The sequence below is a fragment of the Camelina sativa genome, chromosome 10, assembly GCF_030686135.1.
Source record: "Camelina sativa cultivar CO46 ecotype springtype chromosome 10, ASM3068613v1".
In the NCBI taxonomy this organism is placed as follows: domain Eukaryota; kingdom Viridiplantae; phylum Streptophyta; class Magnoliopsida; order Brassicales; family Brassicaceae; genus Camelina; species Camelina sativa.
The window spans coordinates 15653768-15712252 of NC_141889.1; the positions used below are offsets into that span (position 1 = coordinate 15653768).

The 58485-nt window shown below is 42.2% G+C and overlaps 6 protein-coding genes and 1 pseudogene across 16 annotated transcripts; 5 read left to right on the forward strand and 2 right to left on the reverse strand.

Moving 5' to 3' along the window:
• The first annotated feature begins 7606 nt into the window (after positions 1-7606).
• Positions 7607-9353, forward strand: LOC147936193 (uncharacterized). Its single transcript, XM_087468627.1, has 5 exons — positions 7607-8114; positions 8228-8503; positions 8592-8903; positions 8983-9110; positions 9186-9353. The coding sequence occupies exons 1-5, from the start codon at positions 7607-7609 to the stop codon at positions 9351-9353; spliced, it is 1392 nt and encodes a 463-aa protein (XP_087324753.1).
• Positions 9354-14128: 4775 nt separating this feature from the next.
• Positions 14129-16313, reverse strand: LOC147936194 (uncharacterized). Its single transcript, XM_087468629.1, has 2 exons — positions 15574-16313; positions 14129-15428 (listed from the first exon to the last, which is right to left on the reverse strand). Exons 1-2 carry the CDS (start codon positions 16311-16313, stop codon positions 14129-14131), a joined length of 2040 nt encoding a protein of 679 aa, XP_087324755.1.
• A 1711-nt stretch (positions 16314-18024) lies between these two features.
• Positions 18025-19921, forward strand: LOC104773140 (uncharacterized; annotated as a pseudogene).
• A 499-nt stretch (positions 19922-20420) lies between these two features.
• Positions 20421-22866, forward strand: LOC104773130 (uncharacterized). Of its 11 annotated transcripts, none has more exons than XM_010497680.3 (10): positions 20421-20736; positions 21020-21343; positions 21446-21518; positions 21622-21734; positions 21855-21939; positions 22040-22112; positions 22192-22247; positions 22326-22391; positions 22475-22540; positions 22628-22866. In XM_010497680.3, the coding sequence occupies exons 1-10, from the start codon at positions 20594-20596 to the stop codon at positions 22712-22714; spliced, it is 1086 nt and encodes a 361-aa protein (XP_010495982.1). In that variant the 5' UTR covers positions 20421-20593; the 3' UTR covers positions 22715-22866. The 11 variants fall into 11 exon arrangements, 9 of the variants coding, with proteins under 9 accessions (XP_010495982.1, XP_087325396.1, XP_019098130.1 ...); XM_087469270.1 differs by having other exon boundaries at positions 20505-20736; positions 21430-21518; XR_015568544.1 differs by having other exon boundaries at positions 20506-20736; positions 21026-21343; positions 22339-22391.
• Positions 22825-27045, forward strand: LOC147936195 (zinc finger BED domain-containing protein RICESLEEPER 2-like). The gene is made up of 4 exons (XM_087469268.1): positions 22825-23688; positions 23881-25919; positions 26025-26075; positions 26828-27045. The coding sequence occupies exons 2-3, from the start codon at positions 24449-24451 to the stop codon at positions 26054-26056; spliced, it is 1503 nt and encodes a 500-aa protein (XP_087325394.1). The 5' UTR covers positions 22825-23688; positions 23881-24448; the 3' UTR covers positions 26057-26075; positions 26828-27045.
• A 200-nt stretch (positions 27046-27245) lies between these two features.
• Positions 27246-28617, reverse strand: LOC104773129 (uncharacterized). Its single transcript, XM_087469276.1, has one exon. It carries the CDS (start codon positions 28477-28479, stop codon positions 27415-27417), a length of 1065 nt encoding a protein of 354 aa, XP_087325402.1. The 5' UTR covers positions 28480-28617; the 3' UTR covers positions 27246-27414.
• A 5363-nt stretch (positions 28618-33980) lies between these two features.
• On the forward strand, positions 33981-34742 carry LOC147936196 (uncharacterized). Its single transcript, XM_087468630.1, has one exon. The coding sequence runs from the start codon at positions 33981-33983 to the stop codon at positions 34740-34742; it is 762 nt and encodes a 253-aa protein (XP_087324756.1).
• The last annotated feature ends 23743 nt before the right edge of the window (positions 34743-58485 follow it).

The following is a 58485-nucleotide window of genomic DNA, read 5'->3' on the forward strand; positions in this document are numbered from 1 at the left end:
GCGCTTTGGGCAATCAAGCTGCTGAACTTGGATATTGACACAGCTCAGGCTAAGAGAACTCTTGACATCCATGAGTTGGAAGAAATAAGACTTGATGCTTATGAGAGTTCCAAGATTTACAAGGAAAGGACAAAGAATTTTCATGACAAGAAGATTATTGTCAAGGAGCTCAAAGCTGGAGATCAGGTTTTGCTGTTCAATTCCAGACTTAAGTTATTTCCTGGAAAGCTTAAGTCTAGGTGGTCTGGACCTTTTACAGTCAAAGACGTTCTGCCATTTGGAGCTATCACTCTTCTGAACAAGGATGGCAGCGAATTCACTGTAAACGGCCAAAGAGTAAAAAAAAATTTAGCTGATCAAGTCCGTCCAGAGGGGTCTTCTGTGCTCCTTTATGAACCTCCAAAAGCCTAAAACGCTGAAAAGTCAAGCTAGGGACTTTAAACAAGCTCACTTGGGAGGAAATCCCAAAGGTATCACTTTAAATATTTTTTTTTTTAGGATCCTTGTGTTTTTTATTTTTGTTTTTGATTTTCTTGTGTTCAGGAATCTACAGAAGGGAGTTTAAGCAACATATATAAAAAAAAGGGGCAGTCAAACTAGTGAGATCAGGGGTCAAACCGAGTATGATAGTGCTACAGAAGCGAAATCAACAAAAAGAGGGAAATCTACTGAAGGAAACATAAGGCAATATAAGGAGGGAATCTTAATTATTGGTTTTGTCACCCTTCCCCTCTATCCCACGTGCCCATCACTTCAATTTACCTCACCCCTTGTTTCCCCCCACCAGACATATCATCTTTATGTCTCACCACCTCATATCACTCCACCATCACTCTCTTTTTCTCTCCACTTGCACGACATATCAACTCCATCACCTCACCATAATTCATCTTTCTCACCCATCTATTTAACCCTTCTCCCGTTTACTCTCAACCCACCAACCACAACAAACAACCATCAAACCCTACTCAATTATTCACTCACTCACTCTCTCTTTTCTCTCTTGCTTGACGTCGACGAAGGTAATTATCACCTTGCTGCTCAACTTAACCAACGATCGAAGCAACCGGATCCGCCGTTCACTCCACCAACATCGACGACGAGATTACCTTCCACCCCGCTCTGCCGCTCGAACCGCTGACCATCGACTCGACCAACGGTACTGCTTGCCGTTATCACCACTCGATCCGCCCCCTACGCGCTCTGACTCGATCGACAACGACGAACGTCTCTCGTACTGCTTGACTCGATCTACCGCTGTTGTTATTCACACGTCTTCACGCCAACCACTCGAGTCACCGTTGAAGCTTCGAATCCCGGAATCTCCCTCGCTCGAGTCACCGAACCGTGTCGCTCGAGTCGACCCACGCTCTCCACTCGACCCTCGCCGTAAAAAAATCTCGATCGATTCGCGCCATCACGGCTCGAACCACATCCGCTCGAGTCGCCGTCAAATCCTCCCTTGAGTCGCGCCATCACTACTTCACTCGATCGGTTTTTCTCGCTCCGTCGTCACCGCTCGTTCCACTCGATACACTGAAGTCACCACCGTCGACTCGATCCAAGACCCCCGTCGACTCGATCCAAGACCCACGTCGACTCGAACCAGCTTCATCCACATCTGATCGAGTCATGCCATCGCTGGACTCACCTCGCTCGAGTCACGCCATCGAATTACCGTCCACTCGATCCAGCTCGTTTGATTCACCGACGTGAACCATACTTGTCGTTGCCGTTTGATATACTCCTGTCTTAGCATTCTAACAATCAAGTTTGTTAATTGCTCTTATTATTCGCTCACTAACGTGTTAACGTTTAGCTTTGAGTTTACATGTTTCAGCGAAACAGAAAAAGTACTGAGTTTATACACGAGATGCGAGAAGCATATGGTTGTGTCGCCGGAGAACGTTCATCCCCCGAATCCATGGTGAAGCGTTTCATGAAAATGAAGAACATGGTTGACGAGGTTGTTGGGGGTTCAGAACAACCAGCGGGTTAGAGCAGACCAGACAAACCGCTCTCCAAGAGCAAGAGTCGCGGGAAGAGACCGGCACGAGCTTCCCTCTCGGGAGACCAAGGCAGTGATTACGAACTGGAAGAACCTGCGTTGCGTCCAGCACAAGAGCCAAGGAAATCTGTACGACAGCGACAATATGAGACGAAGCTGACTCCCAAAGAGTACTACGAGCTGTTCCAACAGTGCGAGTTCAGTGGAACCAGATATCCACATCCTGAGACGATGGAGCTGCTAGGGATTGGGGAGGATGTTCAGTACTTGTTTCGGCGATGTCATATGGAGAGAGTTATGAACACCCCCAAGAATGGATACAGAGAGGAGACAATTCAGTTCCTTTCCACCTTGGAGATACACTGGTACGCGGATGAGCCAGGCATGATGTCTGATGGAGGATTGGGCTACATTACCTTCCGCGTTCATGGCCAGTTCTGCAATCTTACATTCCGAGCCATCGAAGAGATATTCGGTTTTCCCAGCAGAACAGGAACCACGACGCAGTTTGACAGGAATGAGATAACTGCACTCTGGGCAACGATCGGTAGCACGCCAGCATTTACTACATCAAAAACAAAGGCGACGAACCTGAGAAGCCCGTTGATGCGTTACTTCCAGAAAGCCATCGCAAATGCCTTATATGCCAAGGAGATTAAGGGATATATTACTTATGGCGAGCTTGAGATGATCGATCTGGCACTTAAGGGACTCTCGTTTACTTCCATGGATTGTACCGCACTGCAAGGCGACATGTCCAACACCTCCGTCTCGCTCTACCTTCTCAACTACATCATGTCATACAAGACTTGGGTCTCGAGACTCAACAGCAACCACACTCCAGGAATAATGTGCATGGGAGGTATAGTGACTTGGTTTCTTGAGGCTGCAGGAGTTGCTCTACAATCCGAGCCGTACCTACCACGCTGGATAGACATAAACAACTTGCGGCAGCTACGCACTTTGGAATGGGGTTTGAGGAATGGACGACTGCTATCCAAGTTTGTGCATCCTGCGGTCGGTCCCTCGAGACTACTCCTCCCTTGCGTCGACTTGACTACAATCTTGAGCGGTGAGCATATCGAGTTCATTCCCCCTACAGAGACATTATACAATTATGATGTTGAGGAGCACCACGTCAACGTAGCGGAAGCAGGAGATGATCCGATGGAAGACGACGCAGTTGAGTACCGCCCTGAGCAGTTCCACTTTGATGAGTACTCAGAACCAAGAATGGCCAGAGGGGTCAGAGCAGCTCATGACCGCCTCAACAAGCTTCAACAATGGGGGAAAGCTAGAGACAAGGCGCTCACCAGCCTTTCCAAGACTGTCAAGAAACTCGTGCGTATGTTTAGCTGCTCGACTTCCACAACCGCCGTCCCTAGGTCTATACCCGAGGATAACAGACCAATGTCAGCACGCCCTTCCGTGAACCTAGAGCGAACACCTTCTCCGATTCCCTCTCTAGCACGTCAATCTTCATATGTGTCACGGCAGCGGCAGCCTACTCCCGCCCCTTCACGCCACTCTTCACATGAATCTAGGGAGAGAAGGGGACACGGTTCGCGTGGTTCAAGAGCCTCCTCAAGTCGTCGATCAGCGCGTCGTTCTGCAGCTCAAGCTGAGCAAGAGGTTGAGCAACAAGTTGAGCAGCAAGGCGATTACCAGCCTACGGAAGTGGTAATGTTAGTCTCGGACCATGGCGAATCCAGAGTTGATGACATGCAGTGCGACGAGCAGCCGAACACTTATCAGAACACGCAAGCGGTTGAGCAACAAGTCGACCAACCAGCTGAGACCACTCCCGCGGATCCTGAACACCGTGAAGGACAGAGCCAGTATCACACACCAACTCCTTGGGCGAGCTCCGACTCCTTCTTCTACTACTGAGGTACTCCGACCTTCGCTTGTATATACCATTTCATTTGTGCATTGTTTCTGCTGTGATTCTTAAATTCTCCTGCAAATTCTTCTTATACAGGAGACTGTGTAATTTAAGTTTGGGGGAGGGTTTGAGATGATGTATCTGATGACATTTTCTGTGATTCTTATTTCAAATTTTTGCATCATATCATGTTTGAGTCTGCATTCATCTATTTGCATAGAAAAGCCATAAAAATTTGAAAAATTTCAAAAATTTCCACAAAAACAGAGTGTTCATGTAGTTTGCATTTGCGTATTAGGATTGAGTCTAGTGTTGTTCATTTAGGAATGTTACATTTAGCATAAGGGTTGATGATGATTGTAACCTTGTTAACATGCTGAATTCAATAGGATAGGATCAAGGCCCTTGTTATTAGTTCTTTGATGCATGTTTTTGATTGAACTTGAAATGTAAGACTGAACCAGGTTTTGAATTCTCGAAATTGCATTCTAGTCTTGATTGAAGCCTGTTTTGAATTGACATCATTCCCTATCTACCTGAACCTAATCCTGACTTGCAATTATCATGTTATGCATTGAAGTTGAACTCATGGATACCACATACATACTTGGATTTTCTTTCTCTGTTTTACCACCCTTAATAATCCAAGTAGCTGATTCCCATCTTTGGAACAGTTTCCCGCACCCTTAACTAACTGTTCTTTCAAGCCAATTGTATTCTTGAGTGTGAGGTCTTTTCCGAGTTGAGCTTGTTAGAAAGGGTTAGGTTCTAGCCGACAAGAGTAGGATCCTGTGTAGTTCTAGTTCATGCTATCCGGACTAGTAGGACTAGGTGAGAACTCGATTTTGGGTTTTGGGATTGGAGTTGTTCTGAAAAGAGAAAGAACAAAAAATGGGTAAAGAGTCTTTATGGGGGGGGGAATGTGTTTTCAAGGTTTACAAGTCTAGTAAAGGATGTTGGTTGTGCAATGTAAAAGAATTATTGGTTCTGGGCATAGAAAGAAAAGTTTAGACAAGGAAGAGAAAGCAAAACACTTAAGAAGTCTGAAATTCTAAGAAGAAAAGAAAGAGAACCATAGTGATAAAAAAGTTTCCCATCCGCTAGATTGAAATGAAGTAACCTCCTCCTAAGGCTAAGTTAAAAGAATGAGAGCATGGGTTTTAGAAGAGATATCGACGAGGGGTAGAGATAGGACCAACTTCTGGGTTAGAAAGTTAAAGCTAAGTTTTCTTGGGACCTTTGGGTAGACGGGGCACTGCTCTTGTATGTATCAGTTGGTTTCAACCTTTAGCCTTCTCTTAAGCTCAACTCATTTTCGCGAGAGATCCCTATTCTATATTGTTAACACCACTTGTAAAGAAGACCAATTTTTTTCTTTACCGCTTCACCCCAGCCAAATGAGTTCGATGACATTGCATAGCTTGATTCATGGTTCTTTGTTAATAAATGTTAAAGGGAATGATAGAAATGATGGCATGTGTAGACTAAGGTTCGGAATCGTTTCAGGTTGAGATGAGCTTGTCTAAAGTTTTTAAATAGAGTTCCTTCACCATGCATCATAGAACTAAAAACAAGGACCTTGATTTTAACTACTCTATTCAGCATGTTTTAGGTTCCGAGACCCCCATGTTCACACCTCTTCTCCATACTTTGTTCTTGATTGTTTGCTTGAGGGCAAGCAGAGAATAAGTTTGGGGGAGTTGATATGTCTATATTTTGTCTCTGCTAAACATGTTTTTGTCATGCATTTAATAAGGATAATTAATTGTTTTGCATAAATTTCTAGTTTCTTTTGTACACTTTGCATATTTAGGTAGTTCTTGCATTATCTTCGTATACATCGTGCATTTTGGAGTATTTCAGGTATTTAGGAGACTTTGGAGTCGTGCCGATCGAGTCGCGCAATCATGCCGATCGAGTCGTGCAGTCGTGCCGATCGAGTCGCGCAGTCGTGTCGATCGAGTCGTGCAGTCGTGCCGATCGAGTCGCGCAGTCGTGCCGATCGAGTCGCGCAGTCGTGCCGTTCGAGTCGACTACCGTTCGAGTCGACGTCACTCCACTTGAGCGAACGCCATCACTCCACTCGAGCCAACGCCATCAGTCACTCGAGCCATTACTCATTTGCATATGTCAAGAAGACGTTCCATCTTACACGCTTCAGGAGATTCCCAAACCGACTCCTCATCTTGTCGTTTTAAGTTTTAGGGATTTTATGTCTTTACTATAAATACGTTTTGTTAAGTCTTGGCGACATCATCTTAGTTTTTATCTCGTTTTCTTTTGTAAGGTTTCCCTAGCCACCAAAAACGTACTCTGATTTTGTATCCTGACATCTTTGAACTTATTCAGTATTTTGATTTGATTCCTTCTACAAAGTTGTTCTTCACATTTTTACTTATCTAAGAATGCTTGTTTCAATATTTTCTGAGTTTGTATTGTTGATGATGATTTTCGGATCTGAGTAGTGCGTTAGTTCTTGAGGATGGGATAGATTAGGTGGAGGATCTTAGGATGTAGAGTGTTTAAGCGTTGATTGTATGATTCCCTTCTGGACTAGAGTAAGAAATACTAGTTTTTCTCTGATCAATTGGGACTAGGTTTGAGACATTTCCATACCCAAAAAGTGTTTGATGAAATGTCTGACCAACTAGTGCCAGAGACTTACGTTCCTAGCCTAAGAGATTAGTTGTCTAGGATGTTTGTTGATGTGAATGAACTTGTTTTTTATGCCATGCTTGATCATGTTTCTCTAGCGAGAGCTAGGTTTGGAAGTGGTTGAGTTTGAGTAGCTTTTGTCAAAGAGATTGGATTAGCTAAGAAGTGATGTTCATTGTCTAGGGATAGAATGCTTGTGGCATGTTAAACACTCTGTAGACTAGGATACTCCACCGACGTCAATTACTCCATGTGAGAACTGGAATTGGTTTTCTCCTTCCGAAGTGGTTTGAGTGTGGAGGAGCTTATCACCGTTTAGAAGTTCCGAACTGAATTCGAGAGAGTTTTTGAGAGTGTATTGTATTGCCCTTTTTGGAAAATGTTTTTTTTTCTTTCTTGGCGAAAGACCCCCCCTTACATATTTATACCGACCACTTTATTACCTAATTAATGCATAATTAATAGGGCATGATTTGCGTGTCCTAATTAATCGTCTTAAATGCGGGAATCTTTGACCAAGCCCGAGCTGCGAGCTGACCAACGCGAAGCATTCTCGTGCTCTCTTCCTTTCTCCGGGCCTGATGGGCCGATCAGTAATACGCTCTTGGCCCATTAGACACGCCCGGCCTAGGCCCGTTGCCTATTGCCCGAGATGACAGATCGTGGGTACAACAGTTGCCCCCCAAGTCTCCCGAGCTGAGCAGTTCGGGGGACTTTTGACCTCCAAGCGATCAATTTCGGGAAACTGAATATTCCCCATATCTCCACGATTTGATTGTGGTGATGATGAGATTTGCCTTCCCGAACAAGCCTGGGGGCCCACTAGGTGCCGTGTTAGCTATATAAGAGAGAGAAAGCGGTGCGAGACCTTTCACTTCCCCAGGCAATCATTGCTCCCGGCTCCGTGTATAAAGGTAACCTCACCCGACTTCTCCTTTCCACTTTTAATTCTCAGTTTTTTTTGCTCTGCGATTTCTCTCTTCTCCTGTTAGTTTCTTTTCTTTCGCCGGAAAGTTCTTCAACTTCCCTCCTCTTCTCACACATATTACTCGAAAGATATGTCTCCTCCGAAATCTTCATCGGGTAAAGCCGCGAAACCTTTGATTTCGGGCGTTTACGGCCCTCACCAGCCATCAATTCTCTTGGCGGAGAATATAGCCGAGATTAGAGGATCGACTGGGATTCCGCCGGAGATCGAGATTAAGTTCCCGGAGGCTCACGAGTCCCCGGAGATATTCTTCTCTGCGTGCGGTTTGTCGTTTCCCCTCCCCGAACTCATCGTAAAGATGATGTTCGAACTGGGCTTCGCTCTCCCCCAGATGTGCCCGAACTTCGTGCGAACCGTCATGTGTCTTCAAACTCTGGGGGAAGAGTTTGACTACAAACTATCCCTGGCCGACTTTCTTCAAGTGTATACGGTGAAGACGGGTCGCACCAAGGGCATGCTTTACGTAAGTCCGCTTTCCGGACTGAAGGTCTTCGACGACCTCCCTGAGAAGGACGAGAAGTGGCGGAAGTCTTACTTTTTCTTCCCGGTCAACGAGCTCACATTTGGCCACCTCGCAAGTTCACACATATCAAAGTGGACTTCGAATATCGGTAGAACGGTGCTCTTAGTTAGGTGTTCTTAATATATTACTTTTCTTTTTATTACTTACTCCTTGTCGTTCCTGTCTCAGATCACTTCAAGCGCGGGTTGCTTTGCCCTACTTTCGCAGAGTTTTTCTCGCGGTTCTGCAGCCATGGTCAGATCGTCTGGGACTCATTCTCGTGCGAGAGGATTAGAGAATCCTCAGCGCGGCTTAGGGGACGTTCTCTCGTTTGCTTCGACCCCATAAGCACTTCGGAGATGAATTATAGAGAGGAAAGGGCCTGCCGACTCGCTGAGAAGGAGGCGAAGTTGAACATGGCGACAGAGCTCGCCGAGGGCAAAGCTCGCCTTCTTAAGAAGTCTGGTCCTTCTACCACTGAGGTAGACGGGACTTCGGCACCCCTTGCTGGCCCTTCTGAGCCTCTTACGGGGGCTTCCGGGCCCCTGCCCAGTTCGCCCGGACCTGCCCGTAATTGTCATAGCGGACTCTAGTGACGAGTCGCGAGAGGTTATAACTCCCTCCGTCGAGATCAGCTCCCAGCGGGCGGGCTTGTCCAAAAAGAGGAAGGAACCTGAGACTTCCTCGTCTTTTCGTGAGAAGAGCCGAGCTCGGACTGGTTCGTCAGGGGACGAGCGAGGTAAATCCAGCTCGAAAGATAGGGGTCCTTCCTCGGAGAGGAGGTCTAAGGAAGTTCCCTCCACAAAGGAATCCGGGGATTCTTCTGGCAAGCTGCCTACAAAGGAACGTCGTCCCTCCCCCCGAGGTAATGATAACTCGAGGTTGATTTTGTTTTTTGTTGGGTCTCGGGGACCAAATAAAATAACATTGCTCGTTCATTTCAGCTCCCCCTGCATCCCCAGCTGACCTGATGAGGAGCTATACTCGGCCAGGAGTTCGGGTTCCGGTGTTTGCGGACATGTCCGAGCTCAACCGCGCGAACTTCTTCCGCTTCGCAGACAAGATTGGCGAGGTAGTGACACATACTTCCTTAATTTTGTTTTTCCCTTACCTCCTTCGCCGTTTTTAACGAACTGCGCTTTCCCAGCTAATGATCGAGTTCAACTCTTCGTTGGCGTCTTATGAAGATCAGCTGCTTGCCTCTCCTTCATCTTCCGAGGTGAGCCTTCTCCGGGAAAAGATTGCTGACCTGGAAGCCCAAGTGAAGGAGTATGCCAGACTAGAAGCTGAGAACGCTTCTACCGGGCTCGGATGAAGAAAACCGAAGTACAGGTGCTCGACCTCGGAATTGCCAACGAAGACCTCCGAGACAAGCTAAAGAAGGCGGGGGACCTCTACTACGAGGCCGCGGAGGATGCGAAGGCGGCAAAAAATAGGTTGCACGAGGTCGAGCTCCGCAACCAACTACTCGAAGCCGGTAATAGTTGCGAGATTGAGAGGGTGCGGAGGGAAGAAAGGCAAGCAATGAGGCGAACTCTACGTCCATTAGTCGAGGAGGTGAGAGTCACTTTTGAAGAGAGGGAGAAGCTGGCCCCAGCCAAGATCCGAGCCGCTGAGATCAGGGCTAACCGGATGCTGATCGAGGAGATCTCGAGGGGAGAGATCCAAGACATGGAAGCCGAGCTCGGGCTCCTGAAGGCTGACGGGAAGGAGGCCGACGAAAAAGTTTCGAAGGTAACTCTCCGTGACCTCGACCTCTCTCGATTTTCGGACCTTTTGGTGGATACGTCCGATCTCTTGTGCAGCGAACACCCTGCGAGCATTACAATCGACGAGTTCGGCACTATTCTCGGGCAAATGTCGAATCAGGGGATGGACGACTTTCTGGCGAACACCAAGTCGGTAGAGGAGCTTGAAGAGATGGGACTGGCCCTTTATGAAGCGGCATCGGACCCCGCTCCCCATACTCAATAATTTCTATATCGGGGTTGTCTTGGCACGGGTTGCCCCCCTGTTTGTCGTATTTATCTTTAGACTTGTTTTGGAGTGTTTTGGTCAAGGTGACCACTCCGTCTTTAAAATTTTTTTTGCTTTTGTCATGATAAATGCGAACTTCATGTCCACAATCTTTGTTTGAAAAGATGATACGAGCAGAAATGAACGCGAAGTAAGAACTTCGGTTTAAGAGTTCGCAGAAATGACACCACAACTTTAGTTAGGCTGAGTACGAAGTGAACACCTCGGTTTAGATTAGAATTTTGCGAAACTAAACTCCGACTTTAATAAGTAAAGCTGAGTACGAAGTGAGAACTTCGGTTTAGGTTAGAGTTTCGCAAAACCAAGCTTCGACTTAAAGTAAAGCTGAATACGAAGTAAGAACTTCGGTTTAGACTTGCGAAGTTGAACCTCGGCTTTAAATGATATATGCGAAGTCTGACTTCGTTTTTTTTTTTTTTTTTTTTTTTTTTTTTTTTTTGAGCCATTATTAATAAAAAAGTTTAAGAAAACTTTAGATTTTATTAATATGGATAGCTGGACCCGAAGTGGGCTGCCTACGTACCCTTATCGGGATCAAGCTAAACGTAGCTCGATACAAAAGATTAACTGTAAAAGAGTTTAAGTTGTAAGGAATTCCAGGACCTCGGGACTGGTTTTCCCTCTGAATCCTCGAGCTGATACACCCCATTTTGCACCTCGCGAGTAATTCTGTACGGTCCTTCCCAGTTAATTCCCAGCTTCCCTGCATTGAGCTCCTCGGTGTTCTCGTGGACTTTTCGGAGGACTAGGTCGCCAACTGCCAAGGGCCTGCCTCGGATTTTGGAGTTATAGTACCGAGCTACTGCATTCTGGTAATTCTGGATCCGAACTAAGGCCTGGTCCCGACGTTCATTGATTGTGTCGAGAGTATCCTGTAGGTATTCCTCATTTTCCTCAGCTCGGAATGGGTTCAAGGAAGTACGGACTCCAGGGACCTCTATGTCAGCTGGGACTACAGCATCAACTCCGTAAACCAGGGAGAAAGGTGTTTCATTAGTGGCCCGGCGAGGTGTTGTTCGAATTGCCCAAAGAACGCCTTGCACTTCGTCTGGCCAGCGCCCTTTGCGAGAATCGAGCCGTTTCTTCAAGTTAGCAAGAATGACCTTATTCATCGCCTTGGCTTTCCCATTACCTTGCGGGTAACGAGGAGTTGACTTATTGAGTCGAATCTTCCACTTCGTGCAAAACTCTTCAAACTTCGAGGAGATGAACTGTGGGCCATTGTCCGTGACGATTTCGCGGAGAACACCGTAGCGATAAATTATACTTTTCAGCACGAACTGTTCCACTTCTTCCCTTGTTACCTTAACGTAGGCCGCTGCTTCCACCCATTTAGAGAAATAATCGGTAAGAGCGAGCACGTACTGAACTCCTCCTGGTCCCCGATGCAATGGACCAATTATGTCCATAGACCACCTCATGAATGGGTAAGGTGCGGACACCGAAGACAGGAGCTCGGTAGGCTGGTGGATTGACGGGGCGTGCTTTTGGCATTTCTCACAAGCTCGAGAATAATTTTCGCAGTCCGTGACAATAGTGGGCCAGAAGTAGCCTTGCCTTTTGATTTTGAAAGCCAGAGTCCGACCTCCGGAGTGATTCCCATTGGGACCGTCATGAACAGCTCGCATTAGCATCGCAGATTCTTTACCGGCAACACATGTTAGATAAGGACCAGCTACACTTCGGCGTAAGAGTATTCCGTTGTAGAAGCAATACCGCGCACTGACAATCTTGAGTTTCCTGGCCGCCCATTTGTCAGCTGGGAGTTCCCCTTTTTGCAAGTAAGCCCAGATCGGGCTCCGCCAATCGCCTGCCCCCCAGCTGTTAGAACTCGCACTGCCCGAAGTAGTATGTGGGATAACAGCTTGATTGTCAACTGATGAGCTCGACGATTCCGGAGTTTGACTCGCGTCTAGTTCGGCCAGAGGTGGGTGAACTTCCATCGGAGTAGGCATAGCGGGGACTGGATCCTCTGATGGCAAAGAGTCCGTAGTCACCTCGCGAGCTGCCTCCTTAGCAGCCAACCTTTTTTTATTTGCCCGGGTGACGACATTCGAGCTCTCTAGACGGATGCTTGGAAACTGGATGACTTCAACGGGGATAATCCTAGTCATCGCAGGATCCGAAGTGGATGCCAGAGATGCTAAAGCGTCCGCAGCGGAGTTTTCACTTCGCGGGATCTTAGTGATTTCAAAATCCTCGAATTTAGCGACTAACTCTCGAGCTGTGGACAAATAAGCCTCCATACGACCATTCTTTGTTTCGTACTCCCCCAAAAACTGGTTGGTGACCCGCTGCGAATCGCAAAAAGTTTGGAGTCGTCGGACTCCAATCCCAACTGCGAGGCGTAAACCAGCAAGGAAGGATTCATACTCGGCTTCATTGTTTGACTCGCTGAAAGCCAAGCGAAATGAGTGCTCAATTACTTCGCCAGTAGGAGAAGTGAGGCGGACCCCAATTCCCGCTCCCGATCTGGAAGAAGCGCCGTCAACATACAACGTCCATGGGACTTCAACGTTGTCGCTAATTGAAATGGCTAGTGGGAGTTTGATCAAAAAAAATCGGCCAGCACTTGCGCCTTAGCACAGGTTCGAGTCCGGAACTCGATGTCGTATTCACTTAACTCGACAGACCATTTAGCTAGTCTCCCGGACTGGCTCGGACTATGTAACACCGTCCGAAGTGGTTGCGTCGTCAGGACTATGATTGTATGGGACTGGAAGTAAGGTCGCAGCTTTCTTGCCGAAGTGACAACTTCTAGGGCCAATTTCTCCATCATAGGGTACCTGGACTCCGCCCCAGTAAATGACTTACTGACATAGTAAATTGGTCGTTGCTCCCCCCGTTCTTCCCGAACCAAGACTCCGCTGACTGCACTGTCCGAGACAGCTACATAAAGAAAAAGTGGCTCACCGAACTCGGGCTTAGCCAAGACCGGCGGTTCAGACAGATAGGCTTTGAGCTAGGCGAACGCCTCTTCGCACTTCGCATCCCATAAGAAGTTTTTTCCCCCTTTTCGCAACAGCTGGTAGAACGGGAGGCATTTGTCCGTAGATCGAGAGATGAAGCGGTTGAGGGCTGCGATCCGTCCATTAAGGCGTTGCACTTCGCGTAAAGTCCTAGGAGAACTCATAGACAAGAAGGCATTAATCTGCCTCGGATTCGCTTCGATTCCTCTTTCTGTGACGATATACCCCAAAAACTCCCCTGATGGGACTGCAAAAGTGCATTTCGAGGGGTTAAGCTTCATCTCGAACTGATTCAGGATGTCGAAGCAAACTTTCAGATCCGCGAGATGCGAGCTAGCTTCCATTGATTTTACCAGCATGTCATCGATATAGACTTCCATAGTCTTTCCGAGCTGGTGTTCGAACATACGGTTTACCAGCCTCTGGTAAGTTGCTCCCGCATTCTTTAACCCAAAAGGCATCACCTTGTAACAATAAATCCCGCGGTCCGTAATAAATGCAGTCTTCTCCTGGTCATCAGGGTTCATAAGGATTTGGTTGTAGCCGGAGAAGGCATCCATGAAAGACATCAGCTCGTGACCCGAAATGGACTCGACTAGCCTGTCGATATGCGGAAGTGGAAAGCTATCCTTGGGGCATGCCTTGTTCAAGTCGGTGAAATCAACGCAAACTCGTGATTTGCCATTCTTTTTTTGACTACCACCGTGTTGGCGAGCCATTCAGGATACTTCACTTCGTGTATCTGTCCCGCCTTCAGTAGACGTTCCACCTCTTTGTTGACGATTTCAGCTCGCTCAGGACCTAGCTTCCTTCGCTTCTGCTTTACAGGTCGGAACGTCGGATCCACATTCAGCTCGTGGGAGATAACTTCTGGACTGATACCGGGCATCTCGTCTACGGACCACGCGAAGGTGGCCATATTTTCTTTTAGGAAGGTTATCAGACTGGCGCGGAACTCGCTATCCAATCCCCCTCCGATCTTGATTTCTTGATCCGGAAAACTATCATTGATAAAAATGGACTCAGTGAGGTCACCTTTTAGTTGCGTCCGAACTGGATTCTTCGGGACCTCGAGCTGTGGTTGCTATTGAACCAGGAGTTTGTGACTTGCGAGATAGCAGCTCTTTGCCGTCCTTTGGCTTCCCAGAATTTCCCGGACTCCTTCCGGGGTTGGAAATTTGACGCATTGATGGTACGTCGAGGCCACCGCCTTCATCTGGTAGAGCCAGGGAGTTCCCAAAATAACGTTATAGGCCGCAGGTCGGTCGAAAACCGTGAACTCCACCATTTTAACCACTCCTTGAGTGGACACCGGTAGTGTGATCGTGCCCAAAGACATTGACGTCTCGCTAGTGAACGAGACCAAAGGTGAGGGCGGTCCTACGATGTGTTCTTTCCCGATCCCCATTCTAGCAAGCGTCTCGAGGAAAATCAAGTCTACCGAACTCCCAATGTCAATTAAGATTCGGCAGACCTCGTGGTTCGCCACGTCAAGTGAAATGACGAGTGCGTCATCGTGCGGAGTGTCCAGCTCTTCAGTTTCCTTCTCGGAGAAAGAAACCTCAGGTAGATCGCTTACCATGACCCCAGCGCGCTTCGGCTGGGGGCTAGCGAGCTTCCGCTGATGGTCTTTGATCGCGGTGATGGAGTTACGAAAGAGGCGCGATCCCCCCATTATCACGTCGATTCTTTTCTTGGGGGTTTCATTGCCATCAAACTGCTTTGGTTTCTTTGAAGGTGGGGCATCTTCGTCCACCCCGGGAGTCACTTTCTGCTCCAACTCCTCGATCGTTACATTTGGCATTCCTCCCGCCACATACTTTTCTGCGAGGAGATGCATCAGCTTCTTGCAGTCACGAGTGGAATGACTGTTGGTTTTGTGGAGCTTGCAATACGTGTCCTCATCTCGGACCCACTTGTTACTTGGGAGTACACCGCTCTTGGAGCGCGGTGAAAATGGAGGTTTGGATGGTGAACTCTTTGGAGAATTCTTTTTAGGAGATTGAGTGACTGCGAACGTGCTAGGCCCGGACTTCGGAGTCGTAGGCGGAGTTTTCTTGGCGGGCGCTTCGAACCGTGGTTTTCCTGTAGTCAGAGCGTTTTGTTTTTGCGCAGCGGCAATTTTGTCTTCTTCTGCGACTATCCAGTTCGATGCCCGGTGTAACGCGTCCAGAATGGTTGGGAACCGATTCATGGATAACTCTTCGCGGAAGCGAGATTCGTGCCAGAGGCCGTTTTTAAGCGCGGGCAGGGCTGTGGAGTCCGAGAGTCCTGGGATCTTGACCTGGATTTCCTTGAACTTTGTTATGTAAGACCGGAGAGATTCTCCACCCTTTTGGCTTAAGTTCCAAAGCTGAGCATCTGTCACCGCGGTTTCGATTAAGCTAGAATACTGCTTGACGAACGAGGTTGACAGCTCAGTGAAATTTGTTATGGAGTCGGCTGCTAGAGACGCGAACCAAAGTAGTACTGGTCCACCCTACTAGCTGCCAAAGTAGTACTGGTCCACCCTACAACAGCTTGCAGTACCCAGCGTCAGCTTCGTGAGGCTCGAGGTCCACCCTACTAGCTGTCAACATGAAAGTCTTGAGATGATTGGTCGGATCCCCTTTTCCTTCGTAGCTCGGGAACTTAATTTTGCCAGTATCTTTGATGCGGACTCGGGCTATTTGATCGGAAAAAGGGGTTCGCCTCGACTCCTCGATCACTCGAAAGATATCCGGAGCTGAAGTGGTTGCACTGTGCATCGCAGACCGCATGTCCCGGATTTCGCTCTGCATGCGGAAGATCTCGGGATTGGTAACATACTCTGGAGTCGAAGTGTTTTCATCCACAGGGAGAGGAAGACGGACTGGAACCTCGGAAGGTCTGGCGACACCGGGCTGAACCGGAGTGTGGCCATCGCCAACCAGCGATGGCGCTGTTTGCGTGTTGACTTGAGGTGGGAATGAATCTCCCGGAGTAACATTTGTTGCTGCTACCAGCGAGGTGGAAGGTGGAGTAACACCGGAAAAATCCAAAGCACGTCGACATGGGTTTTGGTCGGACAAGAGATCAACCCGATCGGCGTACGCGCGGTGGGAGGCTGAGAGGTCAGCTACGGACGTCGTGACTTCCTCCAAACGGGTAGAGACCTGACCCTCCAGGCTGTCAAAACGTTCGGTAAGAGCGGCGGAGGCGGCTTGCTGACGATCGGACTTCTCAGACAAGTCCTGTAAGAGCTTCTGAATCACCTCCAGGGATACATGACTGGGAGAGTTGGTTGCCATAGCGGTGGTTGTGTGTAGCTGATTTGTATATGAAGTCGGAACTAACGAGAGTCAGGCGATAGATCCCCTCCTTCTAGCGCCAAATGTGAGAACTGGAATTGGTTTTCTCCTTCCGAAGTGGTTTGAGTGTGGAGGAGCTTATCACCGTTTAGAAGTTCCGAACTGAATTCGAGAGAGTTTTTGAGAGTGTATTGTATTGCCCTTTTTGGAAAATGTTTTTTTTTCTTTCTTGGCGAAAGACCCCCCTTACATATTTATACCGACCACTTTATTACCTAATTAATGCATAATTAATAGGGCATGATTTGCGTGTCCTAATTAATCGTCTTAAATGCGGGAATCTTTGACCAAGCCCGAGCTGCGAGCTGACCAACGCGAAGCATTCTCGTGCTCTCTTCCTTTCTCCGGGCCTGATGGGCCGATCAGTAATACGCTCTTGGCCCATTAGACACGCCCGGCCTAGGCCCTTTGCCTATTTCCCGAGATGACAGATCGTGGGTACAACACTCCCATCCTTAGGACTTCTTTCTTTCTGATTTTTATTACATTCCTTGAATTGTTTCGTTTCCTGCTTTTTAGTTCATGCTTAGACTCATTTATGTTTTTATTCATTTTCGCTTCTTGTCATGCATTCTCGTTTCTAGTTCTGTGACTCATTTCCGTTTTGCATTTTGATCATTCTAGGATTGTTACATAAAAACACTCTTTGAATTGGCTTAACTTGTGACTTCTTGATTGCATCTTGAGTGATAGTAAACTTTCCCAACTGGATTGACACCTTAAGTATTACAACGCATAAGGTTAATTGAGACCTACTAGGAGACACAAAAATCTTAGTATTATGTATTATTGATATCTTTGTGGCTATACCTCTCGTTTTCACAACCCTTTGTTATTCCATATTTGGTTTGTCCAGTCTCTCTCTACTCCGATTGACCTTTTTCCCAACGTGAGCTGGTTCACTTTCGTGTATCATAGTTTTTGTGGTACAATTCTTTCTTTCTAATTTAATATTACTAAACTAATAACTAATAATTTAATAGCTTAACTTTTAGTTTTGTTATGTCTCTATTTTACTTTGATAGTTTGTTGATGTCTCTGTATTCGTAAATCTGTTGTTGGAGAACATCATATACAATCATGTTTGATCTGTTGTCATGATTTAATTATTTAATTATTTCTTTATATTTATATTTGTCTTTCCAATAAAAATGCAGGGGATTATCATCAAAATTCTGCTGCTATGGCTGAATCTGCAGAAACATCAGCTTTATGAAGAAATTCAAAAGATGTTATTTGGGAATATGGGATGTTGTGTAATCCCAAAAATCTTGATAAGGTGAAGTGTAAGTTATACACGAAAGAATTTTCAGGTGGGGCATATAGGATGAAAGAGCACATTGCAAAGATTCAAGGAAATGTTTCTGCTTGTCCATTATCAACAAAAGAGGATCAAGAAAAGTGTAAAAATGCTATTGATGAAGCAAAGAAGAAAAGGAAAAACAAAATGATGTCAGATGTTGACTTGAGAAATTCTGTAAAGATATGTGATGATAGGGAAGAGGATGTTGAACTTGGAGAGATGGGAACAAAAAAGAAGCCACAAACACTTGGTCCAATGGACAAGTTTGCATCATATATTAACCCACGACTTTCTTCCATTCCAACAAAGCAACAAAATATAAGTGATGCGCTTTGGAAAGATAGACTTCATAAAGTTCATCAGTATGTTGCAAGATGGGTTTATGTTGCTGTTGTCTCTTTTAATTCTGCTGGGATTGATGAGTTTAAGTTGATGCTTGAAGCTGCAGGACAGTTTGGTCCAGGAGTTACACCACCAAGTCAATACCTCTTACGTGAGCCTTTATTGAAAGAAGAAGTTGGTAGAGTAAAAGGTTTGTTAAAGACCCAAGAAGAAGAGTGGAAGGAGAATGGTTGTTCAATAATGACTGATGCTTGGTCTGACAGAAAAAAAAAAAAAGAAGTATTATGAATCTGTGCATCAATTGTAGAGGAGGAACTATGTTTCGTTCTTCTAGGGAGTGTTCCGAGGGGTCAATTTATTTTCGAGTTTGTTAAAGGATGCATTGAGGATGTTGGTGTAGAGAATGTGGTTCAAGTGATAACCGACAATGCACCAAACAATATGGCTGCAGCTAAGATCTTAAAAGAGAAAATACCAAGCATTTTTTGGACATCGTGTGCTGCTCATACAGTGAACTTAATGCTAGAGAGCATTGGGAAACTCCATAACTTTAAGACGGTCATTGACAGAGCTAAAGGGTTCACCATATTTGTTTATGCTCACCATAAGACTTTGGCAATGATGAAGAAATTCACACAAAATAAAGATATTGTGAGACCGGGTGTCACCAGATTTGCGTCATGCTTCTTAATGCTACAAAGTTTAATGTATAAACAAGAGAAGTTAGAAGCCATGTTTATTAGTACTGATTGGAAAAGGTGTAAATGGGCAAAGCATCCTAAAGGAGTAGAAGCCTATAAAACAGTGAGAAGCACGCAATTTTGGAATGGAGTGAAAATGTGTTTGAAGGTTTTTGGACCCTTGGTCAGAATACTTCGACTAGTTGATGGGGACAAGAAGCCGACGATGGGTTACTTGCATGGGGAGTTAACACAAGCAAAAGTTGAGGTGCGTAGTGGGTTGAACAATGTTGAAAAAAACGTACAACCAATAATGAATATCATTGACCAAAGGATAAAGGGTCGGCTTGACAATCCTCTGCATTTCGCTGCTTATTTCTTGAATCCTTACTATTTCTACAAGAATTCAACCATCCCATTAAAGGATAATGTACTTACTAGTTTTCCCAAGTGTGTGGATGCTTTTTTCCCGGATGATCTTACCACACAGTGCAATGTCATCAATGCTGAAATCACTAAGTACAAAAAGAAAGAAGATAACTTTGGGACACAATGGGCCATCAAAGGTTGTGAAGATAACAAAGATGATTATGATCCAGGTATTCTTCCTTTTCTTTTGATGTTTTTACTATTCATATATAATTTGAAATTTATTAACACATTTATGGCTTGTTTTTCCAGTTGAATGGTGGAGTACTTATGGAACTTCAGTTCCTAACTTGCAAAGAATGGCTAAGAGGATATTGTCTTTAACGACTAGTTCATCGGGATGTGGAAGGAGTTGGAGCTCGTTTGAGGGGGTACAGATTTACCATTTAATTTAATTTGATTCTAAAGTGCTTTCACGTTTAAACTAAATTTTAGTTTAATATTTTACTTTTGGTGGTTTTGTTTGACATATGTAGATACATACAAAGAAGCGGAATCGGTTTGATACAAGTCGGTTGAATAATCTTGTTTTTGTCCAATTCAATACTAGAATTATGAACAAAAGAAAAAATGTACAAAAGGAGAAGAATGTTGATATATTAGTTGCTGATCACGCTATTTATGCTCAAGAATGGATTATTGAGGGTGAAAATGGAGAAGAGGACTTGGATGTGGATTTAGGACTTGGCAATGGCGAGGGAGCTGGAGAAGGAGCTGGAGAGACATCAATGGCGGGTAATGTGGGTGATGTTAGAGAATTGGATGACGAAGTTGTCATTTCTGATGATGATTAAGATGAAGATGAAGAACATGTCGATATTGACTTTGAGTCAGATGGAGATGAAGTTCAAGATATATACGGAGTATAAAAAAATGATGGTTAATTTTGCTTTGCACTTCTTCTTTCTTTCTTTACGGTTTAACTTTATACTTGTAGAACTGAATATTTTTTTTTTCTGTTAGACATTTGATTTAATTTATTTTTTCTTAATAGTTATTTTATAATTTATATAGTACATATATATAATTAAATAGTATATATAAATATCCATCTAAATTCCACCTAAACACCCGCATATACAACTAGGCATTAGACGTTCATCTATCGCCTAGAGAACGCCTAGCGCGTTTTAGAACACTGGTATTACCTGATCAGATATAGATATCTGATTTAGTAAAAATAAAAACCGATCAGGTTTTATCACTAATTTGTACCCATACCAAACTATTTCGAATTCGGTTTTCAGGTATGGTTAATATGTCCAAGCCTAATCCTAAATTTCCCAAAATTTTATGTCGAAAATAATATTTTTATTGTTTTTTGGTTTTTTTACGGGATATTCTGGTACAGAAAGTTCCAATAAATCGATGGTCTTTGAATCACACAGAGAGTCAAAAACAAAGAGCAAAGAGTCAAAGAGTCAAAGAGTCAAAAACAAGCTCCCGTTGGAACCACATCCCAAGAAATGTTGTCTTCCATGGCAGTTCCTATGAATGGGTTTTTCCAAAGCTTCCCGAAACCTCATAACTTTGTTGTCTTCAAGGGCTCCAGAGTATCTTTGTATGGATCCTTCTTGGTTTCTCACCTCTTCAAGCCTCCTTCTGACAGGTTTTTTTTTTATACTTCTTGATATATATAGAAAGGGGATTTCGAATTCTCCGATAGGTTTTATAATCAAATAGAAGCAAAAGATTAAGTTTTTAGTTTGCGGAATCTTCTTGAAACAGTCTGAAATGTTAAGAAAATGTTGTGTAGGTGTTAGATACTAATTTGACTGGAATTAGCAAAAAAAAAAAAAGAACGTTTTTTTTTGGTTTTGAGGTTTGGCTCGTGAACATATTTGGCTTGTCGGTTTTGTTTGCTTTAGCATTTGATGTTCTTACTGTGTCAGGGTCAGGGTAAGAAGCTTTCAGAAAGGAAGTAATGACTCAGCAAAGCCTCAAGATAGCGAAGATGAGAAATTAAATGTCAATGAGATGCTTAAAAACGAAAAAACCGCAGGAGTTTCTGTAAAGAGAGTCCCATTCATAGCAAAGTTAGGTATGGGGTTAGGATTGGCTCTCGTTGTTACAGTAATATGTGTAACCTTGAAGGGCTCTGGTGGTTCACCTTTTGAGGAGGTTAAGAATCTTTCCAAAGCTTCATCTTCATCTTCACAAGGCTTTACGTTCAATGCCTTTGGGAACAGGTTCATGATTCCAGGAAATGCACCCGGGTTAGCCACAAATCTACCTCTAGAGTTACTTTTCTTATGAATCTGTTTGTGTCTTTATGAAAACAACCCTTTAGTTGCTCCTCCAGTGTCTTCTTTTTGCAGATGGGTTTACTTTTGGTTGCTAATGGCAGCCGGGTGCGGGCTTTTTATTAGCGAAGAGGCGCTAAATATATGGGTCTGTGCTTTATGCTGGTACTTTGGTTTCATCTTCCAATTGGTTAAAATGCTTCTAGTGAGCTTTCATTTTGATTAGAGTTTCCTCTAAATGTGTATGTCAGGTTGGAATCACGTTGGCCCGGATGTTAACTTTGGATGGGACGTGGCAATCCTTTGTTGATTCTTTCTCTCGGAATGCTCCTTATATACTGTCTACAGTTTCATGGGTTTACTGGTAAAAAAAAACTATAAAAACTCTGGTTAAAAAACAACATAGGCCACATGATTCATAACAATCATCATCCAGCTTTATTCTTTGTTGTCTTTGCTGCCAACTTCAATATAATCGGTAAAGGGGGGTTTGTATAAGCGACATGATACCGTTTTACCTTGGGAAGCTCTTCAGACAAAGTGGAGCTTCAGATGATGTTTGTTCAAAGGTTAATCCATTCTTGTTAATTATTTCCCAATTAAAATATGTATCCAAAAGCTGATTGTTTGTCTACTTTTTTGCATTGGTACTGGTCTTTTTATATACAGCTGGGAATAGGTAAAGAGAAAGCAATGAGCATTACTCATGCTGTTCAAAAGTATGGCAACCTCTCAGGTTTTGGTAAGTAGGAAATTGCATGCAGTGGAAAAGATTTTCTTTGTGAATGTGTTGAATGACTTTTATATTGTGTTGAATGCAGTGGAAAGATTTTCTCTGGGAATGAGGAATCCTACAGCATTCTTTGCCGGGGCTCTTGTAAGTGTGTTGCGGAGTTGATGATTCAATATGTAGCATATGGTAAACCACACCTATCATATACATGAACCTTTACAGGGAATATCTCCAGAGTGTTTCTTTGCAGGAGTTTGTTGTGGCGGCTTGATTACTCTTCCACTTCAGGTTTACCTGCTTTTCTTTTTTATATTCTATTTCGATTTTTTTTTTTTGTTAGAATGGGATACTGATTCTAACAAATGTTTCAGCTGGTGATTGGGTTTCTCCTTAGAGAACGCCCCATGTTTGCTCTTGCAACAGTAGCAACTGCAGTGGTGAGTAGAGTAAGAGAGAGACAGAGAGAAAACTGATGTAAATTGCTTTTACACAAGTTTGAAGTTTTGGTTCCTATACTTGTGCAGGGAATATGGACGATCTTCCCCTACGTGGTGGCTGCATCCACAGCTTTGTTCCTCTACACTCGCAGTCGCTACTCCAGCAAAGATTAGCTCTTCTTGTTACTACTACTCAATATAGAAAGATGTAAGATCATATAAAAAATATCAAATATAGTACTCAGCCAACCAATACTAATGGCCTACATTGTTTTAAGAGTATTATGTTCAAAGAATGAATATACACACTACACTAACTTGCTCAATTGACTTTTCCTAGAAACACTGTTTTGTGTTTTGAATTGTGACATTTCTTCGATTTTATTCACCTGATTCTCAGAGTATCATACAAATCATTTTCGTTTAGAGAAGGCAAAGACCATAATAGAGAAGGCATCTGTAGTTAGTTCACTAATCACTTTTAAAGATGCCTTTTCTATAACACAAGTAAGTCTGTTGATTGTTTAACAGAGTCATCTTCAAACTCCATTTTTGTTTTTTGTTCATTTTAACAGTTTCGTGGAAGCTGTTTCAAATTGTAAACGACTGACACGGCCTCAGTGACCATAGTAATCAAGATTCTACTATGAAGAACAAAAGAATCAACATGTCATTCATTTTTGGTGTGGATGATTTTAAAGATTCTCTTTGATTACAATTGTTATGACAAGTGCTGGGACTTCTCTTCATACATTTCGGCGGCGGAAATGGTGACGAGTGACGACGGCGGCGGCTCAAGACAGTTCGGTGCTCTTCTCTTCTCCTTCTTTAATCTTGATCGACGAACCGAACCCAACCGAACCGAACCGAAGTATTTTTTAAGTTCGATTTGACTTCGGGTTATGGATGAGAACCGATCCGCAACTGTTAAGTTTTAGTTCAGTCTAGTTCTGTTCGGGTCGGTTCGGGTACCCGAACTAACCGAAAATGAAACAACTTAAATGTCTTAACCTGATTTTAAGATTTGTTTGGTTCTCTTAAGTCGAAACTTGCGGCGGCGTCTCATTTCCATCAGAACTTGCACGCTGCTTATCTCCGACGGTCGGAGCCTTAGTTTCTGACAGTTATTCTCATCTCCGTGGGTAAAGGTTTGTGTTTTCGTTGATGTTTGTTCGATTTCAATTGACCCTCATCTCAAAGTCAGTTACTTCAAAAAAAGTTTTGTTCTTTCTCACTTGTAGAGTTCTGATGTGATGTTATAAGGTGATGATTTAAGCGTGATTGTGAATCTGCTTGCTGTTGTGATGAGTATGATTTGAGCATTTTGAAATTTTTTGTAGATAATGTCTTCGCCTTCTTGTCATGGCAACAACGATGACTTACTTGATGAAGAGGTTCAAGGAGAAGAAGAACAATTTCAAGTTCAGACTAGTGTGGGAAAGAAAAGAACAGAAACTGAAAGATCAAGTTCTGAACTTCCACCAAAATCAAGGATGAAGATTGCTCAGATATCTGATATATGGCAACACTTTACTCCCGTTGATCTTGATAGAGAGAGCACTGGTCGTTGTTGTGGTAGTGATGATGATGGTAGCGGTAATCTTAAATATGATCCAGATCTTTTCAGGAGATCAGTCAATGAGATGATTGTTCTTGGCGGGCTGCCATTTTCATTTGCTGAATCCGAGGGCTTTAAGAGATTCTGTCATAAGGCACTCCCTGTGTACGTGGACCATGTATCACAGCAGACAGTTGCTAGTGGTATTGCTGCAATGTTTTTGCAAGAGAAGGCTTCTTTGAAGAAGTTGTTTGCTGCTAACAAGAACAAGAGAGTCTCTCTCACGACCGATATATGGGAAGCTCCTACTACCTCATGTAGTTACTTGGCTATAACAGCTTACTGGATTGATGCAAACTGGGAATTGCAGAAGAGAATCATTAGCTTTAAGCCTGTTACAGATAAGAAAGGAGATACGATTGCAAGACACCTTATTGATTGAATGTTTAGATGAGTGGGGGATTGAGAAAGTCTTCACAGTCACAGTTAATAATGCCGAGGGTAATGATGAGGCTCTGACCTTCTTCAAGGAGGCTATGAGGTTGAAAGGAGCTAATGCTTTGGTTAAAGATGGTGATTTTTTGCATATGCGTTGTTGTGGGGAAATCGTGAATCTGATTGTAAAAGAGAGTATGGAGCATGTGAGTGATAGTATCGTTGCTGTTAGGAATGCGGTGAAGTATGTGCAGTCATCCTTTACAAGATTAAAGTCATTCAAGATGCATGTAGAGACGGGGAAGGATTCTAAAGACAGCTTGTCATTGGATTGCGTTACTGAGTGGAATTCCACGTATCTTATGTTGGTAGCTGCACTTAAGTCAAGGGTAGCTTTTGAGAAGATGTTGGATGAGGACAAACTTTATGGTGAATATTTTCAAGAAATAGAGGAGACTGGAAATAAACGGGTTGGACCGCCAGTTTCAGCTACTTGGGATGAAGTGAAAAGGTTGGTAAGATTTCTCACAATCTTTTTCAATTGTACCGTGGGATCTTCAGCATCTAAATTAGCTGCTTCTTCAAATGGTTACAATGAAATTGCCACTATTGACTGGGAACTAATCAAATTAAGTAAGGACGATGATGAAGAAGTACGGAAACAAGCAACAAGTATGAGGGATAAGTTTGAGAAGTACTGGGATGGATTGACCAATATGAATCCACTTGTGATTGTTGCTAGTGTGTTTGATCCAAGGAAGAAAATGAAGCTCAATTCTCTTTGCTTTGACAAGCTCCATGGTAAAGATAGTGTGGAAGTTAATCATCTTACATCATCAATTAATAGTGCGATGCGTGATCTATATGAAGAGTATATTATAATCCTGGATAAACAGTCTCAAGATGATGATAATGCAACCCAAAGCGATCATGGCGATTCTGAGCAATCAAGTGTTGTTATGTCTGATTTACCAGATGATGATTGGTATATAAGCATTGGATCTTTATACGAAGAGATGCTTAAGAAAATGAGAGAAGAAGAAGCAGGTAAGGAGCTGGATATTTACTTGGCAGAAAGAGTTGAGCCACGGGGTCCAAGATCAAACTACGATGTTTTGTCATGGTGGAAGCATAACAGTCCGAACTACCCGGTCTTGTCAGAATTGGCTAGAGATGTTCTTGCAATTCAAATGTCTTCTTTTGCTCCTGAGTCCGCTTTTTGTACTAGTGGTCGAATCTTGGACCCTTATAGAAGTTCGTTGACTCCTCGCGTAACTGAAGCTTTGATATGCACACAACAATGGTTGCGGACTTCCTTACAGCCTGAACCACAACTTCCTAGCTTAAAGCAAATGTTGGAAGAGCTTGACTTTCAGGAGTCACTTGGTAATTTGCTTCTTTATTTTTCTAACTTCTTTCCATATATGTTCAATGATGAATATATCGTTTATCTAACTAACTAGTAACTTTATTTATTTTTGGTGCATCTAGATCCTCGGAATCAACCTGAATCTGGTCATTGAGTTGTAGCTGCAACTAGAGGTACAAATCTTGTTTGTATTGTGGTGTTTTTAAGTCTTCTGTTTGTAGTTTCTGCATTTTTTTTCACTTCTTCTTTACAGTGTCTGCACTTATTTCACTATGCTCGTAATCTTTGCTGTGTTTGCATAATTCTAGAAGACATGTCGTTTCTGTCTTCAAGTCTACGTTCGATAGTGTTAGTTTCTTCGATTCTGTTTACTAGTCCTCTGTTTTGTTATCTGTATTTTCTTGTGTACCCGATCAATCTACACTTTTTTTGGAACTTGTTTGTATGATCATCAGTTTGTGATAGTTTTGATCCTGGATCACCCTTTGTTTTTCCTTTACGGATCAGATCAGTGGCTATTATTTGATTATTTTCTTAGTCTTTATTCCTGTAGTCTTGCCATCTTAATGCATTGCTAGCTCTTTAGTCTCTGTTCATGTATTCATCTAATGTCAAAGAACATACTTGTAATATTAGAATCGATATATAGGCATAGAACATTACTAAGTTACTTCAGAAACACTGTCTGGTGATATTTTCCACAATGGTCACAAGATAGAGTTGCTAGACGTTGGTGATTTGATGTCTTTTGAGGACTGTTGTAAATCAAAGGAAGCTCAACCTGATTATGTTGGAAAATGTCTTTTTTTTTTTTTTTTTCTTGCGTATGATTACAAGTATAGCTAATGCTGAACTTCCGTTGCCTTATTGATCCATTCAAGAGAAGCAATCATTGTATGTGTTAAGTTTTTTGGTGATTTTTCAGGAAACCACCGGTCTCAGCAATCTTCAGATGGAAAAGGGGAAGACTATGGAAGCTATAAGACTCTCTGCTGCTAGTTGTCTGTTAAGCTCTACTTGTTTTTTTGGTTTTTAATTGAGTTTGGAACTTGATTATGAAGAAGACAGTACTCAACTACTTTTAAACTGGGCTTTATATTCCCTATTAATATTGAATGCAGTGTAAAATATTTCTCTGGTTAACGAAATCTATCTTACTTCTTACATGAATCTTTACAGGGAAGTGATTCCCCATGTTTGCTCTTAGCAAACTGCAGTGGTAAGAAGAGACAGCAAGAGAGAGAAAACATGTGTGAATATATTTTACTCAAGTTTATGTGTTAGCTTCCCCTACGTGGTGGTGGCTTCCTCTATATTTGCAATTCGCACTCTCTTACAAATAATTTTTGTTTAGGAAGAATTGTATATGCATTTTATGTATTTATGTGCAAATTGTTCACGATAATAATAAACATGTATAAAAAGAAAGCTTTGCAATTCTTGTTTTAGTAAACTAACCAACCATCTTCAGCATTGATCACACTAATCTTGCCAACACAAGTAAGCCTCTGTTTATTGTTTTAAAGAGTCATCATCTTCATCTTCAATATCCCAAGATAAATCCTCGTCTTCATCTGTTGCTACACTGACCCGTCTTCGCCAACCAGGCTTCTCCTCAGACCCTTGACCAGCCTCCAAACTCCTACCCTCATTGCTCCTGATATCTTCTTCCATCTTATCCCACCCAAGATCTTCAACCTCAGGTAACGAAGGCTGCGTCGAAATCACCGAGATATCGCTATCCTTAGACGAAACTGCTCTGCTCCCGACCTTATCCTCCTCCAAAAACACAGTCTCTGAATCTGGATTCAACAAAGTCTGACCACTAGTCTCATCATCATCATCAAGATCCCAGCTCAAATCCTCCTCTTCTTCGCCAGAAATAGCTCTATTCACAAGCCTAACCCTAGCTTCTTCAACAAGCTCAAGCTTATACACTCTATAAAAATACCTCCTCCAAAAAGTCTCAGCATCAACTTGAGCAGGAACAATCTCCTCATAGATCTCTTTAACACCTTTGTTCTCATTAAATAAACCAACAATCTCATTCCTTCTCCCCTCTAACTTAAACCCTAAACTCCAATTCTCAAAATCAACTAAATCATCGGGCTCTCTAACGAACGTGCCTTGATCAGATTGTATCGCAAGCAACATCATCTCGAAACGACTATAGGGTTTCACAGGTAAGCTAAGGTTACGATCGGAGCCTTGTGGTGGTTTTTTCAGAGACTCCTTACCATGAGAGATGATCCTGGCCGTTGATTTCCACACGGAGGCGCCGATATCGTCGATGGCTTGACCAACGGATTCGAGCGACTCTGAAGCGACGGAGGCGCCGATCTCGAGGGAATCGGGTAATCTCGAAGCTACTTGTCGGATTATGGAGGTTTCTTTCCTCAACTCGGATCCGAATTCCTCGAAATCGCGGCGGTATGATCCGATAACAGATTCGGATTTTGTCGCTAGGGTTTTGATTAGATTGCCGAAGCTCCATGAAGAAGAAGACGACGAAGCTATGGGTTCATCTGGTTGTTGTTCATGATCGTACTCGGAGAGAACTGATTTGAAGCGATCCATGAATCCCCCGATTGAGAGAAGAAGGAAGCTTAGGGTTTTGAAAAGGTTTAATTTTGAAAAATTGTATGTAAATTATGTCTATAAATAATGAAATCAATGTCGTTGTTACTGTTCTAATTAGAACTCATAGAAACCGATGTCGGTGGCATGTGTTTTGTATGAAACAATATATATTTTTTCTTTCCAACAATTAAATTTATTATTAGATTAATTAAAATAGAGTTACAATGACATTCAGTGATTCATTATTATTTGATCTACATAATGCTGTACATACAGATTTCGAAACTCGGACTTAAAGGATAATCTTAAAAAAAAAAAAAAAAAAAAATTATATAATTGATAATACAAATTTAAAGTTAACATAATCCAAGTATCTAGAAAAAGGAACTAAAATTATAAAGTCTAATATATCAGTTATTTTTCGACCAAAATAAACAAAATAATTGTAAATTTATGAAGAAATTTAGATACATTTGAATATTTGATCTACGTAATACTGCACAACCAAATTTCGAAACTAGGACTCTTTTTTTTTTTTTTTCTTTTTTTGACTTAACTTCAACTCTTCTTTAACCGAGTAATACATCTAAATTCAAAATACATGATATTCCTCACCATATAATTAGACTAAATGTAATGGTTCGATCTAGTATCGCCCTGACACACTAGCGGATCCAACGCTATCTGACCGAGAAACTATTGTATTTTTTAACTACTATGAGATAGATAACACTCTACAATTCAGAGCTAAATCATCTTTTAAACTACCTAAAATTAACCCTATGATACGAAAACAACTATTAACACAGAAGATACCAAAATCTATGCTGAAGATCAAAAAACAAATCCAAGCTATTTGAACCTCATGATATGTGTGTAGTTCTTGTTCCAATAGCATCAAACACCCAGAGGCGTAACATCAGAAAGACTTGGTTTCTCCGGCTTTCATTGCTCCGATCCTAAGCCAAAAAACGAACAAATATCCGACTGACCCGGCCAAGGGACGCGAAACAAAACCAGCATGATCCGATACTTCTCCAAACAAACACTCAAAGCCCGTAATGCTAACCATCTAATGATAAGATTGAAACACAGAGTATCAAATCTTCACCTCACGATGCATTTCCGGATTGGCCACATCGCATCTGCCTGTTGTCTCACTTCTTAGCCGGACTGAAAACTGGAGGTTGAGGAAGCTCTCAAGAACACCAGCTTTGAGGATAACCTCAAATCTCAGCCACCGGCATCCAACGGATCCTCCCCAACAACCGATCGACTCTAAAACTCGTACTCCACCAAAAGCCTCTGGTTAGCAAGGATCTCCAACGAAGAGATGGGGAAGCAGGGGCACGACTCAGGAACCCAGATCTATCGCCCTGAAACTGCAAAGAAAGCCACCCGAATCAGTTTTGAACCGCCATCAATCTCCCGGAGAGGAGAGATAGCCGAGATCTCTCTCCGTAACATCCGTCATCGCACCGAATCGACGCAACAGAGATGACTCCTCACACTACCAGAGAACAGGAGGTCGAGTCCTTTTACCTTACCACTACAACAGAAGAAAAAAGAGGACGAACAAAGCTCTCTCACACCGTCGGCGAAGCCACAGGCGGCACAGAGGCAAACAGAACAGAGAGGCGGCGCTCTGAAAAAACTAGGGTTTTGAGAGAGTTTCTCGGGTTTTTTTTATGTGATACGTTTCTTCGCTTCAAACTCGGACTTAGAAGGATAATCTTTTTGTTTTTTTTAAACAAACTACAACTCATAATACAAATTTAAAGTTCATATGATCCAAGTACCTAGAAATAAAAAGAAATTAAAATGATAAAATCTGATATATCAGCTATTTTCTTACCAAAATAATTGTAAATTTATGAAAAAAGAAATTAAATACATTTGTTAACACTTAACCATTTAAAATATTTTATATATTTCTGTAACGCCCCAACTGTCACTTTTTAGTGGGCCCAATGTCCAATCCAAGTCCATAGGCCCACTTTCCTTAATAGGCCTCACGTTCTCTCACTAGGCCCATGAGCCTATCCATTTCTGACAGCCGGTTTGCTAGGTCCGGGTGGCTTTAAAGACTTGTTACCATCCCTACAAATCACCACATTATCTTTCCCTGTGTTTTGTTCTCACTCGCACAGTTCCGACACTCACTTCCCGGAAGGTCACCCATCCTAAGACTACTCCAGCTTAAGCACGCTTAACTCTGGAGTTCTCTCACGGCAGTTGACCAAAAATATAAGTGCACTTTGGTGACATAGGTGGCCAGATCATTTCTTTTAAACCTCTCTGCAAGTCTCTAAAATCGGGATGACACAATTTCATAGACCAAAATAATTTTTTATATATCCTAATTATTCTCCTAGTGATTAGAGATAATCCCAACAATATCCTAAAATTACAATTATAAACTCGAATATATCTTTACTTTAGGACTAAAATAACCAAAATACTGAGGCCCTGAATGGAAGCAAGTAGTTTGCGGAATCTGGAAAAAATTATGAATAATGCACCTCACTTACCCATCATCACTATTATTATAGATTTTTGGTTTTGCAAATAAAACAAAGAAAAGAATGGGTGTGTTTTTTAGAACATAAAATAGCCTTGGACCGCAATAAAACTTCAAAGAAGTTATTAGTTATTACCCAGCGGTCGGACCGCAATGGATTATATTTATATTTATATATTTTTATTTTTATTACTATTAAAATAGTATATAGCTGTTATTTTTTCTCCCACATATATAACTTATACCTAAGCTATCTATTCTCTTCTCTTTCTTCTTATATCATTGTTATATAATATTAAAATAATATTGTATTTTAACTTTATTATTATTGGATAAATATTGAAGAAATATGTGATATTTTGGTATATTAAATTTTTTAAAACATTTAATTAAAAAAAATGTTTCTTAACGTAATAACTTTTTGTCAAAGAATGTTTTTCATATCGCTTGGAGGTGACCTTTCATAGATCGGTCGGAGGAGTGCGAGCCGTGGAGACGGTTGCACGGGAGTCCTTGACTGATGGTTGTTCAAGATTCAAGGACGAATCTATGTTGGTGGGGGAGAATTGTAACATCCGCAAACCAAAATGTGTGTTTTGGGGATGGGTGTCGATATTTGGTTGGTTTGGTTTAAGGAAACCATTGAACCGGGTCATTTAAAGGAATTGTCGACAGAAAGGGTTTTGGGAAGTTTATTTTCTGTCGCCGCTTCATTGTTTAGAGAGAAAAGGGAGAAAACAAGTGTTCTTGAGATTTTGGTGATTTTTATAAGAAGATTGTTGGCTGTTCTTAAGAGATCTGAGGCTAGGAAGGAGTTAGAAGCTTGCTAGGAGGATTGGATTCGTTGCTATTGGTCAGAAACTTCCTGCAAAGAGGTAAAGACAAAGTGTGATCGTGGAATCAAGGCAATGAAGAGGAGGATGTTCTAGGGACTCGATTGGTTGTTGTCTGGCATTGCTAGGTTGCTAGAGTTGGGTCTTTAGAACTTTTCTAGGTTGCTTGTTCTTTGTTTCCTGTTGTTTGGGTATTAGATAATTATTATGTTTTATATATTGGTTATTTATTGGATATTGTATGGTTTGTTTTCCGCTGTGTGGTTTGGTTGTGGTTAGGTGGCTAGTGGATATGAGACCACTAGTTGTGGAGCATTTATTATTATTATTATTATTATTTATTATAAAAAAACGGGTCCGGTCGTTTCAGTTTGGTATCAAAGCCGAACCCAGACGATTGTGGAGTCGAGTGGGCTCACACTGTCGGGGGTGATGGTCTTGGTGCGCAACGAGGACGTTGCGATCTGTTAGTGGGGGTGAATTGTGACACCCCGGTTTCAGAGACTTGCGACGAGGTTTAAAAAATTGATTTGGCCACCTATGTCACTAAAGTGCACTTATCTTTTCGGTCAAGGGTCTTAAGAGAACTCTGATATGTTACGGTTTTGACTCACTTTGACCCCGTTTATTTGAAAGTTTTGTAGTTGTTTGAGTCCTTTTCAGGTTATAATAAGAGGCTAGGAATCTAAAAGCAAGGTTTGGAACAACAGGAGCAATCGGAGCCGAAAGGAGTTGAATTGGAGCAGAAAAGCTGATTTTAGACCCAGGAGCACATGCTCCCGATTTCCGAGCACATGCTCCCAACTCTACGGTTTCATGACGACACGTGGCAAGCATCTAGGCGTCGATTCCTTGCCTAATTCCCCTTATTTTAGGCGATCCTTTGTGAGAGAAAGAGAGTTGAGATCGCTTTTTAATAGGGAGATTTGAATTTGGAATCTTTCCTTATTTTTCTCTACTTGTATGCTATTTAACCTAGGGTTTTTAGGAGAGATGGGGATACCTTTTTCTTTTGGTTTTTGAGCGACGCTTTTGTGAGAGGGAGAAGAGCGGCTACCTTGTGAAGCATATTCTGAACCCTTGTGATTTTTATATTTTTATGCTATTGAATTTCTCATCTATGTTGGTTATTCATTTCTCTATGTCTGAGTAGTTTTCTTTGCTAGATTAGGGGTTTAAAAAGGGGTTTCATGGGTTAGCAACAGAACACAAATATGGCTTTATATAATCGATTGTCTTCACTAATGTTAGACTTAATGCTTATATTGATCCGATCATACCTTGTTGGTTGCAAAGTGGTTGTTCACACTGATCATGCAGCATTGAGGTATCTACTGACCAAGAAGGATGCAAAACCAAGGCTACTCCGTTGGATTTTGTTGCTTCAAGAGTTTGACTTGGAGATTAAAGACAAGAAGGGTATTGAGAACGGAGTTGCAGATCACTTGTCAAGAATGAGGATAGAAGAAGAGCTTCCCTTGGATGATAGCCTTCCTGAAGAACATGTTTACTCGATCGGCACCTTTGATCCCGCCGAGCACATGCTCCGCCTGGGAGCACATGCTCCGAAAACCCCGTGCAAGGAAATCGATACCAACAAACAGCCGAGTTTTCCTTGGTTTGGAGAGTATGCAAACTACCTAGCAGCAGAGAAAGAACCTACTGAGTTTGTGGGGAACAAGAAGAAGAAGTTCCTAAAAGACATAAGGCGGTATTTTTGGGATGAGCCTTACCTCTATAGGCATTGCTCGGATGGTGTTTTCAGGAGGTGTGTGACTGAGGAGGAGGTTCCTGGAGTCTTGTTTCATTTCCGTAGCTCACCCTATGCTGGACACTTTGCTACTTTCAAAACCGTGTCCAAAGGTCTTCAAGCGGGTTATTGGTGGCCTACCATGTTCAGAGATGCGCAGCAGTTCGTGTCTACTTGCGACACATGTCAGAGACAAGGGAACATCAGCAGGAGGAATGAAATGCATCAGAATTTCATCTTGGAGGTTGAGGTATTTGATGTTTTGGGAATTGACTTCATGGGACCTTTCCCGAACTTATTCGGCAATGAGTACATATTGGTGGCTGTCGATTACGTGTCCAAGTGGGTAGAAGCTTTGGCCAGCCCCAATAATGATGCAAAGACCGTGCTCAAGATGTTCAAGTCGGTTATTTTCCCACGGTTTGGTGTCCCACGGGTAGTCATTAGCGATGGTGGATCGCATTTCATTAACAAAGTCTTTGAGAGTCTTCTCAAGAAGAATGGAGTGAGGCACAAGGTCGCCACCCCCTACCACCCACAAACAAGCGGCCAAGTTGAGATCTCTAACCGGAAGATTAAGAGCATTTTGCAAAAAACAGTGAACACAACAAGGAAGGATTGGTCTCTGAAGCTAGATGAGGCTCTATGGGCTTATAGAACCGCCTACAAAACACCCCTGGGGACTACACCGTTTCACTTGGTGTATGGTAAGGCGTGTCACCTTCCTGTTGAGCTAGAGTACAAGGCTGCTTGGGCAGTGAAAATGCTGAACTTTGACACTAAGAGCGCCCATGAAAGGAGGAAGATGCAACTGCATGAGCTAGAGGAGATTAGGCACCTCGCCTATGAAAACTCAAAACTCTACAAGGAGCGTACCAAAGCCTACCATGACAAGCGGATCCTCACTAGGACCTTTGCTCCTAATGATCAAGTCTTGTTGTTCAACTCTAGGCTGAAACTGTTTCCCGGAAAGCTAAGATCACAATGGTCCGGACCCTTCACCATCAAGGAGATTAGACCATATGGGGCTGTTGTGTTGCTGGACACAAAAGGAGGAGAATTTGTGGTGAATGGACAGAGGCTGAAGCCATATCTTGCCGCCTCTGAGCACGAAAGGGGTGAAACCTTCACCCTAGGCGACCCTCCTATTGCCTAAGGAGCTTTCGAGTCAAGCTAATGACTTAAAACAAGCGCTGGGTGGGAGGCAACCCACCAGGTATATATTGCTGAGTTTTTCTTTTTCTTTTTAGGATTTGTTTCTTCTTTTTTCGGTTTCAGGAATGTTGGAAGAAGACGCGGAGCACATGCTCGCAGGACACGAGCAACCCGATGCACATGCTCGGCGAACTGAGAACCAAAGAAAAAGAGAAGAGCGATTGGGCCAGGTAAGTTTAATGAATTTCAGGCCCAGATCCACCAGGCCCAGGTAACCCACCAAATCGCAAAACCTTCTCTCTTTTCTTCTTCCTTCTTTCTTCTCTTCTTCCCCTCGTCGCCGTCGAAGCTCTCATTCTCTCCCATTGCTAACTTTTTCAAAAATAGACCGATTTCAGTGATTTTTGAGACTAGATTGCTTTATTATCCACCACAATCCTCAATCTCTAGTCCATTTAAGCACACACTCAAGGTACAAAATGGCCCCTAGATGCTCTACCTCGGGAAGAAAGAGCACAACAAAGAGACCAACCGACGATTCACAATCATTCCCATGGCCACGGTGCGAGGGAGAACCGTTCAACATGAACGATGACTCGTTACCCGCCGAGTCTGAGACGGTTTGGGATCAGAGGGACGCCAACCAATACAACAAGCTGCTGTCCGTAAAGATCGAGCCCACCCGCACTCTTTGTGATGACACGCTCAAGATGCTTGGCTTGCACGACTAAGTCTACCAGATATTGTGCCAAGCGCGTGTTGGGATCTTTACCACTTGGGAGGGAGACTTATACCCTGACTTGGTCCGGCAGTGCCTCGCCTCCGCCACACTCACACACGCTGACCCCAAGAAGAAATCCATTGCCGGCGCCACATTCTCTTTTAAGGTCGGCGGGCGCCGTTACGAATTGCCCCTGCATGACTTCGGCCTCCATTATGGGTTTTATCTCGAGGACGAGAACATGAGCTTCCCGAGGAAGTTCCCAGAGTCAGGATCACCTCCCGCGTCTTCAGCACCCTCGTCTTCAACCGCGACATCGGGAACAAAGTCCACCACGACGACTTGCTGATGTTGTACTTGGGGTGCAGCTTTTTGACACCCGCGGCTCTCGGAGCACATGCTCTGTTTCCTGGAGCACCTGCTCCATCTGATGTGCGGTGCAACATGGCTATGCACTTCGCTGAGATGATCTGTGCTGCTAAGCACAAGACTTCTGGCCGTACAGAGAGGATTGGCAGCCTTCTCACTCATCTCTTTGAGCATATGCGGATCGATCTGACGAGGTATTTTCGTGTAGAGCAGAGGGAGCGCATTGACATACAGCATCTGGTCCACTCCCGAGTCATCCAGTTAGCCAACCCCTTCTACATATACCGGTACGGTGGCCCTGACGGTAATCAGGGGAGCATTCGCCTCCCAGCTCCTGAGCTTACGCAGCTAGCCACGGTGGATGATCTGCGTTTCTCCCGCGCCCCACTGCTTTTGGGAGATATTCCGCCTCCACCTACCCAGTTTGATCCACCACCAGTGGACTTTGCTAGCTCATCCCACCACCGCGAGGACAGCGTTCCACCATTCACATCATCCGATCCTCAGGGTGAGTTTGATCTCACACCGATCTCTGATGAGCCCGATACCGCTGAGTACAGGAGATGGATGGTCGAGTCGCAGCAGAAGAACAACAGCTTGATGCGGAGGATCCTGATGGCACTATCTCGCGGTTTCTGCCACCACACCACCACCGCCGCCGACCCAAGCCCACCGGTGAGACCACCACGTCGGAGGCGCCGCCTTGCCCGTTCGGAGAGCGAGAGCCCAGACGATTCTGACGCCTGATCGCGGTTACACACACCATCATTGTCCTATCCGCCTTATTTTCTTTCCATTTTTATTGTTATCTTTATTTTTCTTCTTGTCTAGGTCTCTCTTTGGCTTATTTTCACACCGGAGACGGTGTGAAGTAAGTCTGGGGGAGGGTCACCTATGACAATTGTTTTCTTTATTTTTCTTTTTATTGAGTCAGTTTGTCATGTGAGTCTAACCAAAACTTGTGGGAATTAGGACCGAAATCTGTGATGTTTTTAACCATTTGTGAGTTTGACCGTTTTTCCTAATGACCATTGTTGCAGAACTAAGAGTACAGAGACGAGCTAATACCTCTTCACATTCGGACCCTTCTCCTAGCCAGAAAAGCTTCATCCCATTAAGTTTTCACCGGAAAGACTTAGACTCTACTTTATTGGAACCTAACCGGATTTAAATTCTTCTCGTTTCGGGCATTAAGATAGGGAACGTGTCACATATTCAGGACTTCTTATTCATTTTGCCAATCTTGGTGATCCTGAATAGCTAGCTCATTTTAAGTGAGTACCACCCCGAGCCTAACCTCCTTTCAAACCAATTGCACTTGTATTTTTGTTTTCTCATTCTGTGCAGCTATGTGCAAAACGGTCGGGGAGAGCAGGACTGACACAATCTCTAACTCGCTCTTGCTGGAGAACCAAAGAGGAAAAAGCCGGACGGACAGAGCACGTGCTCCAACCCAGCGAGCACCTGCTCCGAAATGATATAAATCCGAGTCCGCGAGTTGTTTTGAGCAGAGAGAGTTACGGTTTTGACTCACTTTGACCCTGTTTATTTGATAGTTTTGTAGTTGTTTGAGTCCTTTTCAGGTTATAATAAGAGGCTAGGAAGCTAAAAGCAAGGATAGGAACAGCATGAGCAATCGGAGCAAAAAGGAGTTGAATTGGAGCAGAAAAGCTGATTTTAGACCCAGGAGCACATGCTCCCGATTTCCAAGCACATGCTCCCAACTCTACGGTTTCATGACGACACGTGGCAAGCATCTAGGCGCCGATTCCCTGCCTAATTCCCCTTATTTTAGGCGATCCTTTGTGAGAGAAAGAGGGTTGAGATCGCTTTTTAATAGGGAGATTTGAATTTGGAATCTTTCCTTATTTTTCTCTACTTGTATGCTATTTAACCTAGGGTTTTTAGGAGAGATGGGGATACCTTTTTCTTTTGGTTTTTGAGCGACGCTTTTGTGAGAGGGAGAAGAGCGGCTACCTTGTGAAGCATATTCTGAACCCTTGTGATTTTTATATTTTTATGCTATTGAATTTCTCATCTATGTTGGTTATTCATTTCTCTATGTCTGAGTAGTTTTCTTTGCTAGATTAGGGGTTTCAAAAGGGGTTTCATGGGTTAGCAACAGACCACAAATAGGGCTTTATATAATCGATTGTCTTCACTAATGTTAGACTTAATGCTTAGGTTGATTTGATCACCCAATCTATGATTCTAGGTTTATCTATTCATCAAAAGTGTAATAGGTTGCTAGAAAAGACATTAGTGGGCAAATTATCCTAGACCTGCGAAAGTTGATGTGTAGGTGATTTGTGAACTTATCATTCCTGTTCTTGAATGCTTGTCTGCGATTCTGGGCTCAAACGACAGTTTAGGGTTTATGGACCGCCGAGCATGTGCTCCGGATGTCTGAGCACGTGCTCCGCGTTTCCGCACAGAATCGATCAGATAGAGTTATTGATACCACGACAGTGGATCAGTTTATATTTATGTTTGAGTTCTAGACTGGTACTTAATCTATGCCCTGAATAGTTGTTTAGTTGCTATCTCTGAAATTCCCGAGAATTACCCCTGATCTAGTGTTTTGCTTATTGCCTTTTTATACCGTTTTAATCGCGTTACTGTTACCAAACAAACCCAACTTTGAATTGTCTTAGCTTGAAATTGAACCAATAGAACCATAGAGTAAAACTTGGTCTTCGTGGGATTCGACCCCTAAGTACTACTTCTTTGCTGTGCACTTGCAGTAGGAAAATAGGGTTTAAAACTCTGTGTATCAAACTCCACAGTTAAGCGTGCTTATACTGGAGTAGTCTCAGGATGGGTGATCTTTCGGGAAGTGACTGTCGGAACTGTGCGAGTGAGGACAAAACACAAGGAAAGATTATGTGGTGATTTGTAGGGACAATAACAAGTCTTTAAAGCCTCCCAGACGTAGCAAACCGACCGTCGGATATAGATTGGCTCACGGGCCTAGTGAGAGGACGTGAGACCCATTAAAGAAAGTGGACCCATGGTAATATTACCAATTTATTAGAAATCCTGTGAGTTGTGGGGGTGAATTGTGACACCCCGGTTAGTGGGTGAATTGTGGTGAATTGTCCCTACAAATGATTTGTCCCAACAAATCACCACATAATCTTTCAATGTGTTTTGTCCTCTATATTTGCAATTTGCAATTGCTATACAAATCATTTTTTGTTTAGGAAGATTTGTATATGCATTTTATGTGCAAATTGTTCACAATAATAATAAACATGTATAAAAAGAAAGCTTTGGAATTATTGTTTTAATAAACTAACCAACCATCTTCATCATTGACCACACTAATCTTGCCATCACAAGTAAGCCTCGGTTTATTGTTTTAAAGAGTCATCATCTTCATCTTCAATATCCCAAGATAAATCCTCTTCTTCATCTATTGTTTCCTCGAATCTCGAAGATCATGTGTGAACTGCAATCTGTTAGTGGGGGTGAATTGTGACACCCCGGTTTCAGAGACTTGCAACGAGGTTTAAAAGAATTGATTTGGCCACCTATATCACCAAAGTTCACTTATCTTTAATGAGAACAAAGGTGTTAAAGAGATCATTTTCGGTCAAGGGTCTTGAGAGAACTCCACAGTTAAGCGTGTTTATGCTGGAGTAGTCTCAGGATGGGTGACCTTTCGGGAAGTGACTGTTGGAACTGTGCGAGTGAACTCCACAGCTAAGCGTGCTTATGCTGGAGTAGAACTCTTGTGTTTCCTCGAATCTCAAAGGTGTTAGCTGGAGACAACTCCTTATGCTGGAGTAGAACTCTTGTGTTTAATGAGAACAAAGGTGTTAAAAATGATTTGTATAGCAAAACGTTTGTGTTTCCTCGAATCTCGAAGATCATGTGGTGAATTGCGATCTGTTAGTGGGGGTGAATTATGACACCCCGGTTTCAGAGACTTGCGGTGAGGTTTAAAAGAATTGATTTGGCCACCTATGTCACCAAAGTGCACTTATCTTTTCGGTCAAGGGTCTTGAGAGAACTCCACAGTTAAGCATGCTTATGCTGGAGTAGTCTCAGGATGGGTGACTATCGGAACTGTGCGAGTGAGGACAAGGAAAGATTATGTGGTGATTTGTAGGGACTGTAACAAGTCTTTAAAGCCTCCCGGACATAGTAAACTGACCGTCGGATATGGATAGACTCACGAGCCTAGTGAGAGGACGTGATGGCCATTAAAGAAAGTGGACCCATGGTAATATTGTTTTCAAATGAGTATAATTTGCAACCTAATAACAAGGTAATATTACCAATTTATAAGAAAACATGTGGTTTTCAAACAAACTTTCATATTTATATTAATAATATAATTTAGATAATACTCATAATCTTAGGAGAATATTCCATCAGTGAAACCAAATATTAAGTAATAGCAAGATTGTATAAAGATTTATTCTTATCAAAACTTAAAAAATATCTATGAATCGACCAACTTTTTTTTTTTTGTATAAATATTGCATTAATTATCTTCAGTTCAAAATAATTATCAGATCTATTTACTTCAAAACAGAAACTTCTCAAACGAAAGAGAACTTTGATTTGCTACAAAATATCAAATCGAAAAAGTAAAACAGGATGTTCTTTACTTTGTTTCTTTGTTAAATCTTTTGTTTTCCAATGAATCTCTCTTTTAGTATATAATTGTTTGTTCTTTTGACTAATAGTGACGATGTGTTTATATAGGACTTGAAGTTCAAGTCGCTGGAGAACCATAAGAGTTGCCTCCAGCTAACACAAGGTTAGAAGTTTAGAGAGTATATTAGATGCTAATTTTCACACAATATTCTAATGATTATCAAAACTTTTTAAATATAGGTTAAGAACATAAAGGTTGGTGGAATAACAAGACAATAGATACATGAAGGTACCAATATACAAATGAATTTAATATTTTTTAGCCACACATGATTTAATAATACTTATATATGTTTGCAGGTGGTAAAAAGAATAAATGTTGTTACTACATATGATATGATGTGAAAGAGAAACATGAAGAGGTTATTGATTCTAATCAATTTCACTAATTGATCGTGTTTAGATTTTATATATAGAAGAAAACATGTAATTACATATTACATTTGTTTATCCATCCTCACATATAGCGTAGGTACATATATATTTGTGGTATAAAAAAATCAAAATGTTACTAACATATTTTATTAAAAAAAAATTGAATTGTAAATTCACATTTTTTTTTCTTTTCATTTAATTAGTGTGATATTTAAAATTGGGCGATCAAACAAAAGAAAACATATGGCTAGAATTACCAATCCAAACTGATAGAAAAAAATAATCTTAAATCAAATTTTGGAAAGATAATTATAAATTCAAATAATAAAAGGAAATCAAATTTAATTCTACCGCATAACTAGAACTTATCATACCAACTAAAAAGAAAGAATCCCCTAATCTTCGTGAACCATATAATGCGATTTCATATAATCCTACTATTTAGATTTGAACAGCCATAGTTATTGTAACTGTGATAATGCATAAGGATAAACATCATGAATAAATACCAATGAATAAAAGATATCATATGATATATAGTTAGAAATATAATATATAGTTAGATATACTATGAAATATGTTATTTTCAATAAAAATAAATAAGTCAAACTACTGGGTTTCTCCCAAACAAGACTTCAGGAATTTTCTGGTGAAAAAAGGTGAAACTTAAACGAGTTTTACTTCTTTTTCCACATTAATATATAAAATTATGGGTAATATGCTAGAAATCTTTATATATAGAGATATATATATTTAATTTGTGTAAATGTAATTTTCAAAATGTAATTTGGGTAAGTACAACTTTGGAATGGAAAAATATCTATTTTAGGACAATTATTTCAAAAATTAAGTATGTTCAAAAATTAGAGAGTTTGAGACTATCGAAACAGAAAATAATCTCTTACCCGATCTCTTAAAACATATTTATAGATCATTAGTGTCAGAAATTACGCTTGTAAAGAGTTTCCATCCAGTTTGGACAACTAACTTTAAGTTATTTTTAATAAATATTTGGGTAATAAAAAAAACATATTTTATAGATTAGAATTTTTTTTTTTGAAATGCCTGTTATCCACAGGTTTTGCAAATTCAGTGAAACAATCCTTCCCGGTTTTTTTTAATAATAATATTAATTCACTAGTGGCATACCCACTAGCAACCTAGCAACAATCAACAACAGCGGATAACAAAACAATTTCATTAAACAAATAAAAATTCCAACAATAACAATCCAATAACCAACAATGCAATAATACAAAACCAACAATGATATGACCAACTTCCAACATCATACAATGTTCTATCAACTCAACACTAGCAACCTAACAATAGCTAAACCACAATCAATCAAGCCTCTAGAACATCCTCCTCCACATCGCCTTGATTCCACGATCACACTTTGCCGTTACATGCACCACAAACACATATTGAGATGCATGAGTATTGTCATCAACACTCAGTGAGGCCATCCTCCCATCTACTGTGCTATACACACAAGCAATTGAGATTCTATTGTTAAGCTAATCAAATAAACACAATCAACACATCAAACAAGGCAAACTCAACGTCGGATAAGATTAGTGTCGATCGACGCTAGCACAACATGGTGTCGATCGGCACTGCTTTTGCAGACGCGAACTGCACAAATCCGAACGTCGATCCTCCATTTCAAATCATCACGAAATCGTCCCAAACTCTCCCAAACACCTCAAGAACCTAAGGGAAACACGATAACAACAAAATCAAGCAATCAAACACCACAAATAAACAAAGAACAACCAAACAAAAGAGATCTTAGGCCTAGATCAGCCATGGTAAAGCACTCACCTCTTTTTCAGGAAGATTTGGTGGAGAAACGGTGGAAAAAATACTTTCACAAGCTTCCCCTTCGTTCTCAGCAACAACTCTCCCTTCCACAGCTACAAATCTCACCAAAAACCACCAAGAACAAGCTAAAATCTCTCAATAACACTCTCTAACGTTTTCTCTCTTCTTTCTCTCTTTTCTCACTCAACGGCGACAAAACAAAACCCAAAACCCTCACTTTCGTCGCTTCCTCTCTTATATATGCAGTTTAGGGATTTCTAATTGAACCAAACCTCTCGAAACCAGAAATACTGGTGTCGATCGATACACCAATGGTGTCGATCGACACTCAGACCAAAAATGCAATATTTGGTTCGCAGATGTTACAATTTGCCCCCACCAACAAGGATTCGTCCTCGAATCCCGCAGCACCGTTCATCCGTCAAGGACCTCCGTGCCACCGTCAACACGGCCCGCACATCCTCCGACCGGACTTAACACCGTCAGCCAAGGTTTCCCGTGCAACTGTCACAACACCCCGCACACCTCCGACTGAACCCCGAGGTCTCCCTCTAGCCAATATACTCACATCAAAGACGTTATTTGATCACAACTCAGTGCTTCTCCCGTCTGTGGTCGCAACCAACAAATCATGTCGGCTCGCTATCAGGCCAACCACCCTAAGCTACAGCATCCAGGAAGTCACTCACACACACTTCCCCACTCTCGGGTCGGAACCCTCGAGACATACCGGCTCACTGCCGAGCCGTGGCTCACAACTACGGTATCCAGGGAGTCTCAAATATCCCGCTCTTAGGTCGTCACCCTATAGCGCGCTCTCGGATCGTCATCCGAAGCAACATACCACTCCCACTCTCTGGCCAAAAAGTCCATCGAGCTATCGGTATCACATGAGTTGGGCCCACACGGCCTTGGGCAAACAAGTCTGAGGCCATCGAGTATCTCCCGACTAGATCTACCTCAACACTTTCCACAAAAATTTCCCTTTTTAGAAACTTTCTAACTCTGGAAACCTCATTTTTGTGGAAACTTTCTATATATGGAAACTTCCCAAAAATAGAAACTTGAGCTATTGTTTTTTCCCATGACAACAACAGTCAAACATAAAGAAAAAATACTCATCTTATTAATCTCATAAATGTCATAATCGTTACAACCTCAACGAAAATACATAAGAACAATAAGATACCACAATCCAAGCCATCAACCCGCATCCCGAGCACCACCTCATCTTGGTACTTAATCGCACAACCAACCACCCCTTAGCGACCAAGTATCAAGAGAGATGGGCTGTAATACTCCGTACCCGCTCCAGCCACAGACTACAACTTGGACCTGGCTAGACAAGCTCAAGTCGCGGCCTACTTCTCAAACCACTTCTTAAACCTTGCCTTTAACTCGCCTCGGGCTCCCAAGTCTGTTACTCTACTCCATCACAGTACCAAAGGACTCTCATCAAAGGAATCTTCATCTTCCAAAGTTCCTTGACTCTCCTCTCGAGCACCCTCAACGGTCTCGCCTCCAAGGTCATGGGCTGAAGATCCTTAGGAATCTTAGCCAACAACTGATCACCCTCGTGAAGACACTTCCTCAACATCGACACATGAAATACCTTATGGAACCCACGCATAACCTCAGGCAACTCCAGCCGGTATGCCACTGGTCCCACCCTCTCAACTACCCTGAACGGACCCATGTACCTCAGACTCAACTTAGTCTCTGTCAATGACCTGTTCGGATCCTGCAACATGGCCATCTTGAGGTACACTCTATCACCAACCTGAAACTCAAGATCCTTCCTCCTCTTATCAGCATAGCTCTTCTGCCGATCCCGAGCCTCTTTCATGTTCAGCCTCAGAACCCAAATTTTTTTTGAGGTCTCCTGAACAAAATCCACACCATAAATGCTCCTCTCCCCCACCTGAGTCTAGCATAACGGTGTACGACACGGCCTCCCATAAAATGCCTCATAAGGAGCCATCCCAATACTCGCTTGGTAGCTGTTGTTGTAAGCAAACTCCACCAAGCTCAAATGATCTGCCCAATGACCACCCCAATCCAACTTGCACATCCTCAGTAAATCCTCCAAAGTCTGGATCGACCTCTCCGACTGACCGTCCGTCTGAGGATGGTAGGCTGTACTCATATGCACCTTCGTGCCCATCTCTGCCTGAAACGCCTTCCAGAACACCGAGGTGAATTTGGAATCTCCATCAGACACAATACTAGCAGACAAAACATGCAATCTGATTATCTCCTTCACATACTTCTTGGCCAAAACCACTGCTCCATCAGTTTTATTGATGGCCATAAAGTGCGCAGACTTAGTCAAACGGTCCACAATGACCCAAATCGCATCAAACGTCCTCAACACAGGCAATCCCACCACGAAGTCCATCGTGATCATATCCCATTTCCACTCTGGAATGGGCAAACTCTGCAATAATTCACCAGGAACCCGATGCTCCACCTTCACTAGCTGGCAGGTGTCACACTTCGCAACCCAATCGGCTACGTCCTTTTTCATCCCGACCTAGTGATAATACCGCTTGAGGTCACGGTACATCTTGGTCGCTCCTGGATGAATGGAGAAATTGCTCGAATGAGCTTCTCTCAGTATCTCCTGCCTCAAATCCTCACCCTTGGACACACAGACCCGACCATGCACAAGGATAGTCCCATTAGCGGAGATCTGATACTCGGAACCCGCAGCCTTAGAGGCATTCACCAGCCCCTCATCACTCTCCTGAGCTAACCGCACTCTGCTTAAAAAATCTGCTCGATCAGCTGCCTCCAAACCCAAAGGTTCCTGTGAGATAGCACACAACCTCAATGACTAATCTCACCTACCAACGCCTCCATATCCTGCTCCTGAGCCGAAGCTGCCCGCTTCCGACTCAAGGCATCTGCAACCAGGTTAGCTTTAGCAGGATGGTAAGCTATGTCCAGATCATAATCCGCTACTAACTCCATCCAACGCCTCTACCTCAAATTCAGCTCAGGCTGAGTAAAAATGTACTTCAAACTCTTGTGATATGTAAATACTTGTACCCTCTCGCCATACATATAAGATCTCCAAATCTTCAGAGCAAATATTACTGCTGCCATCTCTAAATCATGAGTAGGATCCGCAACTGCCACGAAGCGTAGGCTATAACCTTTCCCTGCTGCATAAGCACACAACCCAACCCCACTCCAGAAGCATCTGTATACACAACGTAGGGCTCATTCTGCTCAGGCAGTGCTAACACCGGTGTGGTAGTCAACATCTGCTTGAGACTTGCAAAACTCGCCTCACACTCCAGTGACCACACAAAGGGAACCTCCTTCCCTGTAAGCTTAGTCATCAGCTGTGCCATACTCGCAAAACAAGGAACAAACCTCCTATAGTAACCTACTAACCCCAGAAAACTCCGGAACTCAGTGGCACTTTGCGGCCTCGGTCACTCCCTGATGTCCTGAATCTTCTCGGGATCCACCAAAACTCCCTTTGCAGAAACAATGTGGCCAAAGAATCCCATCTCACGCTGCCAGAAACTGCACTTACTCAGCTTAGCAAACAACTTCTGCTCCCACAGCTTCTCCAGAACTGCTCTCAGATGTATTGCATGCTCCTCAGGACTCTTGCAATATACCAGGATGTTGTCGATAAAAATGATGACTGACACGTCCAGAAACTTCTATAACACGCTGTTCATCAATCTCATAAACGCAGCTGGCGCGTTTGCCAAACCGAACGACATCACCACAAACTCATAATGCATGTATCTCGTTCCGAAGGCATTCTTCCTCACATCTGCCTTATGTATTGGAATCTGATGATAACCCGATGCTAAGTCAATCTTGGAGAACCAAGTAGCACCCCTCAATAACTCATTAATTCTCGGGAGAGGGTACTTGTTCTTCACAGTGACCTGGTTCAAACCCCGATAGTCGATACACAGCCGGAAACTCCCGTCCTTCCTCTGAACAAATAGCACCGGTGCTCCCCACGGTGAACAACTAGGACGAATAAAACCCTTACTCAACAAATCCTCCAGCTGCTTCTTCAGCTCTGCCATCTCTACTGGAGCAATCCTGTAGGGTGCCTTAAACAACTACTTTGTCCCCGGTTCCAACTCTATCGTGAAGGGATCAGACCGAGATGGTGGTAACCCTTGCAACGACTGGAACACATCCTCAAACTTCTCCACAACCCGAATACCTCCAACAGAAGACTGCCCCACTAACTCCGGCATCGAAATTGTAACCAAATAGGCCTCATGCCCCTTCTCGATCATCTTCCCATCCTGCACAGCCAAGCTCACGAGACTCCCCGAAGTCGGTCTCACTCCTCGAAAACCAACTTCCCTTCAGGACGCACAAAGACAACTCTGCCCCTGTAACAGTCCAAATGCACCCTATGACGATGCAACCAATCCATACCCAGAATCACATCTTACAACTCCACTGGACTGAGAATCAAATCTGCCGGTCTCGACTCCCCCGCAATCAGAATCTCCACATCACTCGCTCGACCAATGACTCTCAGGAACTTCCCTCCTGCAACCCTGACAACACTCGTTCTCTCACTGGTATCTCCGCTGATACAAGCGCTCTCCACACACTCCGGAGTACTGAAGCAATGAGTTGCTCCAGAGTCAAACAGAACGTGGGACATAAACCCGCCCACCGACAAGGTCCCTACACAAACCTCATGTGTTGAGAACCTAACATTCAATCACAAGCAAATACAGACATAATCTAAATTATTGAATTAACCAAGTTCGAATCTCATAAGTTATACATGTGATCGCTCCTGCACTGGTGCCACCGGTCTCTGAAGTCGAGTACACCTGCGACGTCGGCTCAATCCAACCCACCGACTGCACACCCTGTTGCACTCTTGGCTGTCCTCCAGTCTGCACTGCTTCTACTGCCATCTGCTGCAACTAGGGACAACGAGGCTTGATATGCCCCGTCTCCCTGCAGTAGTAACAAACTCGGGTATCTTCCCGCAGCTACGTCACTGCCCGCTGCTCACCTCTCTGCGGACAGTTGGTCACCTTGTGGTCCCTACTACCACATCCAAAGCATCTCGCACTACCGTACCCCGATCTCTGCATAACATCAAACTTCCGCTTATGCCCATGCGCAGGCTTGACGCCCTTGCTAGGAATGCGGATGAGACTGTTGTGGCTGCACCGAAGGACTGACCACTGCCACCTGTGACCTCAAGTCATCCTCTATCCCAGTTGAAACCTCAACCAGCTCCACTCTCGTAGCATAGCTCTGCACTCTACACCGAGTCCTCAGATCATCCCGCAAAGCCAACAAGAACCTCCGCACCTGAGCCGACTCTAGCTCCCAAGCCCGGCCTGCATACCCCACAAGCCGACTGAACTCCGCATCCAGCTCCCGCACAGTACGGTCCTCCTAAGTCAACCCCAAGAATCGTTCCTCCATGCGATCAAGAGCCTCCTGTGGAAAATACTTCGAGTTAAACTCCCTCACAAAATCCACCCAAGTCATATCCCGCTGCACCCTCCGTGTTGTCACCGACCTCCACCAGACACGTGCATCACCTAACAAGTAGTGCACTGCCAAATCCACCCTAAACTGGTTGGGACACCGAAGCGACCGGAAAAGATCCTCCATCCGCTCCCTCCACTCATCTGCTACACTCGTATTCATACCTCTCGAGAAAGATCCCGCTCCCACTCGCTGCAGCTGCATCATCATCTGCACATACTGAGCGTCCACTATCTCGGCCCCCGGCTGCACACCTGCCTACAAACCCGCTACAGGCTGCACCGCTGGAACCTGCCCACCTACCACTAGCGGTGCTGCTGGAACCTGCCCAACAACCACTGGCGGCACTGCTGCTGGAAGCCGCGCCAAAAACTGAGCTAGTGATGTACATATATTTTACCATGTTTAAGCATAGTTTATTCTTCTCTTTTGCATTGTTTAGTAGTAATTCCTTAGGTTTTATAGTCATTTCTGTCCAGATTTGCACTTAAAATATTTAGAAGCATGAATTGCATAAGTGCATTTGGAGTATTATTAGGTGTTATGGAGCTTTAAAAGACTAAGGAAGGACTTGGGGCTATTTATGGAGCTAAACAAGAGAACTAGAAGCATCACAATCGTAAAAGGAAGCACTCCACCATGCCACTCGACCAGACACAAGGTCGAGCACTCTGTCGGATTCATAACGAGCTCCTCAAAGATTGATTCTAATGAAGACGTTCCGGTGAGATTCAGCTTCAGCATCCTTCATAAAAGTTGTAGCAAACCGAGCTACCTTTCCAATTCCGGTTGTCTGAGGTCAATCCAATGTGTATTGCAAAATGTATCCCTGTTTTACTGAAGAGATAACACCATACCCGAAGTCACTTGACCGTGTGCTGAGAGGGACTCGACCGTTGGAAGAAGTAGAAGAAGAGGTCACTCGACCATGCACTCGACCGAGCACATGGTTGAGTTGACCAAGCCGCCTTCCTATTTTGTCTTCTAGCCATTTTAGGGTTTCCCTTCTTTCCTATATAAACCTATTGTACTATATGGCCGCAAAGAAGCCACTTTTAGGCAGAGAATATCTTTTTAGTAGTGAGAGAGAGTCAGAAAACATAGTTTTTCCCCTTTAGGAATTTATTTACTTTATTGCATCATTATCTTTTTGTTCTTGCTTTTTCCAGAATTTTCTTAGTTTTGTAATCATCATAACTTTTTGTGTGTTAAGAATTTGGGTTAGCTTCTTTATTCAATATTGTAGATCTCTGTGTTATCTTTCTAATCATGCAAGTTTTATTGATTACTGGGTTTTTGATTTGGTTCATCATGTTTAGTGATTCTTAGTAGTGTGTAGAGATCTTAAGGATGGATTAGGCTGGGTAAAGGTTATGGGTGTTTATATTGATCAAGCTTTATTGTTATACATCTATTCTAGATTAGATATTCTCTATGTTATTCTTATATTGAGAGGGTAAGGATAGATCTTAAGCTTCTTAGCATCACACCAATGTTTAAGTTGCTAGATAAGGCTAATGCTAGAGATTATCATGAAGCATGCTAAGAGATTAGATGTTTAAGATGATTTTTGACATTGATGATCTGGTTGTTTAATGCATACTTTTATATTTAATAGCTTGTGAGAACTAGGTCTAAGAGTATCTAAGCTTTATTGTTATTGTCATGAGAATGGATTAACAAGTATTAGAAGATCATTGTCTAGAGATAGCTCATTGTTGATTGAGGTTTGTTGATCAATTTAGATAACCATAGCTTGAGCCCAGCCCATGAATCCATCCTTAGGACATTTCCATGTTTATTGATTTCCCTGTTCGAGTATTGTTATTCGCTTGTTGTTTGATTTACTTTCTTTTTGCTCTGTTTTGATTGTTGTTCTGTCTCTGTTCTTCATTCGGAAGTCCACTCGACCACCCACTCGACCATGCACTCGACCGAGTGCTAGGTCGAGCCCCAGTTTACTTTCTTGTTTATGCATTGTTTTGTTCTAGTTTGCTCTTGTTTACTTATGTTTATTAGTTAATTCTGCTTATTAGTTAATTCTGCTTAGGCTTTTTTATTGCACTTGTTCTATAGTTTAATTATGCATTAGTATTGCCTTAAGTTGCTTTAATCTTCTGCATTTACATTTCTGTCATTAGGTTGTTAGAAACAAATCAACTTGATATTTGGCTTAACTTGATTGCATTGATCACATCTTGACTGCATACATGTCACACTCTTTATGGATTGACATCCTTTATGCTACAACATCATAAGGGTATTGAAACACCTTGCACCGCATCTGATCATCTTAGTCTAAGTTTGTTTGCTTGTTATCATCCATTCATTCATAGGTTAAGATAGAAAAATCCTAGTTTCAGCTAGCAAGCCCATCAAGACATCCTCCCTGCTTGGAACACCCTCCGCTGCAACCCCAACACCCGGGGACACCGGGCCCATCCGCCCTGCCATCACCCAAACCAGACTGGTCTCCAGACACACTAGGATGAACATCTGACTCTGCTACCTCCTCAATGGCCATGCTCTGGGTCACGCTCTCACTGGCCTTGGGAACCTGACCTTTTCCTCGACCACGACCACGACCACGACCACGACCACGCCCGCGACCAACAGCATCCTCACCTCTAACCATCTGTATCATCAAGAACAGAAGGCTAAGCAACAAATAATTCTAAGAACACAAAAACACAACTCACCGTGGAATCAAAAAGCAGGATCGAAGAGGATGTTCTAGGATCTCATGCCACACACAATTGACTAACTCACATAATCAACTCTAGCATGAAATCCTAAACATCAACAGCAAAAGCACAGTGAACCCTAGACCTAGAACCGTAAGGGCTCTGATACCAAAATGAAAAAACCATTCTCGTTTTTTTTTAATATTAATATTAATTCACTAGTGGTCTCATATCCACTAGCAACCTAGCAACAATCAACAACAGCGGATAACAAAACAATTCCATTAAACCAATACAAATTCCAACAATAAGAATCCAATAACAACCAATGCAATAATCCAGAACCAACAATGAAATGACCAAGTTCCAACATCCTACAATGTTCTATCAACTCAACACTAGCAACCTAACAATAGCTAGACCACAATCAATCAAGCCTCTAGAACATCCTCCTCCTCATCGCCTTGATTCCACGATCACACTTTGCCTTTACCTGCACCACAAACACATATTGATATGCATGAGTATTGTCATAAACACTCAGTGATGCCATCCACCCATCTACTGGGCTATACACACAAGCAACTGAGATTCCATTGTTAAGCTAAACAAATAAACACAATCAACACATCAAACAAGGCAAACTCAACATCGGATAAGATTGGTGTCGATCAACGCTAGCACTACATGGTGTAGACCGACACCATACTGGTGTCGATCGACACTGCTTTTGTAGACGTGAACTGCACAAATCCGAACGTCGATCCTCCATTTCAAATCATCACGAAACCGTCCCAAACTCTCCCAAACGCCTTAGGAACCTAAGTAAAACACGAAAGCAACAAACCCAAGCAAGAAAACACCACAAATAAACAAAGAACAACCAAACAAAAGAGATCTCAGGCCTAGATCAGCCATGGTCAAGCACTCACCTCTTTTGCAGGAAAATTTGGTTGAGAAACGGTGGAAACAACACCTTCACAAGCTTCTCATTCGTTCCCAGCAACAACTCTCCCTTCCACAGCTACTGATCCCACCAAAAACCACCAAGAACAAGCCAAAATCTCTCAAGAATACTCTCCAACGTTTTCTCTCTTCTGTCTCTCTTTTCTCACTCAACGGCGATGAAACAAAACCCAAAACCCTCAATTTCGTCGCTTCCTCTCTTATATATGCGGTTTAGGGATTTCTAATTGAACCAAACCAAACCAAACAATAATTAAAACAAACCTGTTGAAACCGGAAATACTGGTGTCGATCGATACACCAATGGTGTCGATCGACACTCAGACCAAAAATGCAATATTTGGTTCGCGGATGTTACATTCAGCGGGCGAATGCATATATTGCTCATTTGGTTTTTAGAGAACCGGTTTTTTACGAGGTAGGCCTATCAATGTGGGTTTCCCCAACTAGAAAATTTAGGTAATCCAATTTGGTTAATCTTTATAACCGATCACTTAGGTTCACATTTGATTTGGATCCATCGTCGTGTCAATCCAAATGTTATGGTGAAATCAATTTTGATCCAAAACCACAATTATGAGATAGAAAAAACATGACATGTATGGGACGTGACGAGTTTTTCTGTCCAGAAATAAACATAATTTTAGCTTATTTTTTTACTGTAGTTGTGTGACAACCCGTCCCACGGATCCCACTAACCCACCAGTAGCCGCCCCAACGGACCCTAAGCTGGCCTTGCAGGACATCGATCCTAACTCCTCACCAAGCAAAATCAGTCGAAACTTAATTGTCAACTTAATCTATAAACAGAAACAAATAGTGCCAATGTAATTAGAGTAAGGAGGAAAAGAAATAAGTTACACTCAGTGCAGCCAAAAGCATAGACTTTCTTCCCATAGAGCTTTCCACCTTCCTCAAGAGCTTCCTATCATACAAATCAAAGAGTACCACATAAAGATACTAAATGAACCATAACTTATCAACAATGGGCGATGAATCAGTATGATAGAAAGCCACTTACTTAAAGATTTGTAAAATTCTAGTTGAATTCATATAGTGACTCCAGCTGGTCCCACTGTATTCACAATTTACAAAGCATAAGCCACAAAAACAAAAGTTTAATCATGAAGACGAAAAAAGCTCCAAAGGGCAATGATGCTGCCAAACTTCTTGAAACCAAATACCTCTGTTCCCACTGGGAATGCAGCCCTCCACAAATCTTCCTGCAATACACAACAAACATGAAACTAATACATCAGAGCCATAGGTATGGAAAAAAACAAAAACAAGGTAACATAACACCAATCATTCTACCAAAACCACATACTGGAAAATTTATATCCAGTGACTGACACTATAACATTCTACCACAACCACATACAATATGCGTTTGTCTTCTATACAAAAAGGAGTAAGAAAACATCTCAAATCTATCTTCGTAATCGTTAAACCAGAGACACAAACCCTCAACAATCTTAAAGCCAAATACGTGAAAAACAGTAAATCAAAACCAGAGTGATTAGACTCTAAAGGAAATAACATACCAGATTACGCTTCTCCATGAAGTACCCAGGCTCATCTTCTTGCGCCTTGGTAGCTTTGGCTCGCTTGGCTCTCGGAGTCAATTTCTTCTCCGCTTCCGTATGTGAGCCTCTCTTACGCTTACCACGACGAAGCAGTGGCAGTTGGGAAGAAGAATCACCTTTCGCCTTCTCCTTTTGCGTAGCGAAATCAGGTTTCGCTTCTTCTATCTCCTCATCCTGATCCTCTTTCGCGTCTTCTTCTTCGTTATTTCCCTCCTCAGCAGTAGGCTTAGATTCAACCTTTGGCGCTTCCTCCTGCTGATCATTTTTCGCCTTTTCTTCGTTATCCCCTTCCTCCGCAGTAGGCTTAGATTCAAACTTTGGCGCTTTTTCCTCCTGATTCTCTTTCGCCTCTTCTTTGTTATCTCCCTCCTTCTCATGGTGCGGATATTCCACCTTAGCTTCTGTTTCCTCTGCCTCCTCCTGAGTAGGCTGAGTCTCCTGTGTCGAGGTATCTACCACCGCCATTCTCGAGTTTAACTGTAACATCCGCGAACCAAAATCCCGGTTTGGGGATGTGCATCGGTTGATGCTGGAGGAGCATCGGTCGATCCATGTTCAGTTTTCTGCGTTTTGATTTAAGTTAAACGCTGAGTTTTGGGCAAAGGGAAAAGGAAAACCCTTAAGATCGTTCTTTTAATATTAATATTAATTCACTAGTGGCCTCAAACCCACTAGCAACCTAGAAACAATCAACAACAGCTGATAATAAAACAATTCCATTAAACCAATAAAAATTCCAACAATAACAATCCAATAACCAACAACGCAATAACCCAGAACCAACAACGAAATGACCAAGTTCCAACATCCTACAATGTTCTATCAACTCAACACTAGCAACCTAACAATAACTAGACCACAATAATTCAAGCCTCTAAAACATCCTCCTCCTTATCGCCTTGATTCCACGATCACACTTTGCCTTTACCTGCACCACAAACACATATTGATATGCATGAGTATTGTCATAAACACTCAGTGAGGCCATCCTCCCATTGACTGGGCTATACACAGAAGCAAATGAGATTCCATTGTGAAGCTAAACAAATAAACACAATCAACACATCAAACAAGGCAAACTCAACATCGGATAAGATTGGTGTTGACCGACACCAGGTTGGTGTCGATCGACGCTAGCACAACATGGTGTAGACCTACACCAGTATGGCATGACCACTAGTGAATTAATATTAACGATGCACCATGTGCTTCGGTCAATGCTAGTGCAAGAACGGAGCGGATTGACCTATGAGCATCGGTTGATGCCATGTGGAGGTGTCGGTCGATGCGATTAGGGTTTCCGCGTGATGTCGAGCATGCGTCGGTCGATGCAAGTGGAAGCATCAGTTGATGCAAGTGAACCTTGTGTCGACCGATGCATACCTAGTGTCGGTCGATGTCGTTCCTTGTTGGTGTCGGTCGATGCAAGCTTTGTGTCGGTCGATGCAGAGTCTGGTTTGTTGTTGATTGTTGTTTGATGGTTAGAGTATCTCTATTGCTTGTGTGTATAGCCCAGTAGATGGGAAGATTGCCTTACTGAGTGTCTATAAAATACTCATGCATTGCAATTTGTGTTTATGGTATAGGTAAAGGCAAAGTGTGATCGTGGAATCAAGGCAATGAAGAGGAGGATGTTTTAAGGACTCGATTGGATGTTGTCTAGCATTGCTAGGTTGCTAGAGTTGGGTCATTAGAAACATTGCTAGGATGCTGGTTCCATGTTTTCTGATGATTGGCTATTGGATTATTGTTATATTTGATTATTGGTTATTATTTATTTGATATTTATTGGTATTGGATATGTCCGCTGTTGGTTGTGATTGTGGTTAGGTGGCTAGTGGGTATGGGACCACTAGTTGTAGTTTATTGTTATTTATTATTTAATTATTTATTATTTAAAAAAAACGAGTCAGATCGTTTCATTAACTAACTAAAACCAAAACAAAATCCAAAAAAAAAAAGATACAACAAAGATATCAGCGCGAAGAGGCAAATGTGAATCTAGGGTTTAATGGCGGTTAGGATCAAAGAAAGCAAGCTAGGGTTTAATGGCGGTTAGGATCAAATATAAGTTGACACTTATGTTTTTAACCCCTCACTGCAGATCAATTGGTGACAGCTTGTCATGTGGAAAGGCTGTTAAAGGGTGGGGACCAAGGTTCGAGGAACGCATGGCGCACCAATAACCTACTGATGGATTTGGATGAGTAGTTCCTGTCTACAGTGAGGGGTTAGGATCGATGCCCTGCAGGGCCAGCTTGGGGTCTGTTGGGGCCGCTAGCGGTGGGCTAGTGGGGTCTGCGGGACAGGTTGTCACACGTTGTTTCTACTAATAATAAAACAGATCTGATCCTATTTTTTGAGTAAAACAAATAGAATATTTTACTGGTATGAGTTTAGATTATAAATGTTAATAATATTTGTTAAAAATATGTTTACAAGCATAATTTCACACATACATAATATATTGTAAACTTGATAAATAACCTTAATTCTTGAAATCAATTTCGCACGTACGTGCAGGTCCGAATCTAGTATAGTTACATATGAGAATTTTTTCTTTATTGTTAGTGAAATTGTATTTTCATTTATTATTTATGAACTTTAAAACCCAAAATTTATTTTGAATTAATCATGTAAATTTTTGTTCATTAAAATAACCAAAGTGAATAGGTACCTTAAAAACTAAATGATTTATGAATGATTTATGAATGATTTTAACTTTGATGAGTAATATGTGACTTAATATTATGTTATTAGATTTGTTTGTCATTTTGAAATATTGGAACAGTGGCGAAAAGCATATACTATAGGATTAACATAAATTAAATGCATGGCGTGTGTTTTAGATTTTATAAAGTTAGATTAATGTCACCGTTTCCAGAATGGTAGTTGGGCTGCATTTATGGAAAACGTCTATGCATAAATTAACTACATATTTAAGGACCTGAATGGTAACAGCGGGTTTGGTTGTGCGGTACAAACGATTTGATAGGGCGGTATGGTTGAACTGCGGTACGTGCTGGACAAATGTATGTGCGGATTTGGTAAAAAATCTATTTGCGGTGCGGATTTGGTATTATATATTATAAATAAACATTAAAAACAAATATATCATATTAATATATTTACAGATGTAAAAAAAAATTATTGTTAGTGAACTGTATTTTCATTTATTATTTATGAACTTTACAATCCAAAATTTATTTTGAATTAATCATGTAAATTTTTGTTCATTAAAATAACAAAATAATGAAAAGCTACATTTAAAAAGTAAATGATTTATGAATATTTTGAAAAACTTTAAATTACGAACCATGTTTAAAATAGAGACATTTTAAAAAATATAATATGTTGATTATTGTTCCTTTTATTAATCATAAATTAAATACATATTTTTTTTACTGTACATTTTTTGAAACAATCCGCTGGGTATTTGGTTGTGTGATAAACATAGGCGGTCCATTGTGTATTATAATGGTTTAAAAACGTAAATAAGTTGTTTTCACTTTTTTGGAAAAACGCACACTATTGGAAGAAAACTATGATTTGTAACATTAACTAGTGTTTTGCTTTTATGATTGAAATATGCATTCTACCATGCTTACAATCATAGCCTTAATGTGCCTATGACACCTAATGATGAGTAAAATATCACAGAAAAATATATATAGCAAATATGTGACTTATTATTATGTTATTAAATTTGTTTGTCATGTTAAAATATTGTGTAACGCCCCGACCGCAACCTCTCAGTGGGTCCCATGTCCAATACCAGTCCATGGACTCACCTTCCTTAATGAGTCTCATTTCCTCTCACTAGGCCCGTGAGCCCATCCATATTCGACGGCCGGTTTGCTACGTTCGGGAGGCTGTAAAGACTTGTTACCGTCCCTACAAATCACCATAAGATCTTTTCCTGTATTTTGTCCTCACTCGCACAGTTTCCATAGTCACTTTCCGGAATGTAACCCATCCTCAGACTACTCCAGCTTAAGCACGCTTAATTTTGGTGTTCTCTCGGCACCCTTGACCGAAAAGATAAGTGCACTCTAGTGCCATAAGTGGCTAAATCAATTCTTTTAAACCTCTCCGCATGTCTCTGAAACCGGAGTATCACATATTGGAAGAGTGGCCAAAAGCAGATACTATAGGATTAATGTAAGATAAATGTGTGGCCTGTGTTTCAGATTTTATAACGTAGATTAATGTCACCGGTTCTGGGATAATAGTTGGGCTACATTTATGGAAAACTCCCATGCATTAATTAAGCTCCTCCATATACCTTTGAACCTACAAATGTTATTCGTTTGCATATACTTTTGAACCTAAATTGACGTAACTACATATTTAGGGTCTGAATGGTAACAGCGGATTTGATAGTGCGGTATGGTTGAACTGCGGTACGTGCGGGACAAATGTATTTACGGGACAAGTGCGGTTAATGCAAAATAAGCAGTACAAAATAATGTTTGTTTGGTAAAAAAAAACTATTTGCAGTGCAGATTTGATATTATTTTATTAATAACTAATATAATTATATATTATAAATAAACATTAAAAAATATATCATATTAATATATTTACATATGAGAATTTTTTCTTTATTGTTAGTCAAATTGTATTTTCATTTATTATTTATGAACTTTAAAACCCAAAACTTATTTTGATTTAATCATGTAAATTTTTGTTCATTAAAATAACCAAAAATAGTGAATAGGTACATTAAAAAGTAAATGATTTATGAATGATTTATGAATTTTTTTAACAATTTAAATTACGAAACATGTTTAAAATATAGACATTTTTAAAAATATATTATGTTGATTATTGTTCCTTTTATTAATCATAAATTAAATAAATATTGTTTTTACTATACTTGATGCATTTTTGGAAATAATCCGCTGGGTATTTTGTGGTGTGATAAACAAATGTGGTCCACTGTGTATTATCATGGTTTAAAAAACAGAAATGAGTTGTTTTCACTTTTTTGGAAAAACGCACACAATTGGAAGAAAACTCTAATTGGTAACATTA

Excerpts from the sequence above, each read along its gene's own strand:
- LOC147936193 (XM_087468627.1), top strand. The coding sequence starts at position 7,607 with ATGTCTCCTCCGAAATCTTCATCGGGTAAAGCCGCGAAACCTTTGATT. Across the intron at positions 8,904-8,982 it reads ACGTCGTCCCTCCCCCCGAG|CTCCCCCTGCATCCCCAGCT; the intron begins GTAATGATAACT and ends CGTTCATTTCAG. Across the intron at positions 9,111-9,185 it reads TCGCAGACAAGATTGGCGAG|CTAATGATCGAGTTCAACTC; the intron begins GTAGTGACACAT and ends GCGCTTTCCCAG.
- LOC147936194 (XM_087468629.1), bottom strand. The coding sequence starts at position 16,313 with ATGGCAACCAACTCTCCCAGTCATGTATCCCTGGAGGTGATTCAGAAG. Across the intron at positions 15,429-15,573 it reads CCTCACGAAGCTGACGCTGG|CTTAATCGAAACCGCGGTGA; the intron begins GTACTGCAAGCT and ends GCAGTATTCTAG.
- LOC104773130 (XM_010497680.3), top strand. The coding sequence starts at position 20,594 with ATGTTGTCTTCCATGGCAGTTCCTATGAATGGGTTTTTCCAAAGCTTC. Across the intron at positions 21,344-21,445 it reads ATTCCAGGAAATGCACCCGG|ATGGGTTTACTTTTGGTTGC; the intron begins GTTAGCCACAAA and ends TTCTTTTTGCAG. Across the intron at positions 21,940-22,039 it reads CAGATGATGTTTGTTCAAAG|CTGGGAATAGGTAAAGAGAA; the intron begins GTTAATCCATTC and ends TTTTATATACAG.
- LOC147936195 (XM_087469268.1), top strand. The coding sequence starts at position 24,449 with ATGCAAACTGGGAATTGCAGAAGAGAATCATTAGCTTTAAGCCTGTTA. Across the intron at positions 25,920-26,024 it reads TGACTTTCAGGAGTCACTTG|ATCCTCGGAATCAACCTGAA; the intron begins GTAATTTGCTTC and ends TGGTGCATCTAG.
- LOC104773129 (XM_087469276.1), bottom strand. The coding sequence starts at position 28,479 with ATGGATCGCTTCAAATCAGTTCTCTCCGAGTACGATCATGAACAACAA.
- LOC147936196 (XM_087468630.1), top strand. The coding sequence starts at position 33,981 with ATGTTCAAGTCGGTTATTTTCCCACGGTTTGGTGTCCCACGGGTAGTC.